This window comes from Pristiophorus japonicus, chromosome 16, assembly GCF_044704955.1.
Source record: "Pristiophorus japonicus isolate sPriJap1 chromosome 16, sPriJap1.hap1, whole genome shotgun sequence".
Taxonomy (NCBI): Eukaryota; Metazoa; Chordata; class Chondrichthyes; family Pristiophoridae; genus Pristiophorus; species Pristiophorus japonicus.
In genome coordinates, this window is record NC_091992.1 from 27,810,852 (window position 1) to 27,882,940 (window position 72,089).

Genomic DNA, 72,089 nt, shown 5'->3' on the forward strand with positions numbered 1-72,089 from the left:
AACCCAGCCTGGGCCTCTGCCACTGCCGCTCGTGCTCTACACACCGCCCCCCCCACCCCAGGCATCAAGCCCTCCCACCTTCTTAGCTACCTTCTTATGGCATGCACCTGATATTTTTATTTCCCATCACTATTAGCTGATCCTGGTATGTCCTATTTTCCAGCACCTCCTCCTTTACCTGCATCATTGACTCTCACATAGACTATAAACGTTAGTTGCCCACTCCCTCCACTTGAAAATCTTTTCCAGTATGTGCAATGTGTCCCTTATCCTCGCCCCAGGGAGGCCACAAAGCACCGCGGTCTGTCTGTCGGGGGCCGAAATTGCCCAAAGCCCGCAACGTGGCGCACCTCCAGTTTTTGATGTGTTCTGGTTGCTTTATGCATTGTGGTGACTTATCGCCAAAATTCAGCACCGGGGATTTTTCTGGAGCGGGGCGGAAGTGATCTCATCATGGGGGCAGAAGGGCGGGGGGGGGGGGCAGAGTAGCCGAGGCTGTCAGTCATCAGCGCCGGGCTGGTGCATCACAACGTCCCTCCCTCCCCCGAACTCTGCAGCCACTTTAGTGGCAAACACTGGAACACCAGGGAGGGTTTCGGCTGGGCCAATGGCTGCCACCTAAGAGGAGATGCCAGACTGTCTGTTGACAGCCAGGCTGAACCCGTGGGCATAATTGTCAGCCCGACCTGGCGGCTGTGGCAGTGCGCCCTCCCCTTGAAGGGCCGCCGTGCTGCCATGGCTCACACACTGAAAGCAAGGTGCACCGACAGAAAAAGCTGTCAAGGGGCACCGCGCTGCAGATCAAAGGTTTTGGAGCTAAGTTTTGCTGGAAGTGAGGGAGATCGACGGTGCGCTCTTTGATGACGCACTGAGGAAAGGTTGGCAGGATAGGGGTGAATTTCACTGGCGTTGGCCATTCGACCCCAAATTGGCGGCCATTGGACTCCGCTGCTTGGCTGCCGATTTCTGGTGGTAAGGGGCCTTTTCGGTAGGCTGAATGTGTTTTGACTCTTCCAATACAGGCCCAGTCTTAAAATTCCTAATTGTTTGGTAACATATGTCCTGTACAGGGTTTGCTTTAAATATAACATGAATATTTCCGCAAAATAGCACCTCTGTTACCCACAGACTCTTAATGCTGCCAAATGTCTGCATCTAATTCCTAAATTCTTTGACTTTTTGCAATTGTCCATTCCCTAAATTAATTTAGAATGGGAGACATTCAGCCAATCTCATTTCAATTGGGCCTTTCAAACTCTAGGTTGTTCCAAGACTTTTCTATTTCATCCCTAACTAGAAATTCATCAGTGGGTTTATAATTTACTACAATTGGCTATTGTTTATTCTGCAAGAGCGCAGTGTAAACCAATGACTCCTGAGCTTGCAGCTACGTTGTGATTTCTTAATCTTATAATCATACATTCCAGTCTCTGCCTTTATTTCCTCACATTAGCTTCTCAATCTCTAATGCGGCATTCTCAGGTTTCTGACCCCTTTTTGCTCCCTGTAGCACATGGGAAATTAATGTTGCCCAGAGGTTGCGGAGAGGCATATCGGGGCCCACATATGCAGGCTGCGGCCTTCTCCACATCAACCATTAGCTGAAAGTGCCTGAAAGCATGTTCTTCAATGGCTATAGCACTTATTCAGGTTCAGAAAGCGGTCTTTAAGATCTCTGAAATCTGTACTTATGTCTTCCTACATTACAACAGTGACTACACTCCAAAAGTACTTCATTGGCTGTAAAGCACTCTGACGTCCGGTGGTCGTGAAAGGCACTATATAAATCCAAATCTTTCTTTTTTTCATCCGCTCAAATTAATCCTCAAATATTTATATATCTGTTGTCTTATTAGCAGCGTGAAAATATGTAACAGATATCTGTAGATGCCATTCCTAACACATACTATCCGCATAATGTAAGATAGTGTTGCAATTTTCAACAAGTTCCTTAAAATGTTTCATCCGCTCAGCATGGACAAAACCTGAACATGCAGACAGCTGTTATCTGCTTCTCCTGCTGCTCATTGGTTCGTCATGAATACTCGAACTGGAACCTACTGTGCAGGTATAATAGAAGAAAGGATTTATCGGGGAGAAAAGCAGTTCAGAATGGCAGGAAAGCAGCTGTTGGTGGGGAAGTGAGAAACAGCAGAATTTTTTTCTTGTGAAGTTTCCAAGACTTGTGTGGATGGGAGGGCCCTGGTCATGTCAGTGATGTTGAAGATACTGCATTAAAATAAGTTTCATTGGGCCCTCCTTCCTTGGAGCTCTTTACATGTTTGTCGTGCAGCCAGGAATAATGCTGTTTGCATTGTGTCACCACACCCTGCCATGCATCCTCAGCAGCAGCAGCCAGAAGATGCAATGCTGACAGTCCACAATGCAGATCTCCAGCTGCACTCCTGCAGGGGCCGGATTTTCGAGAGGTTTGCGACCGGGTTTTCACCGCGAGTTGACCCTCCGCGGCGAAAACCCAGTCACAAAGCCCGAGCGAAACCCTCGGGTCCCTGTTTGCGGCAGCGCTTCCAAGTACCACCGGGGAGAGGTGCGCCGACGTGCAACGACCCGGATTGAGCTTGTGTGGGACTTTCGGCTCTCTCCCGAACTGTCAAACCTGTCGGTGCAGCCCTGCCAGCAGTGGTAAGTATGAAAACCTGCAAAAAAGGTAAGTTAAAATTTTTATTTTGTACTTTTTTTTTCAGCGATTCGATAGGTAAGGGTCTTGTAAATGTTTATGGAATGTTTTTTGGAATTTCCCCCCGCCCCCCTCCTATCCCAAGGCCTCTCACAGCGCTCCCGGCCTCGGACTAAATTTGGCAAAACTCGGTTTTTGCACCGCGAATGCTTGTGCAACGCCTCCGGTTACTGCAGACGTAAAGGCCGAAAGTTCGGGCTAAAAACAGTAGCGCAGTGCAAACGATAAGTTTCACGTATCGCTACCGTTTTTGCCGAAAAACCCCAAAAGCCGACAATCTGGCCCATTCCTGGTGGGTCTACGCCAGGAGTGCACCTGTGCCGTACAATCAGTGCAGGACCGGATGATCGTGGGATCCTCACCTCAGGAACGCTGCTCCATTCAGGCGCCCAGCAGCCGCCAATAGTGGCAATTTCTTGCAAAACTTCTTTCAAAATCCTCTCGGGGAAAATATGAACCAGCTCCTCCCGCATTGCAACAGCATAACTCAATCTGAGTATCATCACAGCCAATGTTTTACCAAGTTAGTTGGCATGTGTACAGCAGTGCCCAAATATTTAATATGTATTGCACTGCGTTAAATGTCTCCACTGTAAGCTAATTTCTGAATCCCATAAATGTTTTAATATCCATGAAAATCACAAAACCTTCAAAGCAAGGAAGTATTTTTCATCTCTGCATCATTGTGCTTTACTCCATTTTAGAGGCCTGGAGGGCTACATGGAGCATTAAAAATCTGAGCAGCAAAGTGATAATGTTCCTTACAGAAGTGAAGCAGAAAATTGCTGAATAGGTCAAATAATCCACATTTAAATCAATTTAGCTGCAAAACAGTGCAGGTGCAATTAGACTATTAAGGAACCGTGTAGAATTGCTCTGCAGGTCTTTGTTAAAGACAGCATGCAATTGGGTACGCTGATTAGGATATGACTGCAGCATATCAGCAGGCACTGGGCTGTGAGGATATCGCTGCACGAGTTCTTTGGCTTAAAAGTGTCCTCAGCAACAAATGTGTTTATGCTTTTACTATTGCTGTGGTGGGCTTAGTAATCAAGAGGTTGTTTTTTAAATGTTTCTCATAGCAACCAGGATGCAGGAACATGCTCATTTAGTGAGGCTCTTTGCTGCTTATGCAAAATACTAAAGCACCATGAGGACATTTGTAAGCATAAATATTGGAAATTTCCACTTACAAGTCAAGCCAGAAACTTGACAGATTGGAAATGCCAGTTTCCAGCGCATGCGCATTGCTTGCTGTAAACCGGCATTTCCGATGCCTTCCCAGGTCCGTAGGAACTCCGTACGGACCTGGGGAGGCTGGAATTTCAGGGCCTATATGTATGTGTGCTTTTCGAATCCAGTCTTATTTCCTGTCTCTCACGCTGTCACGCTTTAGGCTATCTCACACTGTGTTACACTTGCACTTCCGATGGTCAAATTTCATCCTTATAATCTATTTAAAAAAAACATAATTGAAGAAATTTACAATATACCTATTGTGTTCCTAACACAGATGAGACTGCACACAGGGAGGTTAAAGTAACAGTGACCTCAGTCTTTAATAAGACACTCCAGAGTGAGGAACAGGCCTTAGGGGCATGGCTTATATACAGTGTTCCCAAGGGATGCTGGGATCCCTTGGGACTTCAGGGGATGAGCTCCCTGGTGGCGGAACATGGGAGTGCATGCTTTACAGATACACAACATCACTCCCTTCCGCAAAGTCAAAGTGAAAACTATTTACAAGGTGAGGCGGTCGGGAGCCTTTCTTTCCCTGGTGGACCGCCTCGGTACAAATGTCTGTTCTGGTGTGTTGGCTGTGCCGTCGCTGGGCTGGCGTGTTGTTGGCCCTGCAGGGCTGCTAGGTGAGCCTGGCCTTGCTGGGCTGTTGGGCGTGATGGGTTCGATTTCCTGGTCCGGCGTGGTATCGTTGATCCTTTGGGTGTGTGTTGTGGGCTCAAAAAAGGTGGTGTCTGGTGTGGGTTGTTCAGGGCAGTCTGTGAACCGCAGCCTCATTTGGTCCAGATGCTTTCTACAAATTTGTCCATTGTCTAGTTTGACTACAAACACCCTATTCCCTTCTTTAGCTATCACCGTGCCTGCGATCCACTTGGGACCATGTCCATAGTTTAGCACATACACAGGGTCATTCAGATCAATTTCCCGTGACACAGTGGCGTGACCATCGTTTACATTTTGTTGCTGCCGCCTGCTCTCTACCTGATCATGCAGGTTGGGGTGAACCAGCAAGAGTCTGGTTTTAAGTGTCCTTTTCATGAGTAGCTCAGCCGGGGACACCCCTGTAAGCGAGTGGGGTCTCGTGCAGTAGCTGAGCAGTACTCGGGACAGGCGGGTTTGGAGTGAGCCTTCTGTGACTCATTTAAGGCTCTGTTTGATGGTTTGTACTTCCCGCTCTGCCTGCCTATTGGAGGCTGGTTTAAATGGGGCCGAGGTGATGTGTTTGATCCCATTGCGGGTCATGAATTCTTTAAATTCGGCACTGGTGAAACATGGCCCGTTGTCACTGACCAGTATGTCAGGCAGACCGTGGGTGGCAAACATGGCCGTCAGGCTTTCAATGGTGGCGGTGCTTCCCGACATTATTTCACATTCAATCCATTTTGAAAAAGCATCCACCACCACCAGGAACATTTTACCAAGAAACGGGCCCGCATAGTTGACATGGATCCTCGACCATGGTCTGGAGGGCCTGGACCACAAACTTAGTGGTGCCTCTCTGGGTGCGTTGCTCAACTGAGCACATACGCTGCATTGCTGTACACAGGACTCTAAGTCAGAGTCGATACCGGGCCACCACACGTGGGATCTGGCTATCGCTTTCAACATTACAATACCCGGGTGTGTGCTGCGGAAATCAGAAATGAATGTCTCGCTGCTCTTTTTGGGTAGCACTACGCGGTTACCCCACAACAGGTAGTCGGCCTGAATGGACAGCTCGTCCTTTCGCCGCTGGAACGGCTTGATTGGCTCTTGCATTTCAACGGGGATGCTGGCCCAGTTCCCATGCAGTTTTTTACTAGGGACAGCAGAGGATCTTGGCTGGTCGAAGTCCTAATTTGGCGGGCCGTGACAGGTGATTTATCATTTTCAAACGCTTCCATGACCATCATCAAGTTTGCAGGCTGCGCCATTTCTACTCCCGTGGTGGGCAATGGTAGCCGACTGAGAGCATCCGCACAGTTCTCGGTGCCTGGCCTGTGGCGGATGGTATAGTTATACGCTGATGGCGCGAGTGCCCACCTTTGTATGCGGGCTGAGGCATTAGTATTTATCCCCTTGTTTTCAGCGAACAGGAATGTGAGGGGTTTGTGATCGGTTTCCAGCTCAAATTTGAGGCCAAACAGGTACTGATGCATTTTCTTTACCCCGAACACACACGCTAATGCCTCTTTCTCAATCATGCTGTCGGCCCTCTTGGCCTTAGACAAGGTCCTGGAAGCATAGGCGACAGGTTGCAACTTCCCCGCAACGTTAGCTTATTGTAATGCACACCCGACTCCGTATGACGACGTGTCACATGCTAGCACAAGTCTTTTACTCGGGTTATACAATACAAGCAGCTTGTTGGAGCATAAAATGTTTCTGGCTTTCTCAAAAGCAATTATTTGTTTTTTTCCCCATACCCAGTTCTCACCTTTGCGCAATAACACATGTAGGGGCTCTAAAAGGGTGCTTAGCCCCGGTAGGAAGTTACCAAAATAGTTGAAGAGTCCCAGGAACGACCGCCGCTCCGTGGCGTTGTGTGGCCTGGGCGCTTTCCTGATAACCTCTGTCTTGGCGTCTGTGGGCTGAATGCCGTCCTCTGTGATCTTTCTCCCCAAAAACTCCACTTTTGTTGCCATGAAGACGCATTTCCACCTCTTCAGCTGCAGCCCTATGCGCTCCAGTCGCTGGAGGACCTCCTCCAGGCTTTGTAGGTGCTCAATCTCATCGACCTGTGACCAATATGTCGTCCTGAAAGACCACCGTGTGTGGTACCGACTTGCGTAGCCTCTCCATGTTTCTCTGGAAGATCGCTGCAGCCGAACGAATTCAAAACGGGCATCTGTTGTAGATGAACAGTCCCTTGTGCGTGTTGATGCAGGTGAGGCCCTTCGAAGATTCCTCCAGCTCCTGCGTCATGTAGGCCGAAGTCAGGTCGAGCTCGGTGAACGTCTTGCCTCCTGCCCACGTCGTCAATAGGTTGTCTGCCTTTGGTAGCGGGTATTGGTCCTGTAGCGAGAAACGATTAATAGTTACTTTATAATTGCCGCAAATCCTGACCGTGCCATCACTTTTGAGTACTGGAACAATCGGGCTGGCCCACTCGCTGAATTCCACCGGGGAGATGATGCCCTCGCATTGCAGCCTGTCCAGCTCGATTTCCACTCTCTCCCTCATCATGTGAGGTACCGCTCGCGCCTTGTGGTGAATGGGTCGTGCCTCTGGGACCAAGTGGATCCGCACCTTCACCCGGGAAAAGTTTCCAATGCCTGGCTCAAAAAGGGAAGGAAATTTGTTAAGAACCTGGATACATGAGGCCTCATCGACATATGATAGCACTCGGATGTCATCCTAGTTCCAGCGGATTTTGCTCAGCCAGCTCCTTCCAAGCAGTGTGGGGGCATCGCCCGGGACAATCCAGAGTGGCAGTTCGTGCACCGTGCCCTCGTAGGTGACCTTGACCATGGCGCTGCCCAGGACAGTGATAAACTCTTTAGTGTACGTTCTTAGTTTCGTGTGGATGGGGCTCAGGGCTGGTCTGAATGCCTTGTTGCACCACAGTCTCTCAAACATCTTTTTACTCAGGATGGATTGGCTGGCGCCAGTGTCCAGGTCCATGGCTACGGGTAAGCCATTCAATTTTACGTTTAGCATTATAGGTGGACATTTTGTCTCAAATGTGTGCACACCATGTACTTCAGCATCTGCCTCCTCTCTCTGAGGCTCGAAATTGCTTTGATCAATCATGGACAGATCTTCCTCTGCCATGTGGTGGTTAGCAGGTTTTGCAGAGCTTGCAGCTTGTTTGCAAGCTTGTTGGAGGTGCCCCATTGTTCCACAGCTCTTGCAAACATACCCTTTGAAGCGGCATGAATAGGCTGAATGGAAGCCTCCACGATGCCAACAAGGTGTGAATTGCCTTGCATTCATCCTTTGTTGGGGACTCTGAGTCATCTGGGTCACCTGAGTCCTGCTGGCAGTTGCAGACTCGTGGGTTTTGCCCTATGCATTTCTGCTCGCAAACACAGTTCCAGTTAATTTATGAACATTGCTAGCACTTGTGTGCTGAGAGATTTGTTTGGTGATATCACTGGTGGACATAAACGCCTGTGCTATCGCAATGGCCTTACTGAGGGTCGGTGTCTCTACAGTCAAAAGTTTTCATAGGATGGTCTCGTGGCCAATGCCCAGTACAAAAAAGTCTCTGAGCATTTGCTCCAGGTAGCCATCAAACTCACATTGTCCTGCAAGTCGCCTTAGCTCGGCAACATAGCTCGCCACTTCCTGACCTTCAGATCGCTGGCACGTGTAGAACCGATACCTCGCCATCAGCACGCTCTCCCTCGGGTTAAGATGCTCCCGAACCAGTGTACACAGCTCCTCATACGACTTATCTCTGGGTTTCACCGGAGTCAGAAGATTCTTCATGAAGCTGTAGGTCGGTGCCCCGCAGACTGTGAGGAGGACCTCTCTCCTTTTTGCAGCGCTTCCTTCTCTGTCCAGCTCGTTGGCTACAAAGTATTGGTCTAGTTGTTCGCCATAGGCTTCCCAGTCCTCACCCTCTGAGAACTTCTTCATGATGCCCACAGTTTGCTGCATCTTTGCGTTGGATTCGTATTCTCGTCGCCAGTTATTGTGTTCCTAACACAGATGAGGCTGCACACAGAGAGGTTAAAGTAACAGTGACCTCAGTCTTTAATAAGACACTCCAGTGTGAGGAACAGGCCTTAGGGGCACGGCTTATATACAGTGCTCCCAAGGGATGCTGGGATCCCTTGGGACTTCAGGGGATGAGCTCCCTGGTGGTAGAACATGGGAGTGCATGCTTTACAGATACACAACAATACCAATCTAAATCTGAATGAAAATAACAAATTAGAAACTAATAAGGGTATGGCAGTATAGTGATTATGTTACTAGACGAGTAATCCAGAAGCTTTGATCAACCAGCCAGATAATGTGAGTTCAAATCTAAGTACAGTAGTTTGAGAATTTTAGTTCAGTTAAATAAAAAGCTGGTATCAATAAAAAGTGACCATGAAGCTTTCAGATTGGTGTAAAAATCCAATTAGTTTGCTGATGTCCTTTGGGAAAAGAAAGCTGTCATCCTTACACGGCCTGGCTGATATGTAATGAGCACCGAGGCAATAAGTGATGCAGGGCTAAGAAGAGCAATAAGAGTTCGTCCCTTGGCAGTCCTTGTTAGATTTGTAAACTCCTTTCTGCATTGTAGCTCGGTCCTGCATTGACTTACTCTGCCCATTGGGGTCGTGAAGCTTGCCTGGAGACCCTCCTGCTGTTGTGTGGAAGGAGGAATGCCCTCCTCTTGCTGACCACCTCCACCAACACTTCCAGAGCAGCATCGGAAATTGGGGGGGGTGCAGGGGGGAGGTGGGGAGGGGTCACTTCTTGCATTATCGCTGCCAACCATTTTGATTGTTCAATTGGAATTCAGTTAAATACAACCAAAGTGGGAATCTCATTTAAGAATTATGGGTTGCCTTTAAATGGCATTAGTGACAGCCAATTTACCATCTCCCCCTTCCTCCCCCCCAATCGGTGAGCTGCCAATGAACAGCTTGAATCATGCTGGAAGCTCACCAATTTTAAGGACGTAACTATTTGCACTAGAAGAATGCTCTGATTGGGAAGCAGTGATCACATGACCTAATTACCGATTGGTCTCCTTGGAGGATAAAACATACCCAGCAGTTTCTCTGGAATGTGTAATTAGAACCGCCCAGCCCAAGTTTGCAAAGTGTAATTCGAGCCATTCTGACTGCCGACTCCAGACAGGAGAGAGCTCCTCCATCCCAGCACAAGCCCCTGATAACTCCAGCCCAAGTTCATGCCCCCCACAATCTAAGTTCATGCCTCCCACAGCCCAGGTTCATGACCCTCCCACCCCAAGTTCCTGATCCACCCTAGCCCAAGTTCCTGACCTTACCCCCAGTCCCAAATTCCTGCCCTTTCCCCCCTCCCCATGCCCTGCAAATGGGGCATTGTGTTGGGCATTGGGCATGAAATAAATAGTGACAGTGTCGTGACTGCTGGATGTCATCCACTCCAATGATGTCTCTTGTCATACATGCACTGAGCTTTTTACGAGAAATCGGGTGTGGGTGTAAAAGGGGTTGGAAGGACATGATCCGTCTTCCCTGGGTTCCCTCTCTACTCTCTGATCCCCTCTCCCGCATCCCCTTTCTTTCCCCAGTCTCTGTCTGTCTCCCCCAAGTCTCTGTCTGTCTCCCCCCAGTCCCTCTCTCTCCCCCTCCAGTGTCTCTTTCCCCTCCCCAGTCGCTCTCTTTTTCCACAGTCTCTCTTCCCCCCCCCCTTAGTCTCTCTCTCCTCAACCCCCAGTCTCTCTCTCTCCCCCCCAGTCTCTCTCTCTCCCCCTACTCCCAGTCTCCCTCTCTCCCCCCCAGTCTCTCTCTCTCTCTCTCCCCTACTCCCAGTCTCTCTCTCTCTCTCTCTCTCTCTCTCTCTCTCTCTCTCTCTCCCCCCAGTCTCTCTCTCTCTCTTCCCCCCCAGCCCCAGTCTCTCTCTCTCTCTTTCTCCCCCCCCACCCCCAGTCTTTCTCTCTCTCTCCCCCCAGTCTCTCTCTCTCCCCTCAGTCTCTCTCTCTCTCTCTCTCTCCACCAGCCCCCCTCCCCCCAGTCTCTCTCTCTCTCTCCCCCTAGTGTCTCTCTCTCTCTTCCCCCAGTCTCTCTCTCTCTCTTTCCCCCCCCCCACCCCTAGTCTCTCTCTCTCTTCCCCCAGTCTCTCTCCCTCCCCCAAGTCTCTCTCTCTCTCTCTCTTTCCCTCCAGTCTCTCTCTCTCTCTCTCCATCAGCCCCCCTCCCTGCAGTCTCTCTCTCTACCACTACCTCCGATGCTTTATCTCCCACAGAAGGGAAAATGATCCAACCAATCCAAAAGCCAAAAGCAGCTCCAGGCTCCAGCAGCAATGAGCTCCGCATGTCTTGTGGTTTGGCTCAACTTCCCACTTCCAGCTTCCTCGTACATCACACTGTGCATGTGCGACCGAATCGAGGGCCCATACTCAAAAAGGGGGCAGAGTCTAGTGCGCGCATGCACAGAAGGACACACAAAAACCTAGTGCAAGTAGTCACTCTGCAATTTTAATCAAATGAGGCACAAGCACCAATATGCCTCGTGCCTCTCGCATGTGATCGGGCACGCGGATCGATTGCTTTGCTCATTTCCTGGCCAACTACAGGCCTTAACCAATTTCTCACCTTTGTTTTAACTTATCCAGTGGAAACTTACGAGAAGAAATGGTTTCCTTACAAACTGCTGATTGGAACAAACATTTAGCCTTTTCCCAGCAGAAACTCCAATACAGTGAGGAGAAGAATAAAATACTTTGCTATCAATTAGCTGTAAAATACCAGTGATAAAATAAATATCGTATTAAACTTTCCTGTCAAGAATTGACATTCAGTGGCATGAGCACTTATGATGCTTTTGGGGTGATTAATCATTGTGTTTACGAGGAGGACATCCTATGGAAGGGAAGTAAACATTACGTGTAAGGCTCTGCTCTTCAAAAGGTTGGTACTGTATGGGACATGTTTAAAAATCTTATCATACCTTCAGCAGCAGGATAAATGAACATCTGCTATCGTAATAAGTATCTCAATAAAGGAAGATAATAAAAGCAAAAATGGGTCAATTATCTGAATGTTACAAAACCTTCCACAGAAGAAAATTGTCAGGTCAGACACACATGGTTCGTTCACACCTATGGAAGATAATATTCTCCAATTTTTTTAATGTTATATTATGGATTGTTTTTTGACTGGGGGTTGGTGATGGTCATGAAACTGGGCTTGTGGTGCTTGATCTAAAATTCAGACTTTGAACACGCTAGGAGGCTATAATTTTGGAGCATGAAGAATATTGAAGAGACAATAAATGCAGTGACAGCAGGATGATAATTAGTTGAGGAAATTTAGAGAAGTCGTTAAATGGACTAAACTGTCTATTTAGCCAAAAAAAAGACAAGCAGGAATGTAGCTCTGTGATGGATGACAGGGTGTAGAGAATGGATGGTGGCGTAGCTCTCCAGGAAAGACTGAATATTTGCTTTATTTATTTTCCATTTATGCGGAAGCTTATTCTCAGTGTGGTTTGCGTGTTGCTTCGTTTGACACTGTTTATCACAGTTTGAATTATTTAATCAAAATATACTAAATCTATGAAAATGAAGGAACGCTATTTGTGGAGCTGTGAATGATTTTGCTGGAGTTTATGCTTTTGGCTGTTTCCTAGTGTCACCAGCTGATAAAACCTGAGCAAGTGACATAACAAAAGTACCCTTAGATCTCCCGAATCACTGCAACTTAGAATATTTTCTCAATCAACTGGCATTTACTGCAGATTCAAATAATAAGACACCCATGGGCTGACATCTCACTGTGAGATAGGAGTAACGGAGATGTTAAGGCTTTGATATAAAACCTTTCTGTGTACCATGTTAATACAATGGGATGAAATTCCTTTGTTAAAGTATTCATTATTAATGTTAACCATATGGCCCTAACATTGAGGGGGGATTGTAGGGGAGTGGGGGGTGGTTGCGTAGAAACCGGGTAATGCAGAAATGGGGGTAAGGCAGAGGCCCTGCTGGATTTAATGGCAAGACATCATTTGACTTTTTATTCTCTGTTTCCCAGCTAGCAGGCAGCCAGATTGAGAGAGGAAGGAGGGTGGGTGGGGGTTGAAGAGCTCACAGGTCAGGGAGATTGCAGGGTGGGGGTTGAAGAGATCACATGTCAGGTGAAATCACAGGGTGTTTGAAGAGATCGCTGGTTGGTGGGGGAGTTCACAGGAGGGATCACAATTCCAAAGGGAATTGCGGTGGGTGGTGGCGAGGTGGGGGTGGTTGAAGAGATCGCTGGTTGTGGGGGCGCGGGGGGGGGCTGGGTGCGGGAAGGGTTGAAGAGGTCGCAGGTTGGGGGGAAATCACCGACGGGGTTGGCAGATCCCGGGGAGGGAAGCAGGTAAGCTTGAGGGGCGGGGATTTCACCCCTGCTCCTCCTGGCCCACAAGCAGTGCTGGAAAGGCACTTGCCTTACCGGTTAAAAAATGATGAAACCCGTGCGGGAGATCTAAGAGTCTGTTAAAATTCGAAACACGCAGCCTCATTAGCATATTTAAATAACTGAGCCGTCCCTTGAGAGGAGGTTCGTTGCCCCATCCCCAAATCCGCTGTCGTTAAAATCAGAAGTGAGCCCGTTTGAAGTGGGTTGGACTCAGATTTCAGATTTTTAAAAGTTTAACCTATCTACTCGACCCTCTCCTGCCCGTTATGGGTTTAAAAATACCGCGTTCCCCCCCTCCAGCCCATGATTTCAAGCCCCTACTCATATAATATTCAAGAAAGTCCTGGTGATTATTAATACCATGTGGAGAAATACCAGCAGGGGTATCAGTCACATGATGCAGAAAAATGTGAGGTGATACATTTTGGTACAAAGAATGAGGAGAGACAATACACGCTAAATGGTACAATCTTAAAGGGGATCAAGAACAGAGAGAACTGGAGGTGTTTGTGCACAAATCTTTGAAGGTGGCAGAACAGGTTAACAAAGCAACTAATAAAGCATATGGGATCCTGGGCTTTAGAAATAGAGGCGTTGAGTTCAAAAGCCAGGAAGTTAGGCTAAACCTTATAAAACACTAGTTCGGCCCCAGTTGGAATATTGTGTCCAATTCTGGGCACTGCACTTTAGGAAGGATGTGCTCGGAGATGGTACTGAAGAGATTTACAAGAATGGTTCCAGGGATGAGGGATTATATTTACATGGATAGATTGGAGAAGCTGGGGTTGTTTTCCTTAGAGCAGAGAAGGCTGAGAGGAGATTTGATAGAGATGTTTAAAATCATGAAGAGTTTAGATAAGAGTAAATAAAGAGAAACAGTTTCTAATGGCTGAAGTGTTCGTAACCAGAGGGCACAGATTTAAGGGGATTGTCAGAAGAACCAGAGGTGACATGAGGAAATTTTTTTTACGCAACAAGTAGTTAGGATTTGCAATGCACTGCCTGATAGAGTGGTGGATACAGATTCAATAGGAGTCTTCGAAATGGAATTGGATAAATACTTGAAGGAGAAAAAATTGCAGGGATACGGGGAAAAATCGGGGGAATGGGACTAACTGGATTGCTCTTCGAAAGACCCAGCTCAGACACGATGGGTCGAATGGCCTTCTGTGCTGTATTATTCTATGATTCTACGACAGTGTGATATCATTACATTTTTGGTCATTTGCTTAGATTATAAAAGTGACAGACAAGATTATAACAATCATGTCATGTCACCTGTGGTACTGAGACACAAAGACCAGGAAGTTTCCAGTTCCCAGTTTCAGTACCTACTCCGTGCTATTACAGCAATGGGAATACTAAAGTTAGCATCAGTGGCCGTGCGGTACAGAGGGGAACAAATATCAGGCAAGCTCCCCATTACTGATTGCTATCCAGTCACTCCTACTGGCAAGTGCACATGTTGGACGTTGGGTGAGGACCGAATTACGCTCGGCTGTCTAGCAGTCTAGTTGTCTGTTGACACTCATTGATTAGGCTTAGATGTAAACGCCATTTGGATGACATTGCAGAGCACAGTTGCACCCAGGAAACATATCACAGCATGAGTCAGACCTTCATGGGAAAATTAGGAGGAGGCGGAAGAATGATATATTATGACGTTCGTTGAAGAAATATATAACAAGTGTTGTAAATAGAACAAATGTCCATGGCAGCAGAGTAAAGACGTAATTATCTCTACTTGTGAGGCTGTGTGACCTTTTGAGTTGCTTGGTCAGCCTTTGCTTGTGGAGTTATTTATTATACCTTCTACTTTAAGGAGACAGCTCATTTGAAGAGTTGGCCCTGCCACGAACACGATGGACCAACTGGCCTCTATTTCAAACTGTATCTAAAGTTATTGTCAGCTGAAGCTCACTGCTAACTATGAAGGAACCACATAGATGGTACCTGCAATGCATGTAAATTTGATGCTAAATTGATGTTACAGCAAAGCTCTATTTAATGAACACTGGATTGTGTGAGAAAACAACGCTCTCACTCACAGTTGACTGCTAGATGTTAATACTGGTAGACTTTGTTCTTAAATCTCCCACGTTGCGTTCCTGCTCTAATTGTAATACCTGTCAATTTAATCCAACTCAGAAGCAGAAAACCTGTTAGACTGATGCAGTGAGTTCCCCAAATTACAGCAAAATGCAACTCAATTCACTCTCCTTTACTTTCATTTTTCATCTTGTCACCACTTTATTTTATTTCAGAAAGTGTCTGGTGTATTAAAGCGGCGTTCTCTGAAGTACTGGCCCTGACTTTCTCCTTCTTTTGTTCATCGTGAAGTTACTGCCAAGGGAGCACCGTGGATTGTGCTGACACTCAAAGCTACAATTTTTCTTCCTGTCATCACATGAGTGACAGGTGAATGGAAAGCAAAATCACATGCAAATTAATCAGAGGACTGCCTGCTTCTGCTGCCATTGTATGGCTTTGTATGTGGTTTTGCAAGAGGTAGTGATTTTTAAAACATTACTGCCTTGAAGTTATACTGTGCATTATTACTAGTGAATGTGTTTTAAATAGATGAATGTCTTTGTTAAAAAAAAAACAAGGAATTTCATGTTCTTTACCAACAAGGCACGCCATAGTTTCAGGGTATATATTCCACTCCCACAATCTCAGGCTTCATTCACTGGACAAGAGCAGGGAGGTATTTTGCTCCAACACTTTAGTTTAGACAATGGAGCAGTGAAGAATGGCATCTGCCCAACCTGGAGTGCGCTGATCCTGTGAGAGTCCGTACAATTTGAATAATCTTTTTGAGTTCCAGGAGTGGAAGGATGGCCGCTCACCCTATAATGAGTTCTTGCAAGATTGAAAGTTCTGCAACAATTTAGAAATGGATTGTGGTTTGGCCAACTTGGAACACAGCGAGCTTGTTTGAAAATGTAAGGGTCTGAGGAGGCTAGAATGTGCTCTGTTTCTCAGATCCGAGCATGAAATGCCTCTGGTGGACGTAAATTGGAAACAGGCCAACTAGGAAGAATCAAGGGAGGTATCTGATAGTGATGTTGTAGTGAGCAACATCGTGCCTACCGAGAGCAATGTCCGAGAAGTTTCATGGCCTTACCAAGTCACACAAGGTGGGAGAAAGTACTTGACCTTCATCAATACAATGTACTGACAACATACAGCATCTACACCCACCCACATTGCTTTTGGAGGTACTTTCAACTTTACAATATTTGACCCTGAAATGAGCTTCTGACCACATATCCGTGGCATAACTAAGACCGCCTATTTCCACCTCCGTAACATCGCCCATCTCTGCCCTTGCCTCAGCTCATCCGCTGCTGAAACCAGCATCCATGCCTTTGTTACCTCTAGACTTGACTATTCCAATGCACTTCTGGCTGCCCTACAACATTCTACCCCACGTAAACATAAGGTAATCCAAAACTCGGCTGCCCGTGTCCTAATTCGCACCAAGTCCCGTTCATCCATCACTCCTGTGCTTGCTGACCTACACTGGCTCCCGATTTCAAAATTCTCATTCTTGTTTTCAAATCCCTCAATGGCCTCGCCGCTCCCTATCTCTGCAATCTCCTTCTGCCCCACAATCCGCCCGAGTTATCTGCACCCCTCTAATTATGCCCTCTTGAGCATCCCTGATTATAATCACTCAACCATTGATGGTCATGCCTTCTATTGCCTAGGCGCTAACCTAAACCTCTTCGCCCCACGACCCTCTCTTTCCTCCTTTAAGATGCTCCTTAATACCTACCTTTTGGCCAAGCTTTTGTTCATCTGCCCTAATTTCTCCTTATATAGCATGGTGCCAAATCTTTTTGTTTTGTAATACTCCTGTGAAGCGTCTTGGGATGTTCTACTATGTTAAAGGCGCTATATAAATGAACGTTGTGGTTACAAATTATGCTGTCTGGTGCACTTTGCACCCCCAGCCTTTTCCTGAAATCTTCCTTCATTCACATCCTCGCACGCATTCAGCTTAAAGGAATCCTCTGATTCAATGTAGCTGACTGTTCTTAAAAATAATTCACAGATTCTCACCCCCAGATTCAGCCACTTTCTTTTAAGTGGCCACAAGCCCTTTTAAATTGCTGCTGCAGCCTTACCTGGAAGCTCCTATGATTTCCCAGCCCCTCCCCTATGTAGTCGTTCACCCTCCACAAAACATCAGTGGCACAACGAGCATATTTAAATGATATACATATGGTGGGCTCCCAATACAGAGTGAGCCAGCCCCGCCAATGTGCTGGCACAGGCAATGGTTCAAGTGATGCAATCCTGCTGGCAGTATCGCAATATCTGCTGTACAGATCAGGAGTAGGAAATAGTAAATTTTAGTCGCTCGCCATGTTAACTCTCCGTCCCACTCCCACTCTGACCTCTCCGTCCTCGGCCTACTACACTGTTCCAATAACACTCAACAGAAGCTGGAGGAACAGCACCTCATCTTTCGATTAGGCACTTTACAGCCTTCCAGACTCAACATTGAATTCAACAATTTCAGACTAATATGTCCTTACTATACAGTATAAATGCACATGAGGCCCATACTTGAGAGAGGGTCACTCTGTGACCAGTAACCTTTATTAGCCAGCACTGAAGTGATGAAGGTGGGTGGAGCTTCCCCTTTTATACCTGAAAGTCCAGGTTAGGAGTGTCTCCCACAAGTTCACCACCTAGTGGTCCATGTTCTCATGGTGTACAACTTAGGTCAGTTTATACATGGGTTACAGTGACAGTTGAATACATGACATCACCACCCCCCCCAAAGTCTTATTGGGATCACAGGTTAAGTCTCTCTGGTGGTTTACGCTTCCTTGTAGAGCGCTTGAGTTGGGGCTCCGGTTGTTGGGTGCTGGCCTGAGTGTCTGCTGTTTGCGGTGCCTCAGGTCTGTCTGGACTGCCCACAGTGACTGGGCTCTCCTCCACATGGTTCCAGTGTTTGGCCACCTGTGGTGGAGTGAACTTTACATCGTGTTCTTCTTCTGCTTCTTCTATGGGGTTGCTGAACCTCCTTTTTGTTTGATCCACGTGTTTGCGGCAGATTTGTCCATTGGTAAGTTTAACTACCAGAATCCTATTCCCCTCTTTGGCAATCACAATGCCTGCGAACCATTTGGGCCCTGCAGCGTAGTTGAGGACAAAGACAGGGTCATTGACATCAATACATCGCGCCCTCGCATTCCTGTCATGGTAGCCACATTGTGACTGGTGCCTGCTCTCAACAATTTATTTCATGGTGGGGTGTATAAGGGATAACCGGGTTTTGAGCGTCCTTTTCATTAGCAGCTCTGCGGGTGGAACCCCTGTGAGCGAGTGTGATCGGATCTATTGGCCAACAGGAGGCGTGATAAGCGGCTTTGTAGGGAACCCCCTTGGATTCTGAGCATCCCCTGTTTGATTATCTGCACTGCTCGTTCCGCCTGGCCGTTTGAGGCCGGCTTGAACGGTGCCGTTCTGACATGGTTAATTTCCATTGCCTGCCATGAAGTCCTGGAATTCAGTGCTTGTGAAGCACGGGCCATTGTCGCTGACCAAGACATCCGGTAGACCATGGGCGGCGAACATTGCCCGTAGACTTTCTACCGTGGCAGTGGATGTGCTTGAATTTAAAATATCACACTAGATCCATTTGGAGTAGGCGTCTACTACAACCAAAAACATTTTTCCCATGAAAGGACCTGCGAAGGCCACATGGATGCGTGACCATGGCTTGGCGGGCCAGGACCAGAGGCTAAGAGGGGCTTCCCTGGGCGCATTGCCCAGCTGGGCACACATGTTGCACCTGCGAACACAAAGTTCCAGGTCTGCATCAATCCCTAGCCACCAAACGTGTGACCTGGCAATTGCCTTCATCGTGACAATGCCCAGGTGCTCATTGTGGAGTTCTCTGATGAACACCTCTCTGCCCACTCGGTTCCCCATAGTAGGCAATCGGCCTGAATCGAGAGTTCATCCTTGCGCCTGTGAAATGGTTTAAATTCCTCAGGGCATGCCCCGTACGTGGCTGCCCAGTCCCCAGTCAGGACACATTTCTTGACTAAAGACAGTAGCGGGTCTCTATTTGTCCAGACTTTGGTCTGATGGGCTGTCACGGGTGAGCCTTCGCTTTCGAAAGCTTCAACAGCCATGACCATCTCAGCAGCATGCTCGGTTGCCCCCTCGGTGGTGGCTAGTGGGAGCCTGCTGAGTGCATCGGCACAGTTTTCAGTGCCCGGTCTGTGCCGAATTGTATAGTCATAGGCGGCTAACGTGAGTGCCCACCTCTGTATGCGGGCCGATGCATTTGCATTTATTGCCTTGTTGTCAGCCAAAAGAGATGTTAGGGGTTTGTGATCTGTCTCCAGCTCAAATTTCCTGCCATACAGGTACTGGTGCATTTTTTTTACTGCATATACACATGCAAGCGTAGCATCCTGTATACCATCCCGCAGCCCCTTTCTGCCTGGGACAGACTTCTGGATATCCATTTGGGATTCGCTCGGCTGCCGCGATCTTTCAACAAAATATGGAAAGCCTCCTCAAGTCGATTCCAAGGACGGTGGTTTTTCAAGACGACATCCTCATCACGGGTTGCGATACCGAAGAACACCTCCACAACCTGGAGGAGGTGCTATGCAGACTGGATCGGGTAGGGTTGCGACTGAAAAAGGCCAAGTGCGTCTTCCTAGCTCCAGAGGCAGGCAGTTCAATTCGCCTTCTATCTTTTCCCGCATCACGTACGGCACCGCTCTGGCCTTGTGGTGTACTGGCCTGGCGTCCGGGTTTATGTGAATCACTACCTTGGTCCCCATGAAAGTGCCGATGCCGGGTTGAAATAATGAGTCAAATTTGTCCAGGACCTGTGAGCATGATACTCGCTCCACAAAAGAAATTGCATTGACATCGCCCCATTTCCAGTTCATGACAACAAGTCAACTCTTCCCCAGTAGTGCGGGACCGTGCCCCAGGACAATCCAGAGTGGCAATCTGTTCTCTGAATCTTTGTGGGTCACGACTACCGTGGCGCTGCCTAGCACCGGAATGAGCTCCTTTGTATATGTCCGTAGCTGCGCGTCAATCGGCAATAATTTTGGCCTCTTGGCCTTGGACGCCCACAACTTGTCGAACTGTTTGATACTCATCAGGGACTGGCTGGCCCCTGTGTCTAGCTCCATTGATACTGGAATGCCATTAAAGAGCACTTTCATCATTATCGGTGGCATCCTGGTGTATGAACTGTATATGTGCTCCACATGAACTTGCTGAACTTCAGCTTCCAGCGATTTCCCCCAGTGTTCATTTGGCCTCGTAGGGCTTACATCGGGTCCGTCCTCCTCGTACATCAACCTGGCTGCAGGCTTCCTGTGCATACCCGTCAAGTGACCGCTGACGTTGCAGTTTCTGCAGGTATATTGCTGATACCTGCAAGCTCTGGTTGGGTGTTTGCCTCCATACCTCCAACATGAGCCATTGTTGGAAACAAAAGGTCCATTACCAGTCGATCGTCTCTGACTGTCTCTGTAACTGTCCTTAAGCGCACCATTGACAGGTGTTGATGGCCCGATTACTGCCCGCATTGTCACTTGCGATGGCATGAATCGCCGTTCAGCTAGCCATTGTCTCTGTTGAATTCCCCCTTTGGGTTCGACTACATGCTCGGGCATGTCCGATTGCTCCTGCCTGCCTGGAGAACTGTGTCCCGCATTAACAATGTTGACTCCCCATCCATTTGCTGCATTTAAGCCAAGATTTTTGTCAAACATCATTCTGGTCTCTTCCTCCCTTGATATAAATGTCTGGGCTATCAGAGCCACCGCTTCCAAGGTCAAGTCTTTGGTCTCAATCAGTTTCCTGAAAACCCAAGCGTGCCCGATGCCCTCAATAAAAAAGTCTTGCAGCATCACCGCTCTGCATGCATCTGGGAACTTACATAGGCTTGCCAGTCGCTGGAGGTCTGCCATGAAGTCTGGAACGCTTTGCCCTTCTCGCCGCCGGTGCTTGTAAAACCGGTGTCTCACCATGTGTATGCTGCTCACCAGTTTAAAGTGTTCCCTGATCAACTTACTGAGCTCTTCAAATGTCTTGTCCGCCGGCTTCTCTGGCGCTAGAAGGTCCTTCATCAGGGAGTACGTTCTAGATCCACAAACCATCAGAAGATGAGCCCTGCGTTTGTCGGCCGAATCGAGTCCCAACCATTCCTTGGTGACAAAACTTTGCTGTAGTCTCTGAATAAAATCATCCCAATCATCACCAACACAGTACCTCTCGTCTGTGCTGCTAGTGGCCATGCTCGCGTGGTTTAAATCCCAGTTTCTCGTCTGCAATAATATGTCCTTACTATACAGTATAAATACATCCGAGGCCCATACTTGAGAGAAGGTCACTCTGTGACCAGTAATCTTTATTAGCCAGCACTGAAGTGATGAAGGTGGGTGGAGCTTCCCCTTTTGTACCTGAAAGTCCAGGTTAGGAGTGTCTCCCACAAGTTCACCACCTAGTGGTCAATGTTCTCATGGTGTACAACTTAGGTCAGTTTATACATGGGTTACAATGACAGTTGAATACATGACAGTTGAATACATGAGCTCCCATTTTTTCGGACTGCAGGTGCTGGTAATGGTCCTGCTGTTGCCAGTTACAGCTCGTCTAGACCCATCTTTTGTTTCTTTACTTGTCTCATTACCACCCCATTTGTGCCTTGCATCATCATCCCTTTTGCCATTTAATCACTCCTGTCTTCCACCCTATCACAGACATAAGAACATAAGAAATAGGAGCAGGAGTAGGCCATTTGGCCCCTCGAGCCAGCTCCGCCATTTAATAAGATCATGGCTGATCTGAACTTGGGCTCAGTTCCACTTCCCTGCCCGCTCCTCATAACCCTTTACTCCTTTATCGCTCAAAAATCGGTCTATCTCCACCTTAAATATATTCAATGACCTTCCCTTTTGTTTTTTCCTCCCTTTCTCCCTATCTCTATACTTGCTTAAAACCTATTACATCTCTCGCTTTGTCCAGAGGCTGCCTGCCCTGCTGAGTATTTCTAGCGTTTGCTGTATTTTGCTTTTGCAGTAAATAGTGATTCTGTCTAATTGCAGAATGCTGCAGGTTGGGCATAAATAATTAGGAAACACACCTGGAAATAACTTGGCTTACTTGCCATCCTCAAATATCATTATTAGTATAAAGATTATACACCGATTTTGTTTTTACCTTATTTTGCAGACTGAGAGCCAAAGTACATGGGAATGTTCAGATAAACCACGGCCTAACGGGAAGCTATTTGTACTTCAATGAAATGTTTGCAGCGGATGAGACCAGACAGACATAATCCTTCGATGAGATAACATTTAAAGATTTCTATCGAGTACGCAAAGACTCACCCATTCATTTCAACACCACAGAATCAATACTGCAGACAGCAACTAAAACAATGCCTTTTTCAAGTATACGCTTTTGTAAATACAAAACCCGTGACAGATTAAGGGAGCACCTGAATCTGCCACCACTGCTGTGAGAGATTCAATACGATCATTCTTGACCATGCATTGAATAAACAAAACAAGGCCAAAGAGTGTTTGAAAAGAAACCAAGATTGCTGGATGTACAATATCATCATCGAGCACGCTTCGTTACTGCCAACAAAAAAAAGAGACTTGGATTTAGTGCAGATGACACTAAGCTGGGTGGCAGCATGAGCTGTGAGGAGGATGCTAAGAGGCTGCAGAGTGACTTGGACAGGTTAGGTGAGTGGGCAAATACATAGCAGATGCAGTATAATGTAGATAAATGTGAGGTTATCCACTTTAGTGGCAAAAACAGGAAGGCAGAATATTATCTGAATGTTGACAGATTAGGAAAAGGGGAGGTGCAACGAGACCTGGGTGTCATGGTACATCAATCATTGAAAGTTGGCATGCAGGTACAGCAGGCGGTGAAGGCGGCAAATGGCATGTTGGCCTTCATAGCGAGAGGATTTGAGTATAGGAGCAGGGAGGTCTTACTGCGGTTGTACAGGGCCTTGGTGAGGCCACACCTTGAATATTGTGTACAGTTTTGGTCTCCTAATCTGAGGAAGGACATTCTTGCTATTGAGGGAGTGCAGCAAAGGTTCACCAGACTGATTCCCGGGATGGCAGGACTGACATATGAAGAAAGACTGGATCGACTAGGCTTATATTCACTGGAATTTAGAAGAATGATAGGGAATCTCATAGAAAAATATAAAATTCTGACAGGATTGGACAGGTTAGATGTAGGAAGAATGTTCCTGATGTTGGGGAAGTCCAGAACTAGGGGTCACAGCCTAAGGATATGGGGTAAGCCATTTAGGACAGAGATGAGGAGAAACTTCTTCACTCAAAGAATTGTGAAGCTGTGGAGTTCTCTACCACAGAAAGTTGTTGAGGCCAGTTCATTAGATATACTCAAAAGGGAGTTAGATGTGGCCCTTACAGCTAAAGGGATCAAGGGGTATGGAGAGAAAGCAGGAATGTGGTACTGAAGTTGCATGATCAGCCATGATCATATTGAATGATGGTGCAGGCTCGAAGGGCCGAATGGCCTTCTCCTGCACCTATTTTCAATGTTTCTATGTTTCTATATAGCATCTTTCACAACCACCGGATGTCTCAAAAAGTTTTACAGCCAATGAAGTACTTTTGGAGTGTAGTCACTGTTGTAATGTGGGAAACGCGGCAGCCAATTTGCGCACAGTAAGCTCCCACAAACAGCAATGTGATAATGACCAGATAATCTGATTTTTTGTGATGTTGATTGAGGGATAAATATTGGCCAAGACACAGGGGATAACTCTCCTGCTCTTCAAAAAAGTGCCATAGGATCTTTTACGTCCATTTGAGAGAGCAGATGGGGCCTCAGTTTAATGTCCCATCCGAAAGACGGCATCTCCAACAGCGCTCCCTCAGCACTGCACTGGAGTGTTAGCCTAGATTTATGTGCTCAAGTGCCTGAAATGGGACTTGAATCCACAACCTTGTGACTCAGAGGCAAATGTGCTGCCCACTGAGCCATGGCTGACACCAAACTATTGTATTGATGTGCATATAAGCCACAAGCCAAATTTGTGTGTTAACCTACCTATAAGCCATACCGCAAAACAAATTGATATAATTTTTAGTCCATTCAGACCACTAAATTTCCATTCTATTTGAATCCAATCCTCACAGGTGGTAAATGTAGAATCTTTTTGAATTGAAAGTAGTTGTTACTGCCTAACATGTAAGATCCTATCTGTCGCCCACAGAATGCACAAAATACAAACTTGTGTTTAAATGTTGCTTCACTGCAATATTAATCTTGGAAGTCCATGGTGGTACATTAGCACATTGTAAAACATCACACAGATTGAACATTCTATATTCTTAGTCAGCATTTCATCATCAATGGTTAATTTAGGGTGCGATGCGTAACCTATAGTATGAAGGACATTTGGGATGCATGAGTGATTACTGGCTACTCATTACTGTTGTGTCTGGAAGCACTCTAGTAATGACTCCATGAGGTAAGGCATTGCACTTGAACTGTTGGGACCTTAGTCCATTTATTGCAGCTCCTGAATGAGGTTACAGTAAGGTGAGCTCTCTTTTATACTTGGTTACCTGCGGTGTGCAGATGACCTCTAGGTCTCCACCAGTTGCACCCTCTGGTGGTACAGGCATATTGTATACAGTGTAAAAATAGATTCATTGGTCTTATGTAACTGTACATTGAGTATACAGGGTATTATACATACACAACAGTTGCAGTCACTATTACTGTAGAAGATATGAATATCCCATCAAATTAGATATTTTACCACTTCCATTTCCACTGCTTTGAAGTAAACATAACAAATATTTTAACTAACTCATCAAATGGGCAAAGGATTGAAGCACACCAGATATAGCTAAACAATTATTGATTCTGAAGCGTCAATAAGTAATGATATGCAGAATATTACATTGCCAAAGAAAATGGCTTATTGAGGAAGTATGCCAGGCTAAAAATCCTTGAACATTGGCCATGGAAAATAAATTATAAAGCAATTATTTGTTTCTGGAATCAAAGATAATGAATTAACTTCTTATAGGAACTGCAATGTACAGCACGTTGAAGCATGTCTCTTAGAATATAGCTCTGGCACTTACATCAGTCTCTCTCCTTTACATCTGGAAATCAGCTTCAAATTCTGTCTTGGGAAAGATGACTGTTATGGGTCAAGAGTGAATTAAAGGCTAGCTTAGCATTTCCAGCACCCCATGCTGTATCTGAATAAGGAAAATATCAAGACACTTTACGGTTGACATTTTGCAACGTGATGCTTGAAGCCAGAATTCAAGAAGAAAGTGGGGAAAACCGGTGTTAATGCAGGGCTTAAAAATGGAGTCGCTTGCCTTACTGCCCCATTAACTCTGGCGATCAGTTTGTTGTAACTAATACAGAGGCCTACCACTGGATGTATAAACATCTGCCTGAAACAGGTGCTAGGCCTCATAGGATTACATAGGATATACGGCACAGAAACAGGCCATTCGGCTCAACCAGTCCATGGCGGCATTTATGCTCTACTCATAGAAACATAGAAGAAAATTGGTGCAGGAGTAGGCCATTCGGCCCTTCGAGCCTGCACCACCATTCAATATGATCGTGGCTGATCATGCAACTCGAGCCTCCTGTCTTTCCTCATCTAAATCCACCCACATAACCCTCTATTCCCTTCTCCCTCATGTGCTTGTCTAGCCTCTCCTTAACTGCATCTATACTATTTGCTTCAACCACTCCCTGTGGTAGCAAGTTCCACATTCTCATCACTCTTTGGGCAAAGAAGTTTCTTCTGAATTCTCCATTGCATTTCTTGGTGACGATCTTACATTGATGGCCTCTAGTTATGCTCTTCCCCACAGTGGAAACACTCTTTCTGTATATACGTGATCAAAATGTTTCATAATTTGAAAGACCTCTATTAGGTCACCCCTCAGCCTTCCTTTTTCAAGAGAAAAGAGACCCAGCCTGTTCATCCTTTCCTAATATGTATACCCTTACATTTTTGGTATCATCCTTGTAAATCTTCTCTGCACCCTCTCCAGTGCCTCTATATTCTTTTTATAATATGGCGATCAGAACTGTACACGGTACTTTAAGTGTTGTCTAACCAAGGTTCGATACAAGTTTAGCATAACTTCCTTACTTTTCAACTCTATACCTCTAGAAATAAACTTTAGTGCTTGTTTTTTTTTTATATAACCTTGCTAACCTGTGTCGCAACTTTTAGTGCTTTGTATATTTGTTCTCCGAGATCACTTTGTTCCTCTACCCCACCTAGACTCGCACCCTCCAAGTAATAAGTGACCTCCTTATCTTCCTACCAAAATGTAATACCTCACATCTATCTGTGATGAGCTTCATTTGCCAATTATATGCCCATTTTGCAAGTTTATTAATGTCCTCCTGTAATTTGTTGCAGTGCTCCTCAGTATTGACTGTCTCCCCCCAATTTGATGTCATCTGCAAATTTAGAAATTATGTTTTTGATTTCGAAGTCTAAATCATTAATATAAATTGTGAACAACAGTGGTCCCAGCACTGATCCTTGTAGAACACCACTGCCTACCTTCTGCCACTGTGAATAGCTACCTTTTACTCCTACTCTCTGCTATAAGATTAGGATCCCAGGTCACACACACATACCCAAAGGGTCTTAGGATTTGTAAGGTATTTTATTAAGAAGCTAGGGGCCAAAAATCCCCCCGCCGGAAACAGGTCGCACCTACACTTGTTGTATGTTTTGGCCGCTGCAATGGATGCGCCAGCCCAACTTTCGAAATTCAGCTCTTTGTCATTTTTTTTCGAGCGGGACGGAAGTCGGTCATAATGGGGTGGAAGTGGAGGCGGGAGTGGAATGGCCGTCATAATAGGGGTGGAAGTGGGGGTGGGACGGAGTCTCCTCCCGCTGTCAGTCATCAGCGCCAGGCTGGTGACGTCATCGCGCTGGCGCGTCACAACGCCGCTCCCCTTCAGTTAAAGGGGAGGGCCGGTGCAAACTCTGCATCTTTTTAAGTTAGGTCCACTGGGCCACCAGGGAGAGTTTCAGCCGGGCCAGCGGCCTGGCACCCAAGAGGGGGTGCCAGGCTGCCTGTTGGCGGCCCGGCTGAAACCGGAGGCATAATTGTCGGGCCGTCATGGCAGTCAGCCGACAAAAAGAAATAAGATAGCGGCCACGGGCAGTGCACCCTCATCTTTAATGGCAGTCGCGACACCATTTCAAACACCGTGCACTGACAGAAAAAGCTGTCAGGGGCACCAAGCGGCCGCCGGAAGACTTTTCCAGCTGAATTTCACTTCCGGGTGGGACATCGGCGGTGCGCACCTCTGATGACTCACTTAGGAGGGTTCGGCAGCAGTGGGACAGAAGTGGGGGGATGCGAGGTAGATATGGTCACCGCCGGAAAAAAAACCCGAGGAGAATTTTGTGAGCGTCGGCCATTCCACGAAAAATCGGCGGCCATTCAACACTGCCGCGTGGCCACTGCTTTCCAGCAACCAGAGGCCTTATCCGGATGCTGAATTTCATCCCCTCACAGTTTTAAAGCGTAATCAGATACTACAGATTAAGGTATAGATATACAACCAGTGACAGTTTAGAGTGGTGTACGCGGAGCAAAATGGCTGCACGGACAAACAGACGCAAGGCGAGGCAGAGCGATGGTCTCGGACTGGTGCATCCCTGCAGCCTGCGCATCGGTCACCTCTGTTGGGTTGTTCCTCGAGTTGTTGGAGGTGTTAGGCTGTTAGCCAGAATTGATCCACCTCGGAGGCGAAGACTTAACCAAGGTATTAGGCTATTCAGCCAGCATTAACCCACCCTGAGAAAGCCTCTTCCCCTAACTGCCTGTTTTTCCTCTTGGTCACCATTATTTCGATGGGCTGCTGGACACTTGGTGCCAATCATCTTTTACCCATCCTGTAGTCCAATTACAGGGGAAAGTGTACTTACGAGGTCATTTTCTTCCTTATCTCTGTCTGAATGTCTTTCAAGAGACAGTGGGGCTGAATTTGCCCCTTTCTATAAGAGCTGTGACTGCCTCAAAGAGGCGGCCATGGGTCAGTAAGGAATCACCGCTCGGTCGGCGTGGAGGGGCTGCCATTTTGTAAATTACCCTCCTTTATTTTTGGAGCGGTGTATGGGACTGCTCTGCCCATTTTTCCACCGCACCATGCATGCGGCAACCCCTTACCGACCGGCAGTGATCACTTTGGGAAATTGCCCCCCGGAAGCGCCGGCAGTTGGTGCCCCCGACAGCTTTTCTCGACAGGAACCTTCTTGTGGCTGGGCAGCGTTTCTGCCCTTAAAGGGGAGGCTGCCCTGCAGCGGCCGCCATTTTATTTTAATTGTCGTCCGACTGCCAGGTCGGCCCGACAATGTTGGACACAGGCAGCCTTGCAGCCCCTCTTGGGTACCAGGCCGCTCCTCCGGTGGCCCAGTGTTTGCCACTAAAATGGCTGCAGCCTTTGGAGCGGCCCTCCCCTTTAACTGACGGGGAAGGACGTTATGGCACATGACATCATCAGTGCAGCACTGACGACTCGGAGAGACGGCCACTCCAACCCGCGCGCACTTCCGCCCTGATACAAAAAAAAATTCAAAGAGCTGAATTTCTCCGCATTGTCCACCCCATGCATTGAGGCAGACAGAACCCTTAAATATCAGTAGGTACGCCCTACTTCGGGCGGAGGGCAATTTCAACCCCAGCTTGTTTATCTTTAAGGCTCCTTATTAAATCCTTTATCACCATAGCTAGGCCTTGAAGGCCTGTTTTTTGTCTTGTCTTGCTGTGACCTTAGCTTCCTGTGCCTGCTGAGTTGGCACAAGTATTTCTTTTGTAAAATCATTATTTCTTTTAGAATTCACAATTTCTTTAGGTTTAAAGATTTCTTACACTACTTTCTGTCTTGAAGCCAGCTAGCTATCCATTCTGCTACTTTTCCCCGACTCTGCATTCTCTGAACTTGTTCATCAGTCTATTATGGGGTACATTTATCAAAGGCCTTTTGAAAATCTAGATTGATTACATCTACTGCATTACCATTGTCTACTCTCTCTGTTACCGCTTCAAAAAATTCAATGAGGTTGGTTCAACAAGACTTTCCCTTTTGAAATCCATGCTGACTATTCATTATTATATTTTTGGTATCTAGATGTTCTACTTTATCCTTTAGTAAGAATTCCATTATTTTTCCTACCACCGAAGTTAAAGCTGACTGGTCTATAATTCTCTGGATGTGTTCTATCTCCTTCTTAAATATAGGTATTATGTTAGCTGTCTGCCAATCCTCTGGCACTACACCTTTTTCTAATGAATTATTAAATATGTGTAGTAATGCTATCTCATCCCTAGATTATTTTAAAATGCGTGGATGCAATCCATCCGATCCAGGGGTTTTATCCTTTTTGAGTTTGATTAGTTTATTTAATATATCCCCTCTTTTTATTTTAAATGCACTTATCTCATTACTAATCTCATCATCCAATATCATGCCCACCTGTTCTATCTCCCTGGTAACTACTGAAGCAAAATAATTATTTAATATTTCTACCATTTCTCTATCGTTACCTGTGGTATTATCCTGTCTATACCTTAAGGGCCCTATTCCCACCCCAACCTTCCTTTTTTACTAATGTGCTTGAAAAATATTTTACTATTTTGTTTTATGTTCCTTGGGGCTAGACTTTCCACTTTTGTACAAATCAGCCAAAAATGGGCGTTATTTCCAGTTTGGATGGTAAATATGGGCTTTGAGATCGCCGGATTATCGGCCATTTCCAAAACCCTCACTTTCCATTTTTTAAAATGGGCATTACCGCGAACGATCTGAAATGGGCGTTAGCATTAAAAATGTTGACCTTCTGCCGTAAAGGTTTGCCGACCATAGTAACAGCATGGCAACGCTCGTTTCCCGTGTTTCAGGAGGTCAGGGGTCATTATTACATGCGCAGAAGTGGAGACAGAGAGAGAGGGAGCAGAGAGAGATTGAAAGCGTGTGTGGGTGTGGTGTGTGCTTGTTTGGCTGTTGTGGGAGGCAGGAGGGAGATTCACCAGCAGTATAAAGCCTACTAAGCACCAAGAAGGTAGTTGGCACTGAGTTTTTGTCCAACAAATAATATATAATGTGGAAGGGATGGAGGAGGCCCTGAGCTGTTAGCCAGCAACACTGGTGGCAGAGGGCTCCCAGTGCTGCCAGAGCACGGCACTGCACCCCAAGGTGCCGCACCTCCATTGCTAATGACACATGAGAGCCTGGAGGAAGATCTTGCTTCTGGCTCGGAGCACGTTCCCACCTTGGGACCGTCCTCTCAAGTAATGGTTCTGCCGTCATAACCCCTAATGAAGCATTGCCTGAGGAGCTCCTCGGCCAGGCGGCTTGGAGTCAGGAGGGAAAGGGGAAGTGGTGGAGGTGGGGAGGAGAAGCGGGGCAACGGGGGGATTGCCTCAGATGGCTGCACCGTTACACACTGGTGATTTCTTAACATGAAAGGGTGTAATTACACTTAACTTGAATCAACTTAAACTTTAACTGTCACCAAGATGATGCACACCATTGATGTATGACCTGCACACCCAGCACTGTTGCAGCTTTGTAAATAACAACATTCTTTCAAGCAATGCGTTCATTTATGAGCTGCTGACGTAAGAATCTTGCAGTTATGTCGCCACCACGGGTCCTTTTCTGTGGTCTAGAAGGGGGCGGGGGCATGGTTTTAGCGTCAGCCTGATTGGCCCGAGGTCAGCATCCACCTCCTCATCCTCCTTTTCCTCTCTGTCCTGAGGTGGACCGGAAGTCCCTTCTGGCAATTCTTGTCCCCTCCTGATAGCCAAGTTGTGCAGCATGGAGCACACCACCACGAATTGAGTTACCTGCTCAGGGTGGTATTGGATCTCACCTCCTGAGTGGTCCAGGCATCTAAAGTGCTACTTAAGCACTCCAATGGTTTTCTTGACGATATTGCAAGTGGATCTGTGGTTCTTGTTGTATCGCTTCTCGGCTTTGGTGTGGGTGTCACGCACGGGGGTCATCAGCCAAGTGGCGAGGCCATATCCTTTGTCACCAAGCATCCAGCATTGACCTTGTGGTTGACTGGTAAACATATCAAATACAGCGCTCTCACACAGGATGTGAGCATGGTGAAATTTAGCATTCACTGCCATTATAATTTGCTGGTGGTCTACAACGAGTTGCACATTCAGGGAGTGGCCCTTGCAGTTCCTAAAAACCTCTGCATCCTGAAAAGGTGCCCGCATCGCGATGTGCATACAGTCTATTGCTCCCTGCACCTTGAGAAGTTAGAAATTCGGTAGATTCCTGAAGCCCTCTCAGTCTGAGCCTCCCTGGTCATTGGGAAGCTGATAAAGTCCATCCTGTGTGCGTAAAGGGCTTCAGTGACCTGTCTAATGCAACAATGAGTAGTGTGCTGAGATATAGCGCAAATGTCGCCAGCTGAGGCCTGAAAGGAACCCGACGGGTAGAACGAAAGTGCCGCGGTGACCTTGACCTCAACGGACAGTGCAGTCCTGATGGTGCTGGCAGGCTGCAGATCTCTCCTGATGAGCTGGAATATCTCACTGATAACCTCCTTGTGGAAGTGCAGTCTCCTATGGCAAGGTGTCGGACAAGTCGAGGTAAGACTGCTTCTCCCTGTAAGTGCAGCGGCTGTAACATCTGGTCCTCCTCATCAGTCTGGCACATCTTACATTAGGCACATAATGCTGTCGAATGTACCTTCTGCCATCTCAAGTCTGCAGCTTGTGCGTGGTCATCAATGACAGGCCCCATTCCAATAGCTATCAGTATTACACCGATTGTTCACAAACAATAAATGTCCCCACTAAGACATCGAAAGTAAATTCCAATCGTCCACAGTATGAAAAGATGTTTGTTCAGATGTTCACATCACCTTAAAAGACCTCCAGAGTACATCCAAACTCCCCCGAAGTTGAAGCAGGGCAGCCTTTTAAATGATGCGACCTGCGATGTAGAAAATAACGTCCATACCGCTGTGATTAGTTCTGGTTCGTTCAACTTTTTCATAGCGTTTTTTTCAGCGAGCGATATTGTCAGTGAGATGTGTATGAGGTGCCGAAAGTAACGCTGTGCGATTTTCTGGGCGTTAGTTTCGGCAAATGTGATCTTTACAACAAAAACAGTGGCCGGGCGGTATTATTAAATCTCGGCATTAATTACTGAAGTGCTGAAAGTAATGCTGGCCGATATTATGGGCATTGGTTTCGCCCAATCTGATCTTTCCGCCCATTCTGATCTTTCCGCGGGCGGTATTATTTTTTATCGGCGGTGTGTACATGCCGAAAGTAACACTTGGCGATAAGTGACTGAGAAATGGGCGTTACTTTCCATTTTGTGGCTAAATGAGCGGTATATGGGTGTTACACCTCATTTTAGCGTTGAAATGGACGTTAAGTGGTGGTATGTATGCAAAAATAATGGAAAGTCTAGCCCTTGATAATTTAATTTCATAGTTCCTCCTTGCCTTCCGAATTGTTTTTTTGACTTATCTCCTAATCTTTTCATATTCTCCCTTAACATGCATTCCCCTGCTATCTCATCATCATCATCACCATAGACAGTCCCTTGAAACGAGGATGACTTGCTTCCACTCCAAAAAAGGATGAGTTCACAGGTGTTTCAAAGAAGAACCTAATATTCCAGGTCCTGAACTACATATTGAAGGGTGGAAGATGCCTGTGCGTAACCAGCCACCACACGGGCTTGACAGAGCTAGGTCTTGGTCCGCGACAAGGATTAACCAAGCCGACTGGAGACCTGCTCTGCTGCACGGGCCTAGTGCGCACATATATCGCATTGTGGGCTGGCCCGTGCTGCCCCTGGGCCCATACCTCTTCTGGCCCCAAATTCGCGCCTCACCTGGGCCCCGATCACGTCCCTCTACAATCTCTCACCGCTCCTTCACCCCAACCTCACCACTCCTGCTGTACCTGCCCACGCTCCAATCACCGACCTGGAATTTGATGATGTCCCTCTTCGCTGCCGTCGCCCTCCTGCACCAGCTCGCGCTGTACCTTGTAGTGATACGCCGCCATGCTGCCCATGGTCGGCGCTCCTTTTATGGCCCCGACCTGCCACTGATGGTCTCTCGCAGGACAATAGCACCAGAAGAGAGACATTCACACCTTCACTGGTCCCGGCCTGCTATCTATGTACTTATTGTCTGCCTCTTTCCTTACCCTCAATTGTTCCCTTATGGCATTATTCATCCATGGAGTGTCATTCGTGTTTAGTTTGTTCTTTCCTTTTAGCAGAATATATTGTTCCTGCACTCTTGAACACCATTTCAAATGTTTCCCATTGCTATTCTACATCATTTTTTTCCAATATTGTTGCCCATTTTATTTTCCCAAGTTCTATTCTCAGCCCCTCAAAATCAGCTTTTCTCCAATCTATTACCCTGGTTTTCATCATAATTATGTCCATCTCAATTATCATCTTAAAGCGTATTATATCATCGTCACCATTGTTCCCCTACTTTTGCTTCTCTTATCTGCTCTGGTTCATTCCCATTACTAGATCCAATATGAATCCTCCCTTGTTGGGCTTTTTACATATTTTCGTTTGAAAGGAGTCCTGTACACATTGTAGGAACTCCATTCCCTTATCCCCTTTACCTACCTCATCTGTCCAATTAATATCGGGGTAGTTCCTACATTACAACTGTGACCACACTCCAAAAGTACTTCTTTGACTGTAAAGCACTTTGAGATGTCCTGTGGTCATGAAAGACGCTGTTAAATGCAAGTCTTTCAAGTCTTTCTTTTCGTTGAAATCCCCCATGATTATTATTCTACGTTTTTTACTCATTTCCCTAATTTGTCTGCATATTGCTTCCTCCACCTCCCTTCCACTATTAGGTGGCCTATTAGTGTGAATGATCCTTTATTATCTTTTATCCCTATCCATATGGATTCTATTTTGTCTTGTTGATTGCTGCGTCACTTTTTTCAACTATTATGTTATCCCTAATAAGTACAGCTAACTCCATCTCCCCTTTTTCCCTTTCTATCTTTTCTAAATATGTTATACCCTGCAATGTTTAATTCACAGTCCTGACTTTTCTGTAGCTATGTCTCAGTAATCCTTACTATGTTTGGTTCCTTGCAACGCATGATTGCCTCCAGCTCCCCTGTTTTATTACGCACACAGTGTGCATTGCTGTACAGACAGTTTAACTCATTTTTAATAGGATTTCCTTTCATTTTATGTTTAACCATCTTTTTAGACTCCTGTTCTATAACTCTACTTATTCCCCTGCCATCAATGTCCTCCCTTACTTTATTCTTTCCGATGCCTCTTTAGGATCCTAATGACGTAGTTAGGATATCGATAGCAATTTTAATGGGCACCTTGTGATACAAATGCTCTGCCCGTGTACACTGCAATCCTGCTCTGGAAATGGCAAGAATAGTTTTTCAAAATAGATTTTTTTGTGGCGCCTGAAGGAGCAGGAATCCTCCTCCTGGCTCCACAAGATACTGGGAGTTGACTGCTAGCCCAGTCTCGCTCCATTTCAGTATCTTGTCTCTCCCCTCCCTTTGAGAAACTAACCGATGGCGTCCCAGCTGGTCGTCATTCCTGGCTCCAAAGAGCGAAGAGCGGTGAACAAAATGGCTTTATACCCAGCTACAATTCATACATGGGGATCATTTTCAACGATACCAGCTGGCCGATAATCTGGTGGAGCAGATTGCCCGGCCCATTACAGAACTCACCCGATTGTTATCCCATTGGTTTCAGTGGAATGAAGATCAAACAGTTTCAAGTATCAGCAGTAATCGCTCAGCCAGGCTGCTGCCTGGGCAGTAACGATGAAAGCTCCCCCCGTTGACTCTGCCGCGGGGAGGAGAATAGAAACGTCAGCCACAGCATCGGGCACGGCCATCTCCCCTTCCTCTGCCAGACGGTCTCAATCTTCAGCCCTTGTGATCATCCATTTAAACCACTGAAGATCACAGCTAGAACAAGACAGCAGGAAAGCCCCTTGGCTCTGCATGCTATTAGTAACACCCTCAACACTGAAAACTCATTATTAGTGATTTTTCCACCTTGGGGAATGATCTTTCCTGACCCTTGGTGTGCTCTGTGCACATTACTGTCACCTGTCATATCACATTTACATGTAATCTAAGGAAAAAAATCAATCATTTGCACTTGCAGTTGATCTGTTCTTATAAAATGTTATGTGTGTGCAGATTAGCTCAAAGTGATGGACAGTCTTGGAACCCGTAGTCTGTGCCATTATTATTGGGATCACATTAGTGCCCAGCAAGTCTGACAATAAGACAGCATTTTGATAATTTTGACAAATGAGCTTGCAAAAGCAATGCCATGTCATCACCTCTGCAAAGCATGATCATGCAAACCAAGTGAAAACTGCAGTCTCTGGCATCGGTAGCTCTGCTCAGCTGAGCGCAACTCAAGTACTTTAAGCTGACAGACATACACAGAACATGCACATCATCTCCGCATCATACCATTATTTATAACACACATAGGGGATGAAATAGGTCTTGAGCGATGGTGCAGGGGTAGCCTGTTGTGCCCGAATTTCTATTGCATTGTGTCAAGTATCCGACATGGCGACAGTTGGTGCTATCACAAGGTATGCCACCAGAGGGCACAGCAATGGGAGACTTGTAGGCTACCTGTACAGGTGTGCCTGCCCTAGTATAAAAGGCAGGCCACCAAGTGTGATCCTCACTCTGGAGTTAGCAAATAAATGACTAAGGTCACTACAGTTCAAGCACAACACATTGCCTCGTGGAGTCATTATCAGAGCATCTAAAGACACAACACATTGACTTCAAATCGGGCAGAGTGAAAGCAGGTGAGCGATTTGCTGTCGCCCATTTTACACCATTGCCCAAGATCAATCTCAACCCCTATGCGTATAATAAATAAAAACAGAAAATGCTGGAAGCTGATCAGTCTGTAAAGAGACAAAATAGGTGGGGTAGACGTTCAACTTAAAACTGCTGCTGTGGATCAGCTGCCATGATAGAAATTACTCCCTTTTCATTCCCACTGATTCCGTTGATTTACTCCTGGGCGGTAAGTTGAACATGTACCCAGGTACCACACGTAATATACTATAGGTGTATAAATGTCGTGCATCTCCCACTTATATAAAATATAAACCTCATCTGATGAATGTATTTTCTGTTTTATTTCAGATTTTCATAATTTGCAATTTGATCTGTTTTATTTTGCTGTTTGATTTGTTGGCACTTTTCTGATACGAATGCTAGCCTTGAAAAAGTTTGCTTCTCTTTGTTGTGATTTCTGTTTATCCTTTTCATGCTATACCTCTTTCATCTACATGCTGCTCCTTGCCAAACACATCAGATTCCAGGTATATGCTGACGACATGCAGCTCTATCTCACCACCATCTCTCTCGACCTTCCCACTGCCTCTGATTTGTTCGGCTGCTTGTCTGACATTCAGATGAGCAGAAATTCCCTCCAAGTATATATTTGGAAGACCGAAGCCATGGTTATCAGTCGCCACCACAAACTCATTTCTCCCTCCCCCCACCCTCCCATCCCCACTGTCTGAGGCTGAACCAGACTGTTTGCAACCTCAGCATCCTATTTGATCCTGAGCTGAGTTTCCGACTCCATCTCTTCTCCATCACTTCCACCCCGCTAACACTGTCCGCCTCTTCATCTGCCTCAGCCCATTTGTTCCTGAAACCCTCAACCATGCGTTTTTTTATCTCTAGACTGGATTGTTCCATTGTTCTCCTGGCCAGCCTCCCATCTACCACCCTCCAGAAACTTGGGCTCATCCAAAACTCTGCTGCCTGCATCCTAACTCGCACCAAGTCCCGCTCACCCATCACCCCTGCGCTTGCTGACCTACATTGGCTCCAGGTCAGGAAAAATCTTGATTTTAAAATTCTCATCCTTGTGTTCAAATCCCTCCATGGCCTCGCCCTGTCTCTGTAACCTCCTGCAACCCTCTGAGATATATGTGCTCCTCCAATTCTGGCCGCTTGTGCATCCCTGACTTCCTTTGCTCCACCATTGCTAACTGCGCCTTCACTTGCCTCGGCCCCAAGCTCTGGAAATCACTCCCTAAATCACCATTTTTCCCTTTGTTGCTCCTTAAAACCTATCTATTTGACCAAGCTTTTGGTCATCTGTCCTAATACCTGCTTACGTGGCTCGGTGTCAACTTTTGTTGATAACGTTCCTGTGAAGTACCTTGGGACATTTTATTACATTAAAGGCGCTATATAAATAAAAGTTATTGTTGTTCACCTTTATTTTTAGTCTTTCCCTTCTTGTCGGTCACTCTGTATTTGCTAAGACTTACTTCTTACAGCCATATCTCGTCTTTCAATATCTGCCTCCAACTCCGACTCAGTCTGATGAAGGGTGTGTGCAAAATGGTGTAAAATAAACTTTCAACTTATCACGTGGGTGTTAATCAGTGGAAATGAAACAGGGTCATTTCTATAAAGGACAGTGATCAACAACACTAATTTTTCCACTAGTGAATTTCCACTAAACACAGGAATAAAGATTAGATGCAATAGTTTATTTATTAATACTATTTATAGGAGATGATATTTATCAACCATAATTATTCTTTTATTTAAAATTCTATCTTAGATTGGATCTGCTCATTATCTATGCTGCAAAAAATAGAAGTCATTGCCATTGGTGTGACCTTCACTGAAAGTATCTGATATTCAAACCCATCTGATGGTCGCTATGGAGAAGCTCATATCAATAAGTACGTAATTGCTCAGCTTGTGTACTTTGCTGTCTTCAATACATTAACTACCCAATTGTCTCTTTTAAAAAAAAAATCCAATATGGAAAGAACTCCACTGGGAAACAGTTACTCCCTATCAAGAACTATCAAACTCACCAAGATTCTTTCTTAAAAGACAGAAATGGTTTATTTGAACATAGCATGATAATTCTAACAACTGACGTTAGATAGGATTTAATTGACAACACTTAATTTGTTAAAACATAATTTATTGAAAGTCTTGGAACAATATGTTATTATGCAGACATGTGATGTTACAAATACATCACTGAAGGATGAGAAAGTAAAATGTAATCGCAGAGTACACAATCTGCCATTCGAAAAATATATCATCTAAACCCAAGACTGAGAAGAGGGAGAGCATTCAGAGATATGACTATATAGTGGGATTCAGTTATCACCGATGATTGGCGAAGCCTCCCATTTGACCATTACCTTCAGCTGATTATTACAGTTGAATTTTCACCTTTTTCTGTGCTAGTGCACTAGACGACTGAAACAAGGAAGTGGGCCTGATTTTATTTGGAGAAAAACACTAAAAATGGAACCAACACAAATACATTAATCTAAAGTATTGGCGGGTCAGAAAAAGTCTATGCGGCCAAAATTGCCCACTGCCCGAAATGAGTCGCACCTACCATTTTCGATGGGTTCCGTTCCGTCCCAATGTATGGGACGGCCAATTGGGAGAAATTCAGCAATTCCTGTTTTTTTTTTGAAACGGGGCGGAAGTGGCCTCATCGTTGGGGCGGAATGTCCGTCACTAGCAGGGTGGAAATGGGGGCGGGGCGGAGTGGCCGATGCTGCAAATCATCAGTGTCGCGCTGATGACGTCATCGCGTTGATGCATCACAACGTCCCTCCCCATCAGTTAAAGGGGAGGGCCGCTGCGAACTCTGCAGCCAGTTTAGTGAAAAACACTGGGCCAGCAGAGAGGGTTTCGGCCAGGTCAGTGGCAGGCTACCTGTTGGCGGCCCGGCCGAACCGCCGGCCATAATTGTCGGCCTGACCTGGCAGTTGGCCGACGAAATTTTAAAAACATGGCATCACTGGTAGTGCCGCCTCCTCTTTAAGGGCGGCTGTGCCGCCAAGCTACAGAAATGGTACCAACAGCAAAAGCTGTCCGGGGCACCGACTGACGGCGGCGCCGCTCCCGCGGGGCAATTTCCCGCGGGGAAATTTTAGGAAGGGGTCGCCGCTGGTCGGTAAGGAGTCGGCGCGTGCACGAAGCACCGGGAAAACGGGCGGAACGGTCCCCTACACCGCTCCAAAAATAAATGAAGGCAATGTTCAAAATGGCGGCCCCTCCGCGGCAAACCGCCGGCCATGTCCGGTGGCCACGGGCCTTATAGAAAGTGACAATTTCAGCCCCTATAACTTTCCTCTGTTGTTCAGCTGATTTGGGAGAAAGCCAGTCAGCAACACAAATTCACTCTTACCCCAAGTGCAAGCCTTTCTTTTTCATTTCCCCCAAATCTCATTGTTGCTCTTGTCGCAGCAGTTTCCTGGTTTTATTTAATTTATAATGTTTGCGTCCATCAGTTCACTGCAAACTTCAGTATGTGCCACAGACTCGGCAGTACGACATCCATTACAGGTGCACAAGCACCGTTTTAATCGAGTGCTCGGTCATTCGGAATTATAAACCCGCGATTGCGAAAGTTCATAATGTAGGTCAGTCCAAGCAGTAGCTGTCATGTACACTTCATCAAGTAGGTTAACACACTGGCAGGGGAGTGGAGGTCATGACCTGGAGATTCCGCTCGATTGCGCTTTTATTTTCAGCGCAATTCCCCCGATATCGGCGTAACCGGTGCAAAGGATCGCAGAATTGTAAACGCAAATGATATTCAGCGCAAATTACATTCGGCGCAAATCTTTTGCGCCAGTTTTAAATACATCGCGCTAGCAGCAGGCCCTGCCCACAAAACTGGCCATGCCCCCAGGGTGAATTAATCACAATTGTGAGTTTCCACTAATTGCGCTTGTTTGCAGGCCTTCGAGGAGGCTTCAAAAATTAAGCTGGAACTTTGGAGCGTAAGAACATGAATAGGTACATTTTTAAAGGTTTCTCATTACTTTATCCCAATGTAACTAGAAAATAGTTCTGCATATTTTTTTTAAGTTATTTTCTATCATTTAGAATCGAGTTACTCATAGGTGGTGGATTGAGACTGTTCTTAAAACTGTTTTTTTCTCTGATAAGCCCATTTTCAGTTGCCTTCCTCAAACGACACCTAGTTACCACTCTTAAATATAACAAGGAATATTGTTTAAAGGTTTAAAAAAAAATTTAGGTTCGAAAACTCTGCCTGATTGCGCTGGTTCATGGCAGATTTTGCATTTGGCAATATGCAAATAAGTTTGAAACTCAGGAGAAATAAAACACTTTTCAAAACAGGAGCAATTTTGGCCGCAACTTGCACCGGAATCACCGATCACGCCTGTCATGTATGTAACCACAATGTAACACCACTCTATTACTGTATACACACAACCTAGATGCACACCTTGACCACAAGGGGTGAACTTGTAGGAGACACTCCTTACCTGATCACACAGGTATAAAAAGGGAGGTCCCATGCAGGGTCATGGTCTTTGAAGTCCTATAAATAAAGAATTAAGGTCACAGAGTGGCCTTGTCCCTAGAATGTGCCTCATGTGGTTTCATACTGTAGAGTAAGGTCTTTACATTGGCGACGAGAAACGGGAATTCACGACCCATGAGAATGGCCACCGGTAGCACAGAGGAACGGTACTGTGTTGAGGAAGACTGGGACGATTTTGTCAAGAGGCTTCAGCAAAGCTTCGTTACGAAAGAATGGCTGGGATTTGCAGTGGCCGACAAGCGAAGGGCTCATCTTTTGACCAGCTGCGGACCAAAGACTTACGCGCTCATGAAGGACTTACTAGCACCCGAAAAGCCGGCAGACAAAACCTTTGAAGAACTTAGCAAATTGATCAGGGAGCACCTCAAATCGGCGAGTAGTATACATATGGCCCGACAAAGATTCTACACCCACCGACGTCGTGAAGGACAGAGCATACCGGACTTCGTAGCGGACCTCCGGCATTTGGCCAGCCTCTAAGTTCATAGACGCCTGCAGGGGGGAGATGCTAAGGGATATCTTTATTGAGGGCATCGGTCATGCAGGAATTTTCCGCAAATTAATTGAGAACAAGGATTTGACCTTGGAAGCGGCGGGGTTGATAGCTCAAACTTTCATGGCGGGGGAGGAAGAGACAAAAATAATATACGCGCGCAATTCTGCCTCTAACGCAATGATGAATCAGATAGTCAACATCATCAATGGGACTCAGTGCCCCGCAGGCAGGCAGGGGCAGTCCGACATTCTCGAGACAGCAATAGACCCCAGAGTAGGACTTCAACAGAGACAATGGCAGGCTGAATGGACATTCACGCCATCACAGCGGACAATGCGGCCCGGGTTGGGGCCATTGACTAATTGGATACTTAAGAGCAGTCAAAGAGACAGTCAGCGCGGAATGCCTGGCCATAGTCCCTTTGCTCCCAACAATGGAAACTTTAACTCATGCTGGAGGTGTGGGGGAAAATACTCAGCTAGATCTTGCAGATTTCAACAGTTTGTCTGCAGAAACTGCAATCTCAGTGGTCACTTAGCTCGAATGTGCAGGAAGCCTACAACCAGACTAATATATGAGGCGGGTGGACCAGAAGAGGGTTCTTTGAGGCAGGATGACATTTGGGGCAAATCGATGGACACCGAGGTTCAGCGGGTCCATGTGGCAAATATTCACAGCTGATACACCAAAACGCCACCAATGATGATGAAGGTTTTATTAAACGTTATCCCTGTACGCATGGAGCTGGACACTGGGGCCAGCCAGTCACTCATGGGCATTCAGCAATTTGAGAAGCTATGGCTACTTAAAGCCAGTAGACCCAAATTAGCACGTATTGAGAAACAATTACGGACTTACACTAAAGAAATCATTCTGGTGCTAGGCAGTGCAATGTTGGCTGTCACACACAATGGGGTAGTGAATCGGCTGCCACTCTGGATTGTCCCGGGCAATGGTCCCGCACTGCTGGGGAGGAGCTGGTGAGCCGAGATGAACTGGAAATGGGGGGATGTTCACGCAATGTCATCTGTGGAGCGAAGTTCATGCTCACAAGTCCTACAACAATTCGATTCACTATCCCAACCTTGTGTCGGGACTTTCAAAGGCACTAAAGTAGTGATACACATCACCCCGGACGCCAGGCCAGTGCACCACAAAGCCAGAGCGATGCCGTATGTGATGTGGGAAAAGATTGAGAGCGAATTGGACCGGCTGTTGAGAGAAGGCATCATCTCACCTGTTGAATTCAGTGACTGGGCGAGCCCCATCGTTCCCGTCCTAAAAGCGGATGGCTCTGTCAGGATCTGTGGTGACTACAAGGCCACCATCAATTGGGTGGGACCAATACCTGCTCCCAAGAGCGGAGGACCTCTTCGCCACGCTGGCAGGCGGCAAGCTGTTCACCAAGTTGGACCTCACTTCAGCCTATATGACCCAGGAACTACTGACCACCATCACCACGCACAAGGGACTGTTCGTTTATAACAGGTGCCAGGTTTGCCATTTGATCAGCGGCCACGATTTTTCAACGAAACATGGAAAGCCTGCTTAAATCCATTCCTGGAACGGTGGTATTCCAGGACGGCATCCTCATCACGGGTCGAGACACCGAGGAACACCTCCACAACCTGGAGGAGGTGCTACGCCGACTGGACCAGGTAGGCCTGCGACTCAAGAAGTCAAAATGTGTGTTCTTAGCTCCTGAGGTTGAGTTTCTGGGCAGGAGGGTTGCTGCAGATGGGATTCGGCCCACCAAATCCAAAACAGAGACGAGCACCCACACCCTGCAACACATCGGAGTTGCGTTCATTCCTGGGACTGTTGAACTATTTCGGGAACTTTCTGCCGATCTTGAACACGTTGTTGGAGCCGCTATATGTGCTCCTGCGTAAGGGTTGCGATTGGTTTTGGGGGGACTGTCAGGAACGGGCTTTTGATCGGGCGCGAAACCTACTTTGTTCAAACAAGTTGTTGACCCTGTACGACCCCTGTAAAAAATTGGTTCTGACATGTGATGCAGCGTCCTATGGGGTTGGGTGAGTGTTGCAGCAGGGCAATGCTAAGGGTCAACTACAACCTGTGGCTTATGCCTCCAGGTCGCTCTCAAGCAGAACGGGATATGGGACGGTCAAGAAGGAAGCGCTTGCATGTATCTATGGTGTAAAAAAAAATGCATCAGTACCTCTTTGGTAGGAAGTTTGAATTAGAGACGGACCACAAGTATTAACATCCCTGTTGTCAGACAGTAAGGCTATCAATGCCAACGCATCTGCTTGCATACAGCGATGGGCTCTCACGCTGGCTGCTTATGACTACTCCATCCGGCACTGGCCTGGCACTGAAAATTGCACTGACGCGCTCAGCAGGATTCCACTGGCCACCACTGAGGGGGTAGCGGAGCAAAGCGCCGAGATGGTCATGGCTGTCGATGCCTTTGACAGCGCAGGCTCCCCCATCACAGCACAGCGAGCACCCAGGCATTGTGCTGATGAAGGCCATTGCCCAGTCACATGTTTGGTGGGCTGGAATTGATTCAGACCTGGAACACTGTGTTCGCAGGTGCACGACGTGTGCCCAGCTGGGTAATGCCCCCAGGGAGGCCCCGCTCAGCCCGTGGCCCTGGCCCACCAGGCCATGGTCACGCATTCATGTTGACTACGCGGGCCCGTTCATGGGAAAGATGTTCCTTATTGTGGTAGATGCATACTCGAAATGGATCGAGTGCATCATTCTGAATTCATGCACGTCATCCACCACCGTGAAAAGCCTTCGTGCGATCTTTGCAACACACGGCTTGCCAGACATCCTGGTTGGTGATAATGGCCCATGTTTCACAATCTACGAATTCCGAGAGTTTATGTCGGGCAATGGCATCAACCACGTCAGGACTGCGCCGTTCAAGCCGGCCTTCAATGGCCAGGCGGAACATGCGGTCCAAATTATTAAGCAAGGTATGCTCAGGATTCAAGGACCCTCCCGACAATGCCGCCTATCGCGTCTTCTGCTGGCCTATAGATCCCGACCGCACTCGCTCATGGGGGTCCCGCCTGCAGAGCTACTAATGAAACGGACACTCAAAACTCGGTTGTCCCTCATTCACTCAGTCCTGACCGACATAATTGAGGGCAAGCGCAAGTCACAAAATGAGTACCATGACCGTAATTCGAGGGGGAGATTTATAGAAATAAATGATCCTGTATTCGTCCTCAATCACGCCATGGGGCCCAAATGGCTTGAGGGTACTGTAATTGACAAAGAGGGGAATAGGGTCAGCGTGGTAAAACTCAACAATGGTCAGATATGCCGTAAGTTCTGGACCAAGTAAAAAAAAAAAGGTTCAGCATCGACACGGAGGAACCTGAAGAAGACCATGAGATGGAGCTCACAACACCGCCAGTGAATGAGCAACAAGAGCAATCAGAAGAATGCACAGTCCCTGCGGTCAACCCGGACAGGCCAGAATCACCACAGATGACAGACACTCACGTCAGTGTCCAACAACCAGAGCCCCAACTGCGGCGCTCCACGAGGGAGCTTAGACCACCTATGATCCCAAGACTAAACCTATGATCCCAATAAAACTTTGGGGGAGGGGTGGGGGGGAGGTGATGTCATGTACGTAACCACAATGTAACAATATTACTGTATACACTCAACCTAGATGCACACCTTGACCACAAGAGGTGAACTTGTGGGAGACACTCCTTCCCTGATCACACAGGTATAAAAAGGGAGGTCCCACGCAGGGTCATGGTCTTTGGAGACCTGTAAATAAAGAGTTAAGGTCAGAGAGTGACCTTGTCCCCAGAATGTGTCTCCAGTGTGGTTTCATACTGTAGAGTAAGGACTTTACAGCGCCCAAAGCAGAAATCTACCCCACTGTTTCTTGAATACTTGTATGATTCCTTTGTCCAATGGCTGTGCTAAACTTGCGCTAATCACTTGAAAATTGATCTCTACAACTGAATGCCTATTGATCATTGTAACAGAGTGAAAACACTTTACTATAAGTAGGAAATGGATTGGAAAGTAAGATTTAACCCGTAAACTCGACTGATCACTATAACTAGTGATCATTAAAAGTAAATGTATCTTTAAAGGGATAATGCTCCAAAATCCATCATTCTCAGCATGCAGAAACCATGGTTTAGACTGAACCCAATGTTGGCAGATCTCTCAGCTTGAACATATATATTCAAATTGCTATCTTAATTCTCAGTACTAACTGAATCCAACCAATTTTAAATCTTTTATATCAGGAGTCATCATAGGCGGTCCCTCGAGGATGACTTGCTTCCACATGGGTTCACAGATGTTTCAATGAAGGACCCGATGTTCCAGTCCTGAACTCCAGTTGAGGGGATGGAAGGTGCCTGTGCGTGAATTTTTTTTAACGTGTGACGACCGTTGCACATCAGCCACCACACGGGCTTGACAGAGCTAGGTCTTATCCAGTGGCAAGGGATAGCAGGATGACTGGAGACCAGCTCTGCTGCACGGACCTAATGCACACACATATCGCAGTGTACATATCAGGAGTACCAAACAGTTGATAACATATGTTCATTTTGTAGTGCATATTTCGTATGGACCCCTTGATGCAGAATACCGAACTACTCGGTGTCTTGACTCTGAGACTGGGATGGTTGGATCACTGGAGGTGAAAGGCAAGTGGCCTGAGTGTCAGTTGTGGCTCAGTTGGTAGCACACTCACCTCTGAATCAGAAGGTTGGGCGTTCAAGTCCCACTCCAGGGAATTGAGCACATTAATCTAAGTTGATACTCCAGTGCAGTGCTGATGGAGTGCTGCACTGTTGGAGGTGCCGTCTTTCAGATAAGAAGTTAAACCGAGGTCCCGTCTGTTCTCTCTGGTGGACGTAAAAGATCTCATGGCACTATTACGAAGAAGAGCAGGGGAGTTATCCCCGGTGTCCTGGCCTATATTTATCTTTCAATCAACATAACAAAAAACAGATTATCTGGTCATTATCCCATTGCTGTTTGTGGGAGCTTGCTGTGCGCATATTAGCTGCTGTGTTTCTCACATTACAACAGTGACTGCACTCCAAAAGTACTTCATTGGCTGTAAAGTGCTTTTGATGTCCAGTGGTCGTGAAAGTTGCTATATAAATGCAAGTCTTTCTTTTTTTTTCAAAGGAACAAATTAGTACACATTTGTTGGGGGAAGATCTTTGAAGCCAATACATTTGTGCAATTCTGAACGCCCAAGTGCACTGATTCTATTCAATCGGTTTAAGTATTGAAAGCACTAAATATAAAACTAATGCATTTTATATTATTACACAACACTCTAGCTCCATTATCTCACTTTCATTTGTACTTTCAACAATGCACAAGTTTTGAGATGACTACACTAAAGATCAATTCTTTCGATCAATTCCAATACCATCAAGTGCTTTGAGTTATGAACTCATTCAGCCAGGATGAGCAGCATACAGTAAGGCCTCAAGTTTACTTGGGTTTTCTTGCTTCTCCAAAGATATTTCCAAACAAATGCACTGGGATAACATTAATCTTCAATGCAGATGAAGTAATGTCCAAGAGACGGCCCGCAGACTAAGCACAGCCTGTGAGATCCTTTCTCAACTTAAACGCCTACGGGTGTTTCAACTACAGCTCTTTTCATTTGGGAGCTAAAACTAACTGTAGTTGAAATCACATCAAATGCGATATGGCTACCAGCCAAACAGGTCAACAGTAGCCCTTTAACCGTCCGGGGCCTGAGAGGCAAAAGAAGGCTGCTCCCTGATTGTGGGATTTAGACTACAGAGTTGCCTTTTTACAATTATCAGTCCTTCAGCGTGGGAAGCTTAAAGAACTGAAGCTGACTCTCCCCATTCTTTAAGCTTCAAGTCAAGCAAAGAATGGGGAGAGAATGACGGGGGAAGAAGGATATGGGTGAGGAAAGTGGGAAGAGGGCAAGGACTTGATTTTTGTTATCTTTAGGTGTTTTGATTTTTTTGTACAGAGGTTTCTTTTGTGTGTGTGTGTGTGTGTATGTGTGTGTGATTGCCGTTTTGTTGTGTATGGAGGGGTCCTGCTCTGTGTATGGCAGGTTCTGAGTTTTGTGTGAGTGGTCGTGTTTTTCTGCGTACGGGTAGTCTCACTTTTATGCCTATAGATTCTTTTAATGTTTGTGTTTGGGGATGTTTTGAGTTTTCTGTTAAACTGTACAGCCCACTCACTGGTTTTGACATGGGGCGAGGAGGGTAATTTAAATTCTTTCCCCATTTCCTCCCCAATGCATCAGAAACTAGGCGGGGGGAGCCAGTTAAAGTGGAGCAGGGAACTTACTCGCTGCCTTCTTGTTCCAACCTGGCCAACTGCAGCCGGCAAGGTCACCAACCCAAAGTTTATGGGATTCTTCTTTAAATATGCAGAATGGACTCCAAATATGCCAGCGGAGCTCGCTCCCAATATTAACCTGAGGTCCATGTGTTGGAGCATTTCGGGCCAAAAGAGGTCCAGGTCATTTTCATTTTTTAAGTTAATGCTTCTCTGGGCCTCACAATGTAACCTTGAGCCTCCCTGCCCGCCCCCCCCACCCCCGACCCCTTAAGACCAACCTTGGTGCCTGGGACCATTCCATCGGGTCCCTGGTGGCAGTCAAAATCATGCTCCTGCTTCGCCGGGCAGGTACGGATTAGTGCCAGGTTTATGCAGCAGTCTGAACTTCCAGATTAAAATAAGACCTTAGAGCTAACATCTCTCCAAACCTAATATGAATCAGGCATGCAAATTTGCCGCCCTACCGCCCAAGTCCAAGCCCTCCCTCTGTCCCCTACCTCCTGACCCCTCCCACCCCAATACACCAGTCTTGCCTCCCATTATGATCAACCCTGAGGATGCTATTGCCAGTTGTAAAAGGTGGGGTATTCCTTATTCACAAAACTATATTTAGCATTCTTTTTCTCTTTTTGAATTACCCAAAATTTGCTTTGTAGAAGGACAATTGCCCTAACTAATAATTGGTTTGCATGTAAAATAGCAACTGAATAGTTTAACACAATGAAGATTGTTCCAACACTGGATAAGTTCTTGTTACTCAATTGAATGGGTTAATGAATGGGTTAGCTGTTCAAGTGGCAGGCTTGTTACATTTACTTACCAAACTTCCTATTACTGTCTAGTTATTTAAAGCACAATTCTCATTGCATTCATAGTTTCGTGAAGCTCGTTGGACGATTGGGGAGCAATATAGGAATCTGAACATCAACCCAGAGAAGCAAAGACTGGAGGAGAGCAGTGCAGACATTTTACAAGAGCATTTTTCAGATGTTGGAGAGGAATGTGAAAGTAAGCAGATATGGGCAGAGGAGAGTGATGCAGTGCAGTGGGGTGGGTTGTGGAGAGGAGTGGGAGATGGGCTGAAGTGACTTGCAGGCCAGAAGCCATTTACAAGAGAGTGTGGTTGATGGTTGAACTGGACAGTTAAAGGCAAAGCATGGAGAACAGTGGAACAAGACAACTGGGCAGACAGAGGCTGGGTGGGTGACACATTCACAAGCTCAGGTGAAAAACAAGATGGGAGGGGGAGGATTGGGGCAGGATAGGGTGTGGCAAACATTTTATATGCATGCTTTTCAGAGGGAGAGGTGGGGAAATGGGTGGAATAGGGCTGATGCAGCTATCCCGAAAAGTTTGATTGCTGGAGCAGAAAGGAGTGGGGAAGAGAGCGTGCTTAAAAATGGTAAAGTGACTCAGTGACGTACATGGTGGATTTGTAACAATGGGTGCTATGGGGGAGAGACAAGCTGGAAAAGGGGAGAGCAAATCGACTGTACAGAAACCTGCAAAGACAGCTTTAATGTATGACAGTCAAATGTTTTCCATTAGAAATGTTGACATAAAACAGACTTAAATCCTGACACAGAAAGTCAGGTTATATGTACTGGAAATGCTCACCATATGGATTATTAATAGGTATACCACGGTCAGTTGATGAATACAAGTTTCATTATATGTAAGATGATGACTTCGTTGGAAGAGAGACTTCAGAAACTCGCTCTATAGAGCCAACTAGTGGCCAGAACATTCAACTACATTGTGACAGTGGACATAACAAAATTGAATGAAATACTTTGACATAACAACTTTAAACGATCAACATTGTCAAAAAAATGTGATCAAACTCTGTGACAATAGATTTAGTGGACAGGAAATGCAGAAATCTTTGTGTATAGATAAAATCTATAGGATTCCTGATTAATTTTTATCATCGCATTAATATTTACTGTAGTGGTAAGGTGTTTATCTGGATTCAGCTATTTTGACTACCATTTACTTATTATTATAGCTGAAATATTTGAGTAGTTTGTCAATTTTAAATTTAAACAAATTTGTTTTTTTTCTCTCTACATGTGTCAACTTAAATATAACTCTGTAGGTTGTTATTTTTTTTTTACCAGAGCACTACAGTTCTCTAGATTATGTGCTTAATGCCCACAGCAAATGTTTTCTGCTTGGGGCTTTCTCTTGCCACTGTTATTAGTCTGTAGGCAACATAATTGAAGCAAGCAGATTATTCCCAAGGATAGCAGAATCTGTAAATTTATGGACCAGTGAAGATTGAGTCACAGGCTATTTTTCCTTACGGAGTCTGTAAAGCAGATTAGAGGCTTTGAGCAGACGTGGCTCCATGTGGCGAAATGCCACCTATTCATTTTATTCCAACAAGGGGCTGTGTTCTGCAGCTCTGTGCCGATAATCATATTTGATGGGACATATGATGTTCAACCTGGCCACATATCTGAGCTATTAATCGGACGAATTACTGCTGCACAGAGTAAGAGTGCAACAAATGCTCTTTATAGGCTGGGACGGGTAATGGAGCAGAAATATGAGGCATAAGCAGCTGTGTCACTCAACCTGACAAAAAAATATGCGTTGCTCAAAGACTATCAGGACAGCTGGCAGACCGAGTCATTAGTGTTGTGTTCATATTCTCTTTGTTTGCTACAGGACACTGGACAGGCATTAGGACCCTGCGGGAACTATTCACACACTGCTGTAAACATGCTGGTTTTCATGCTGGTTTTGGGGCACCATTTTGGGAAGTTGCTGTAAAGGACACAGTTAAGTTACCTTACTCCTGTTTCAGTTAGTCTGTTATTTACATACACAACAATTAGTCCATTCAAAACACACATTTGGATTGTGTTCTTTTTCAGTGATTGCTAGACCTTGAGATTTGCCTGCCAGTCCACTGGTGTTGGGCTTATTCTCCGAGAGGCTGGTGATTTGCCAAATGGCAGACCAGATGAGAGCAGTGAATCCCCTATCAGTGCTTCTCTCAAGGCAGGCCCCAAAGGTCTCCACGGCAGCAGCACGAACTGCCTCTAGGGAAGCTGAATTGTTCCTGAGACCTCGTTCATCGCGGTGGCTTCTGCAAGCCTTTCTGGAGCTCCACCTTCTCCCAAGAAATGCTGCAGTGACAAAAAAACCCACCTTATTGATGCTGCACCTGCTGCCAGTGAATTCCTCCAAGTAACCAGACAGATGCAGCACATTCTGGGAGGCAGCCCACAATATTTGTCCATGGCTGCAGTGATCCACTGGCTTGCCTTTGATAGATCTGTCCCACAAGATCTGTTTCCCAAAGCTCTGCAACCAAAATATAATGTCCCCAATATTGGATCCAATATAACATCAGCTTCTTCATCCAGCCCCTTCTGACCAATTATGCACTTTGTATCACCCAATGCTCTCCCTTCCTGTTCACTATCCTGGCACCCCTAGATTTTTGTCTCTGGGATCGTACAGCTGGGCTGGAATGGGTCAGTTCCTCTTCCACCAGTGTATCGGGCTCATCAATAGCCATTCCATCCTAAGCTTTGCCAAAAGCAGAGAATCTAAGCTAATGTGCCTAAACAGATAGTGGTGGGGAGATTTTATTTTACACGGAGCAGGGAGATTCATCCTGAAATTCTAAGTGTGTTCTCTATCCTCGTGGTTACAAAATGTAATGCCGAGAGAAGATGTTTCTTTATTTCCTGTAGCTTGGGTGTCTCTTGTGAGGAGAGACATCCATTATTGCAGAATAGAACTTGTTAAGTATAATGATGAGGTCTTTAACACGGGAGCCCAAGGCAGCTGCTACCTCAGCAATCTTTCTGAAAAATACAACGAGTCGGGGCAGAGGAAAGCCAGGTTTACCGATCAGGCAATAGAAGCCCCACTTCTAGATAGAGGAAGGACACACTCTATGGAGGTCATTTTAACAACCCACCTGGCAGAAAACTGACAGGATCAGGTCGGCCGCAGAATTTTATTCTCCGTTGGAGAGTAAAATCAGCTGGGGTATTTATAACAGGCGGCCAACTTGATCCTCTCCATTTCCCATCAGGCTGACTAATCTTACCTCCTACATGACAGATGGACATAACTCCCATAAGTGCCTGGAGCACCAGATATGGTAGAAAACCGCTGAAGAGCATGAAAGGATATCCGGAAGAAAATGTCATACTCAAAGTGACGTGCTAAGGGATGCTAGCTATATTGTTATAAGAACATAAGAAATAGGAGCAGGAGTAGGCCATTTGACCCCTCGAGCCTGCTCTGCCATTGAGTAAGATCCTGGCTGATCCGATCTTGGTGTCTAATTCACTTTCCTGCCTGTTTCCCATAATCATTGTCTCCCTTATAATTAAGGAATCTGTCTCTCTCAGCCTTGAATATATTCAATGACCCAGCTTCTACAGCTCTCTGGGGTAGAGAATTCCAAAGATTCATGACCCTCCGAGAGAAGACATTTCTTCTCATCTCCGTTTTAAATGTGCGACCCCTTATTCTGAAGCTATGCCCCCTCGTTCCACGAGGAGAAACATTTTCTTTGTATCTACCCTGTCAAGTCCCCTTAGAATGTAAGAAACGTATCTGCCAACAGGTTGAGGGGAGACCTCATTGAGGTGTATAAAATTATGAGGGGCCCAGATATAGTGGATAGAAAGAGCCTTTTTCCCTTAGCAGAGGGGTCAACAAGCAGGGGGCATAAATTTAAAGTAATTGGTAGAATATTTAGAGGGGATTTGAGGGGAAATTTCTTCACCCAGAGAGTGGTGGGGGTCTGGAACTCACTGCTTGAAAGGGTGGTAGAGGTAGAAACCCTCACCACACTTAAAAAGTATTTGGATGTGCACTTGAAGTGCCGTAACCTACAGGGTTATGGACCTAGAGTTGGAAAGTGGGATTAGGCTGGATCATCATCATCATCATAGGCAGTCCCTCAGAATCGAGGAAGACTTGCTTCCACTCCTGAAGTGAGTTCTTTGGTGGCTGAACAGTCCAATACGAGAGCCACAGACTCTGTCACAGGTGGGATAGATAGTCGTTGAGGGAAGGGGTGGGTGGGACTGGTTTGCCGCACGCTCTTTCCGCTGTCTGCGCTTGATTTCTGCATGCATTCGGCGTTGAGACTCGAGGTGCTCAGCGTCCTCTCGGATGCACTTCCTCCACTTAGGGCGGTCTTTGGCCAGGGACGCCCAGGTGTCGGTGGGGATGTCGCACTTTATCAGGGAGGCTTTGAGGGTGTCCTTGTAATGTTTCCGCTGCCCACCTTTGGCTCGTTTGCCATGAAGGAGCTCTGAGTAGAGCACTTGCTTTGAGAGTCTCGTGTCTGGCATGCGGACTATGTGACCTACCCAGCGGAGCTGATCGAGTGTGGTCAGTGTTGGGGATGTTAGCCTGAATGAGGACGCTGATGTTGGTGCGCCTGTCCTCCCAGGGGATTTGTAGGATCTTGCGGAGACATCATTGGTGATATTTCTCCAGCAACTTGAGGTGCCTACTATACATGGTCCATGTCTCTGAGCCATACAGGAGGGCATGTTATGGACCTAGAGCTGGAAAGTTATGGATCGAGAGCTGGAAAGTGGGATTAGGCTGGATAGCCTCTTGTTTGCCGGCATGCTGTAAACTTCCATGCTGTAAACTTCTATGACTCTGACATTTGAAATGGCCGCTTCAAGAGAGGCCTACTGAAAAATGGCACTCTCTTTATTGCTGGATGGCCCTCTTCTATATAGGGCCATCTTTCGCTGCGGGGCCTCCAATGTCTGATCTATGAATGTGGCTGTTCTACTTCAAGCCATTCTTTCCCCCCCCCCCCACCCATTAAACCTCAGGCACAACTTAAATGGTGGTGAGCAACCTTTTGAAAGGTGCTGGCAGTGGATGACCCACCTGGCAGCCTTGGTGTGCTCCCAGCAGGTCATGTGCTTTGCCCCACGGTGCTGTCAACATATTGAAATTGTGGTGTGAGGTTAACCTCCAGCCCTCATGCATCATTACATCATCCGTCCCTTTATTTTCAATGTCCTATTCCGAGAATACTTTGTTCGTACTTTAGGTAGTAATGGGACAAGCTTAAAATGTCTCCCTTAGGTCCTGAAGGCTACCAGTCCCTGTGCGCACATCTTGACTAATGTGTTAATGAAGCTCTGAAGGGCATTGTCTGACATTGGTAAGGTGGCTTGATTAACAAGTATTAACCTAGTAGTATGGTCTTTGGCGAGATCTCTGACAAAATTTAATTCCATATTTTTTCACAGGAGATGTGCTCCTCACTTCCACAGACCCGCAATGTAACCTCTGACTGACCACGAACAGGACCATGGGAGATATGTTAGTCATATTCCCAAACGAGTAAGTTTGAGCTGAATTATGCAGCAATTTGTCCATCAGTCAACAGTCTAGTAAGCAGGCTTCACATGCTTGTGTGTTAAATAAGAAACCTTGTGAAATCTCTATCAGGCCGTCATTTCAGAACTGAAATAAAAACAGAAAATGCTGGGAATACTCAGCAGGCCAGCCAGCACCTGTGGAGAGAGAAAGAGCGTGAACGTTTCAGGTCGATGGCCTTTCATCAGAACTGCTCAATTCCCCAGTTCCGACAAAAGATCATTGACCTAAAACATTGGGCCTGAATTTGCGGTCGGAGGTTTCCCGGGGGCAGATACCTTCGACCCTCAATAAATCTACGAATCTACCTGATGGTTCTGGATCCACAGAGACTCACGCTCCTGGGCCTCTATGCATAGGCCTGCGTAGAGGCCCAAGGGCGCAGGCGGTTCACAAGCATCCCTGGGATCACATGGGCTGGCCCAACCAATGAAAGAAGGGGGATCCCCATTCATACTTATGGGGATTCCGTACATGCAGAATCCTAATAAGCATGAATGGGGATCACAGAAAAAAACACATTTACATAAGAAACACATAAAAAAATTATATATTCAAAATTAATTAAAACATAATTTAATTAAACCTTTAAAACAAAAAAAATTAACTTTTTGAAAAATAAATGTAAATGTTTTAAAGGGGCTTAAAAATAACCTTAAATTATTTTACAGGTTTTAATGTTTAAATTCACTTAAACTCCTCCGCTGGTAAAAGCAGACCTTACCAGGCGTAAGAATTTCACGGGCATTCGCTGGGCATTCGCTGGGCAAATAGCCCAACTCTCCACCGCGAATGCCCTTTTCCCGGGGATGCGGTGGATCTGATCGCAAATTCCGGGTTTACGCGCATGCGCTTCACATGCAAAAACCCAGAACTTGCGTGGCCCCTATGGGTGCGTAAACACCACGAATGCACCCATAGGGGCCGCAGAATACGGGCCTTAACTCAGTTTCTCTCTCCACAGATGCTGCCTCATTTTTGCTTTATATTTCAGATTTCCCACATCCGCAATAATTTGCTTTTGTGTCATTTTAAACTGTTACATATGTAAATGTTGGAATTATTGCATTATTTAAAAAAACCTGTTGCCAGATTCATGTTTGTTTTCTTCAGGGTGGATATGTTTAAAAATTCACATTGCCTAAGGTTTCTATCATACTGAGTGTGACTGTGTGCTGTTGTGTACTAACAAACTGAGCCAGGAGAAAAGTAACTTAACTTAACTGTGCTTTTATACAACCCAAAATGGTGTCCCCAAACCAGCATGAACCAGCATGAGTACAGCAACTATGAATAGCTCCCGCAGGGTCCTAATGCCCATCCTGTGAGCTTAACAAACAAACAGAATATGAACACAACATGTGCCATTGTACTTGTGAATGCAGCCCTTTCTGATACTCCCGAAGAGAATACAATTCATGAAGTGTTGTGAAAGGCAAGGACTACTTTGTGAAGCAGAAAATAGCTCAACAATAATATTCATCAGAATTCATCCTTAACTTATAGGTTATTATTGAACACTATCACAAATCTGTAAAATGAATGCTCATTTTCTGAGGTTTTTCTTTTTCTATATCAAATCATAAGGGCTATCTTTAAGAGCATGAAGCAGAGAAGAACTGCAGTCTTGCTTGTCACATGGAAGTAACATTATGGTACAGAAATTGTGGTTAGAGGCTTCCTGCGAACAGGATGCCTCCGACCTGAAAAATTTCTACGAAATTTACCAGGTAGTCCGGGAGGTTTAGAGACTTGTGGTCCCGGGCCTCTCTGCGTAGGCTTGCGGCGAGGCCCAGGGACGTAGGTGCTTCGCACGCGTCCCTGGAATCACGTGGGCTGACCCAACCAATCAAAGTAGGGGTATTCCCATTCATACTTGTGGTAAGTTCCATATAGATGGAATCACTATAAGTATGATTGGGAATACCCTAAAAATACACAAACACTTAATATGAATTGGGAAAAAAAATCACATATTTAAAATTAATCAAAATGGAATTTAATTAATTATTTAAAACAAAAATTACATTTTTTGAATAATAAATGTACTTATTTTGAAGGGTTTCAAAAGAAACTTACCTTATTTCTCAGGCTTTTAAATGTTTAAATTGTTGAAAAAAAATTATTTTCTGACCTTTTAAAAGCCTTACGTTAATAAAAGAAGGCCTTGCGCTTGCTTTTATCAGTTGTAAGAATGTCAAGGGCATTCGCTGGGCAGAAGTTGGGCAAATAGCTGCACTCTCTGCCCCCAGAGGCTCTTTACGTGGATCTTGACAGATCGCAAGTTCTGGGTGTAGGCGTTTGCCCAGTGCATGCCGAAACCCGGAACTTGCAGGGGCCCTATGGGCGCGTGCTCATCTCGTACACGCCCGTAGAGGGCCACGAATTCAGGGCCAATAATGTTTGTCTTGTTTGTGTTTAGCAAAGTGAAAGCTGTCAGTACTGGAAAATGGGCCATTTTCCCACTTTTGGCACCGGCACTCAAAGGGCAGGTATAGTAAAGCTGATGTAGAGCGAAGGTTTGCTCAACAATGTACTTTAATCCCAACTTTAATACAACATACTTCACCCAATATGGATTTTCTGTGCTCCATATGGCCTCGGAGAGTGAGATCTCCCAATTTGTAGTGTCACCATCATCGGCAGTCCCTCGAAATCGAAGAAGACTTGCTTCCACTCTTAAAGTGAGTTCTTTGGTGGCTGAACAGTCCAACACGAGAGCCACAGACCCTTCCACAGGTGAGACAGATATTCTTTGGGGGAAGGGAGGGGTGGATGGCACTGATTTAGCACACGCTCCTTCCGCTGCCTGCATCTGACCTCTTCGCGCTCGCAGTATTGAGATTCAAGGAGCTCAATGCTCTTGGATGCACTTTCTCCACCTAGGGCGGTCTTCGGCCAGGGTCTCCCAGGTGTCAGTGGTGATGTCGCATTTTACCAGGGAGGCTTTGAGGGTGTCCTTGTAACATTTTCGCTGTCCACCTTTGGCTCGTTTGCCATGAAGGAGCTCCATGTAGAGCAATTGCTTAGGGAGTCTTGTGTCTGGCATGCGAACTAAGTGGCCTGCCCAGCAGAGCTGATCGAGTGTGGTTAGTGCTTCAATGCTGGGGATGTTAGCCTGGGCGAGGACACTGATGTTGGTGCGTCTGTCCTCCCAGGGGATTTGCAGGATCTTGCGGAGACATCGTTGGTGATATAACTCCAGCGACTTGATGTATCTTCTGTACATAGTCTATGCCTCTGATCCATACAGGAGGATGGGTATTACTACAGCACTGTTGTATGCAGTAACTCAATAGACTTAATACTGTAAACTCCGAACAGGTACAAACCTGGCTCTACTTTATTAGGCCCCAAAGTGATTACTTTACAAGATGGCTGGCCTTTTATACCTGGGCTGCACACATGTGTACACAGCCCAATGACTTCTGACAGTGGCGCCACCTGGTGGCTAGTAAACCCAAGCATACATACATGACAATATCCCCTTTTAAGATATTAGTAACGGTCTTTTTACAAATTAAAATGGTCCGGGGCTTTCCGCTCCAGAGCTGAACATTTCAGTTCAACTCCAGCCTTGGGCAAGTGTTCTGAGTCTGTTATGACTGGGGGCTGGGTAGCCGATCTGATGGGAGTGGCAATGACCACGTCAGTGGTTGAAAGTCCAGATTCATTGATGACAGCAGACTGAGGGTAGGTTGGTTGGTCACTGATTTTGTCTTCCTCAGACGGTTCCGGTTCATCCGTGTGCTGTAGCTTTATCTGATCAACATGTTTCTTGCTTTTCTGCCCATTCTTGAGCTTAACGATAAACACTCTGTTACCCTCCTTGGCCATAATAGTACCTGCGATCCATTTGGGACCTTGACCATAATTTAGTATATACACAGGATCATTGATAGAAATGTCGCATGACACAGTAGTATGATCATGATACCCTTGCTGACTTTGATGTCTGTATTCAACACAATTATTCAACACAATTGGTCTTGAGGCCTCTCTTCATCAATGATTCAGCAGGGGAGACCCCGTAAGCGTATGGGGTCTTGTCCTGGAACTAAGCAATATGTGTGACAAGCGAGTTTGCAGTGAACCTTGAGTTACGCGTTTCATACTCTGCTTGATAGTTTGGACCGCACGCTCTGCTTGTCCATTGGATGCGGGTTTGAATGGTGCTGACCTCAACATGTTTGATACCATTGAGTTTCATGAACTCTTGAAACTCCATTCTGGTGAAGCAAGATCCATTGTCGCTTACAACGATGTCAGGCAGACCATGCGTAGCAAACATGACACGAAGGCTCTCAATGGTAGCTGTGGATGTGCTGGATCACATGATTGTACATTCTATCCATTTGAAATATGCATTCACCCCAACTAAGAACATCTTTCCCAGGAAGGGACCTGCAAAGTCGATGTGGATCCTGGACCATGGTTTAGATGGCCACGACCACAGACTCAGTGGCGATTCCGCTGGTGCTTTACTAAGCTGCATGCAAGTGTTGCACTGATGCACACATGATTCCAGATCAAAGTCAATTCCAGGCCACCATACATGAGACCTGGCAATGGCTTTCATCATGACAATACCGGGATGCGTGCAATGTAGATCATGCACAAATTTCTCTCTGCCTTTCTTGGGCATAACAACATGATTACCCCACAGTATACAATCTGATTGAATGAATAATTCATCTTTGCGACGGTTGTAAGGTTTGGTCTCCTCACATATTTGCTTGGGTATGGCAGACCAATCTCCACTAAGGATACAACGTTTCACAACCAATAATATTGGGTCCTGGCTGATCCAGGTCTTAACTTGTTGGGCCGTGACAGGGGTTCCTTCACTTTCCTTGACTAACAGTAGGTCTGCCGGTTGTGGCGTTTCCACCTCCGATGTGGGCAACGGCAGACGCTCAATGCATCGACACAATTCTCAGTGCCAGGTCTATGGCGAATGACATAATCATAGACAGATAATGTCAGCGCCAACCTCTGGATGCAGGATGATGCATTGGTATTGATACCTTTGTTTTCCGAAAACAATGAAATGAGTGGCTTGTGATCTGTTTCCAATTCAAACCGAAGACCAAACAGGTACTGATGCATCTTTTTAATCCCATACATTCTCTACCATGCTGCAGGCTCTTTCTGCTTTAGACAAACATTTTGAAGCATATGCAACAGGTTGTAATTTGCCCGACTCATTAGCTTGTTGGAGCATGCAACCAACTCCATATGACGAAGCATCACAGGCCAATACTAGACGCTTACACGGATCATAATGTACCAGCAGCTTGTTAGAGCAAAGCAGATTAGTAGCTTTCTCAAAAGCTCTATCTTGAGATGCACCCCAAACCCAGTTGTCACCTTTTCTTAGCAGCATGTGCAGTGGTTCTAATAAGGTGCTCAATCTAGGTAGAAATTACCAAAGAAGTTGAGTCGGCCAAGGAACGAACGCAGCTTCATCACATTCTGAGGCTTGGGTGCATTTTTGATGGCCTTGGTTTTCGAGTCCGTAGGCCTGATACCATCAGCAGCAATTTTCCTCCCCAGGAACTTGACTTCTGGGGCCATGAAGATGCACCTCGAGTGTTTCAGTCTGAGTCCCACTTTGTCCAGACAATGTAGAACCTCTTCCAGGTTGTTCAGATGTTCAGCAGAGTCACGACCTGTGACCAGTATGTCATCTTGGAACACGACATTTCTGGGGATGGACTTCAGTAGACTCTCCATGTTCCTCTGAAATATGGCTGCAGCTGAGCGAATTCCAAAAGGGTACCTGTTGTAGATAAACATTCCTTTATGAGTGTTGATGCACGTAAGTTACTTCGATGTGTCGACCAGCTCCTATGTCATGTAGGCTGATGTCAGATCCAGTTTTGTGAAAGACTTCCCCCCCGGCTAGCGTTGCAAACAGGTCATCAGCCTTCGGTAACGGGTATTGAGCCTGGTTCAAAACTTGGTTGATCGTAACCTTGTAGTCTCCATAAATCATGACAGTGCCATCACTTTTCAACACGGGAACAATGGGGCTGGCCCATTCGTTAAATTCGACTGGTGATATGATCCCTTCACGCTGGAGTCTGTCCAGTTCGATTTCGACCTTCTCCCTCATCATGTATGGAACTGCCCGAGCTTTATGATGGACAGGTCCTGCATCAGAGTCTACATGGATCTGCACCTTGGCTCCCATGAAATTGCCGATGCCTGGTTCAAACAGAAAGGGGAACTTGCTCAGCACTTGAGCACATGGAGTATCCTCCTCCGATGACAACGCTTTGATTTCGTTCCAGTTCCATTTGATTTTTTTCTAACCAGTTCCTGCCAAACAGGGTTGGACCATTGCCTGGAACAATCCATAATGGTAAATCATGAACCGCACCATCATATGACACCTTGATTACTGTCAATCACCGTTATGAGTTCTTTAATGTAAGTACGCAATTTGGCATTGACTGGACTCAGCATGGGCCTTACAGCCTTTGTATCCCACAGCTTGTCGAATGTCCTCTGGCTCATTATTGATTGACTCGCACCCGTGTCCAATTCCATCGATACTGGCATACCATTAAGTTTTACATTAATTATTATCGGTTGGCTCTTTGTTAGGAATAAATACAGTCCATATACTTTCTCCTCTGGTATCTCGGATTGCATATCTGGATCCGTGCTAGACTGGTCATCATCCTCCATGTGGTGTGTCACAGCACGCTTGCTCAGTTGCAGACACATGCGTTGGAGATGCCCCACTCTCGAACAGCCTTTACAAATATACTGTTTAAACCGACACTGATGATGCCAATGATTTCCCCCATGACGCCAACATGGTGATATCAGATTCATTCCTGTTGGCAGACTTTGAGCAGCCACAGGTTTCACGTACGCAGTTGGGTAGGCCCTGCCAAACGACTGTACTATCTTGTTTACAGTACTTGCCGAGTTCTGATTTTTCAATGATATCTGCTTTAAGCTTTTGTCCGTCATCATGCATGATTGGGCAATCGTGATGGCCTTGCTCAAATCCAGCGTCTCCGCCGCCAGTAGCTTACGCAGGATCACCTCGTGGTTGATGCCGATTATAAAGAAGTCCCGCAGCTTGTCTGCCAACTCAGTTTTGAACTTACACGGTCCAGCTAGACGTCTTAGGTTGGCAACGAATTCCGATACATCCTGGGCCTCAGAACATACGTGCGTATTGAATCGATATCTTGCGATGGTGATGCCTTCATCTGGTTTGAGATGGTCACGTACCAGAGCACACAATGTTTCATAGTCCTTGTCCATTGGACTTAAGAGGAGATTCTTTATGAGTCCATAAATTTTCGGACCGCAAACTGTGAGGAAGACCGCCCGGCGCCGAACTGCGTCTGCCTCTTCCTTCATTTTGTTGGCCACGAAGTACTGGTTCAAGCGGGCTGCAAGGTCTGCCCAATCTTCTCCCTTCACGAATCGCTCCAGAATTCCAATTGTGCTAATTTTTGCATGCGAAGATTCGTGTTATCTCGTCGCCAAATGTTGTATATACAATAACTCAATCGACTGAATACTGTAAAGTTCGAACACGACACAAACCTGGCTCTACTTTATTAGGGCCCAAAGTGATTACCTTACAAGATGGCTGGTCTTTTATACCTAAGCCACACACACGTGCGCACAGCCCAATGACCTCCGACAGTGGTGCCACCTGGTGGCTAGTAAATCCAAGCATACATACATGACACAATTTTTGCTAATTTGTGCTCAGTTTGGACTTAGCAGGCACTGGATTCGGACTGTTCAAACTCATTTTTCATTTTAAAAAAAAAAAGCTTCCAGCCAGCGCAAGAGGCCAGACTAAATGGAAATGTAACCTTCCTCATGGATTTAGGGGCAGATTGTGCAGTGGACTTTGAGCAGCAATGCACTGGGTGCTGGTGAGGTGACACTTGTCACTCCCTGACACTCCCCAATAATGTGAGATCAGTAAAGTCACAAATGTCACGTGTATTAGGCTTAAGCCCAATGTTGCAACTTGAGCATGGATTCACTCTTCCAAACATCATGGCACGCATCTAAATGGCCCACAAAGATAAAAAGCTTGGCCACTCCTGCACGGAGCTATTAAATGAGCTCCTCAATGTACTTTTATCTAATGTTAATGGCACATCATATTAACTTCTTTGACATTAACTCATGTCACAATCTTTGCTGATACAAGGGAGTATGTCAGCCTCGCTAACAGCACAGATTGCTGTTGATAGCGCCGGAACAGTCACATTTTAGTCATCGGGCATTTTTCTTCGACTGTCATGGTGAGATCCAAGGCAAACGTGTTCTGAAGTATAACAAAATAAATGTGCATTAGGGGACAGGAGAAGTAATGTCTTGAGATGGACCAGGAACTGCTGTCTTTAGTCATTAGCTCAAGTGTGCCGACACTGAAAATGGTAACTGATTGTGAAACAATGCCAGTTATAGGAAAGGATGACTCGTGCTTGAGTGCTTAATGTATGTGAGAATGTGCTGAGCGGCTGCAGGTTGTTACCAGTGATCGTCTCGCAGAGTCACTTACAATTCAGCCTCAATGTGGAGCGAACTCGTGCTCCTTGTATTGGGGTGCATGACATTGGCATGAAAGTCACTTTATAAAAGGCATTGCAGTGTAAATATATCACTGTATAAAGTCAACGCGGTGATTAATTTGAATGACACTGTCATCTTAAAAAAAACATTTCCAACAAAAAAGAGATCAGTAGAAATGGGCAAAATTTTCATGATTTTCTTTGCAGGCAAAATATTATTCTGCATTTTATTACGACACAAACTGTCAAAGCACATGAAAGACTATTAAAAAGAAAGAATAGCAGTTTGTCATTACATTTCCATACCTTCCCACATTACAACAGTGACTACGCTCCACGCTGTAAAACACTTTGAGACGTTCAGTAGTCGTGAAAGGCACTATATAAATGTAAGTCTTCCGTTCTTTCTTTCCCAAGTACAATTTTTTACTTGCCAACATGGAAAGTATGAATAGGTATCTCAGCTGCTGTTGGCTGTATATTATGTTCCATATTAGTGCGCTGCAATGTGTAAGCGAGAAATGGGATCTTTCTCTGCACAAAAATGTTTAAAGTATCCATATTGTACGTTAGCTATTCAGACTTTACAATATCATGTATCGTATCTCAGCTGTTGACTGCATCCAGCAGAAGCTGACAGTGTTAGTTGGGCCTTTCTACTACTATTTTGAGAAGTTCACAAGATTCCATTTTTCTCAAATTAGTAATTAAGATTCTTCCACAAAACACCTTTCCTATAAGACTTCAGTTACGAGTATTTTACTCTCATCTGTTTTTTCCCTTTAGAACATGCCGAGGGCAGCAATGTGAATGGTTTTTTCCTGCAGTTAATGCTGTTTAATTGGACAGCTAATTTGCATAGTTCTCTGACCCTCTTGTGCATATTCAATCAGCTGGAATCCACTAAATATAATTTCAGTGAATACGCACATAAATTGACGCTTTCTGAGTGCTTTATTACTATAGAGAGTATCTCACAACACAGTAACACGTACCTATGTGTCTGTTTTACAAGATCCAGACTTTGAGAGAAAGATTATGATGTATCTTGTCAGCAGTGTTAACAAACATTATTCAGGATGGCTTTGGCAGAAAAACATTTGGCAGTTTTTTTTCTGTAGGTCATCTGACTGTACGACATACATGGAATCTCATCATCGTGCTTAAGCATCCCCAGTCCAAGCTAGTGAGAATGCAGGTAGAGGTGCTTTTTGCCGGATTACAGAATGTATGCACTCTCCCTGTAATGATGCAACCCACTTACCTAAACTCAGAGATTAAGCACAGATTGGCTTAGGGACCCAAATGTGCTCACCAAGTTACAGCTGGAGTTTAATGAGTTAAAACTGTGCTGGTTACTAGCACAAAGGACTAGTCAGCTTCTCGCTGATTGTCCGGTAAGGACTACCCTAACTGCTAGAGCATGGGCTTACAAGGTAATCTGGAGCTCAGTAGGAACAATCACAGCCTCTGGTGACAGCTCTACCCCTCCAGGCCACATTAATAAGACAAGCTGAATATCAGTGTGTCCCCTGGAGTACTTTAGGCAGATTATTGATTCTGCCATGAAGGGTTGATTCAGTTCCATTGACAGGAGAGCCACCTTGGGGCTACTTTAACTTCCAGGAGACCTTGCTAACTCCCCCATGCAAATCACCAATAATTGATGATTAGATAACTGACAAGTGCGGGTATAAACACTTGCTAAGTGGACATCACATATCAGGAATTCCTCAGAACTCTCATAGTGAGCATATGTGAGTGGGTAGTGGTGTTCCACAAGGATCAGTGCTGGGACCATTGTTGTTCACAATTTATATCAACGATTTGGACTTTGGAATCAAAAACACAATTTCTAAATTTGTGGATGACACCAAATTGGGGCGGGGAGACAGTCAATGCTGAGGAGGACTGCAACAAATTACAGGAGGACATTAATAAACTTGCAGAATGGGCATATAATTGGCAAATGAAGTTCAACACAGATAAATGTGAGGTATTACATTTTGGTAGGGAGATAGGGAGGCCACTTATTACTTGGAGGGTAGGAGTCTAGGTGGGGTAGAGGAACAAAGGGATCTCGGAGTACAAATACACAAATCACTAAAAATTGCGACACAGGATAGCAAGGCTATAAAAAAAAAAGCAAACCGAGCACTAGGGTTTATTTCTAGAGGTATAGAATTGAAAAGTAGGGAAGTTATGCTAAATCTGTATCAAACCTTGGCTAGACCACACGGAGTACTGCATACAGTTCTGGCTGCCATATTATAAAAAGAATATAGAGGCACTAGAGAGGGCGCAGAGAAGATTTACAAGGAAGATACCAGAAACGCGAGGGTATACATATCAGGAAAGGATGAACAGGCTGATTCTCGGTTGAGGGGTGATCTACTAGAGGTATTTAAAATTATGAAAGGTTTTGATAGAGTGGGTACAGAGAGACTTGTGGGGAAAAGCATAACTAGAAGCCATCAATATAAGATAGTCAAAAATCCAACAGGGAATTTAGAAAAAAAATCTTTACACAGAGATTGGTCAGAATGTGGAATTCGCTGCCACAGGGAGTGGTTGAAGTGAATAGTTGGGCCGAATGACCAGTTTCTTTGCCGTATATCCTGTGTAATCCTATGTAATGTCAATGTCCCTCTGACCACAGCTTAGGCACACACGACACTCTATTGATTTATACCAGTTAAAGGAACTGCAGCAGCATCTGTTTCTCGCTCTGTAAACTAATTATGGTAGACACAGAGCCCTAGATATATGAGCATGTGCTCTCCTACCCAGCCCGAGATAATGTCTTCTAGTAGCTACCCTGCCAAGGTTCAAAGCTATCTTTACCCACTCTGTGATGAATATCCGCCTCCAGCGAATTGGAAGAGCTTGCACAGAACGTCTTGGGCCCGAAATTCATCGACATACCGCCCACTTACCGCCCAAAAATGCAAGTTTGGTCAAAAACCAGGTACATACCGCCAACAACTCGGCAGAAGATTCATCATTGACTTACCGCCGAGCGGTTACCATCCGCCATGCAGGACCGCCCGCAGACCGCCCAAAAAGTGCAATTTTCATGACATACAGCCAACATACCGCCAGAGCTGCATACCATCCTGGAAAAGGTGGTTTTATTTAATCTTAAGTGGGCGGGAATGGACGGTAGTGCTCGGAGCAGCCATTTTGAAATCGGGAACAGTTAGCAAAAGCAGCAACAGTATTTCTGAGGCGAAGTTCGAGGAGGCAGGGGAGTTCATCGGAGAGGCCTATAAAAGGCCCATCAGTCACAGTCGGGGAGCGGGAGTTCGAGGAGGCATGGGAGGTCGTCGGAGAGGCCTATAAAAGGCCCATCAGTCACAGTCGGGGAAAGGGAGTTCGAGGAGACACGGGAGTGCGGCAGAGAGGCTAGCTGGATAAGCTGCAGCAGGGTGAGAAGGCAAAAAAGAAGTAGAAAGAAATTGAAGGGTGACGTCACAGCCAAGGGGGTAAGTAATTGGCTGGTGATTGGTGAGTAGTTTTTCTTTTTCTTTTCCTTTATCAGTAGGTAACCTTTATCATTGTTGCCAAATTAAGTTAATCTAAGGGTTAAGTCATAGCAGGAGAGCTCAGACACGTGTCATGCTCCTACTGTGCTATGTGGGAAGTCAGAGACGCTCCCAGTGTCCCTGCGGTCATCCCCCTGCAAAAGAGATACACCGCTTTGGGTACTGTTGAGGAGGATGACTCATCAGGGGAGAGCAGCAGCAGCCAAGTTCATGGCACCGTGGGTGGCTCTGCTGCACAGGAGGGCAGGAAAAAGTGTGGGAGAGCTATAGTGGCAGAGGATTCTATTGTAAGGGTAATAGCTAGATGTTTCTGCGGCCGCAATGGAGACTCCATGATGGTATGTTGCCTCTCTGGTGCAAGGGTCAAGGATATCTCGGAGCGGCTGCAGGACATTTTGAAGGGAGAGGGTGAACAGCCAGTTGTCATGGTGCATAAAGGTACCAACGATATAGGTAAAAACGGGATGAGGTCCTACAAGACAAATTTAGGGAGCTAGGAGCTAAATTAAAAAGTATGGACCTCAAAGGTAGTAATTTCATGATTGCTACCAGTGCCACGTGCTAGTCAGAATACGAATCATAGGATAGCTCAGAACACTATGTGACTTGACGAGTGGTGCAGAAGGGAGGGAATCAAATTCCTGGGATATTGTAACCGGTTCTGGGGGAGGTGGGACCAGTACAAACCGGACGGTCTGCACCTGGGCAGGACCGGAACCAATGTCCTAGGGGGAGTGCTTGCTAGTGCTGTTGGGGAGGGGTTAAACTAATATGGCAGGGGGATGGGAGCAGGGAGACAGAGGGAAGTTGAATGGGGGCAGAAGCAAAAGATAGAAAGAAGAAAAGTAAAAATGGAGGGCAGAGAAACCCAAGGCAAAAAGCAAAAACGGCCACATTACAGCAAAATTCTAAATGGGCAAAGTGTGTTAAAAAGACAAGCCTGAAGGCTCTGTGCCTCAATGCGAGAAGTATACGTAATAAGGTGGACGAATTAACTGTGCAGGTAGCAGTTAATGGATATGATGTAATTGGCATCACGGAGACATGGCTCCAGGGTGACCAAGGCTGGGAACTCAACATCCAGCGGTATTGAACATTTAGGAAGGATAGACAGAAAGGAAAAGGAGGCGGAGTGGCATTGCTGGTTAAAGAGGAAATTAATGCAATAGTAAGGAAGGACATTAGCTTGGATGATGTGGAATCGGTATGGGTGGAGGTAGGGAATACCAAAGGGCAGAAAAGGCTAGTGGGAGTTGTGTACAGACCACCAAACAGTAGTAGTGAGGTTGGGGACAGCATCAAACAAGAAATTAGGGATGCATGCAATAACGGTACAGCAGTTATCATAGGCGACTTTAATCTACATATTGATTGGGTTAACCAAACTGGTAGCATGCGGTGCAGGAGGATTTCCTGGAGTATATTGGGATGGTTTTCTAGACCAATATGTCGAGGAGCCAACTCGAGAGCTGGCCATCCTAGACTGGGTGATGTGTAATGAGAAAGGACTGATTAGCAATCTTGTTGTGCGAGGCCACTTGGAGAAAAGTGAACATATTATGGTAGAGTTCTTTATTAAGATGGAGAGTGACACATTTAATTTAGAGAGTAGGGCCCTGAACTTAAGGAAAGGTAACTTCGATGGTATGAGATGTGAATTGGCTAGAATAGACTGGCGAATGATACTTAAAGGGTTGATGGTGGATAGGCAATAGCAAACCTTTAAAGATCACATGGATGAACTTCAACAATTGTACATCCCTGTCTGGGGAAGGTGGCTCAACCATGGCTAACAAGGGAAATTAAGGATAGTGTTAAATCCAAGGAAGAGGCATACAAATTGGCCAGAAAAAGCAGCAAGCCTGAGGACTGGGAGAATTTTACAATTCAGCAGAGGAGGACAAAGGGTTTAATTAGGAGGGGGAAAATAGATTATGAGAGGAAGCTTGCTGGGAACATAAAAACTGACTGCAAAAGTTTCAATAGATATGTGAAGAGAAAAAGATTAGTGAAGACAAACATAGGTCCCTTGCAGTCAGATTCAGGTGAATTTATAATGGGGAACAAAGAAATGGCGGACCAGTTGAACAAATACTTCGGTTCAGTCTTCACGAAGGAAGACACAAATAACCTTCCGGAAATACTACGGGACCGAGGGTCTAGTGGGAAGGAGGAACTGAAGAAAATCCTTATTAGGCGGGAAATTATGTTAGGGAAATTGATGGGATTGAAGGCCGATAAATCCCCGGGGCCTGATAGTCTGCATCCCAGAGTACTTAAGGAAGTAACCCTAGAAATAGTTGCATTGGTGATCTTTTCCAACAGTTTATCGACTCTGGATCAGTTCCTACGTACTGGAGGTAGCTAATGTAACACCACTTTTTAAGAAAGGAGGGAGAGAGAAAACGGGTAATTATAGACCCGTTAGCTTGACATCAGTAGTGAGGAAAATGTTGGAATCAATTATTAAAGATGTAATAACAGCGCATTTGGAAAGCAGTGACAGGATCGGTCCAAGTCAGCATGGATTTACGAAAGGGAAATCATGCTTGACAAATCTTCTAGAATTTTTTAAGGATGTAACTGGTAGAGTGGACAAGGGAGAACCAGTGGGTGTGGTGTATTTGGACTTTCAAAAGGCTTTTGACCAGGTCCCACACAAGAGATTGGTGTGCAAAATTAAAGCACATGATATTGGGGGTAATATACTGACGTGAATAGAGAACTGGTTGGCAGACAGGAAGCAGAGAATCGGGATAAACAGGTCCTTTTCAGAATGGCAGGCAGTGAGTAGGGGGGTGCCGCAGGGCTCAGTGCTGGGACCCCAGCTATTTACAATATACATTAATGATTTAGATGAAGGAATTGAGTGTAATATCTCCAAGTTTGCAGATGACACTAAGCTGGGTGGTGGTGTGAGCTGTGAGGAGGACACTAAGAGGCTGCAGGGTGACTTGGACAGGTTAGGTGAGTGGGCAAATAAGTGGCAGTTGCAGTATAATGTGGATAAATATGAGGTTATCCACTTTGGTGGCAAAATCACGAAGGCAGAATATTATCTGAATGGCGGCAGATTAGGAAAAGGGGAGGTGCAACGAGACCTGGATGTCATGGTACATCAATCATTGCAAGTTGGCATGCAGGTACAGCAGGCGGTGAAGAAGGCAACTGGTATGTTGGCCTTCATAGCAAGGGGATTTGAGTATCGGAGCAGGGAGGTCTTACTGCAGTTGTGCAGGGCCTTAGTGAGGCTTCACCTGGAATATTGTATTCAGTTTTGGTCTCCTAATCTGAGGAAGGACATTCTTGCTATTGAGGGAGTGCAGCGAAGATTCACCAGACTGATTCCCGGGATGGCAGGACTGACATATGAGGAAAGACTGGATCGACTGGGCCTGTATTCACTGGAGTTTAGAAGGGTGAGAGGGGATCTCATAGAAACATAGCAAATTTTGACGTGACTGGACAGGTTAGATGCAGGAAAAATGTTCCCGATATTGGGGAAGTCCAGAACCAGGGGACATAGTCTAAGGATTAGGGGTAAGCTATTTAGGACTGAGATGAGGAGAAACTTCTTCACTCAAAGAATTGTTAACCTGTGGAATTCCCTGCCGCAGAGAGTTGTTGATGCCAGTTCATTGGATATATTCAAGAGGGAGTTTGATATGGCCCTTACGGCCAAAGGGATCAAGGGGTATGGAGAGAACGCGGGAAAGGGGTACTGAGGGAATGATCAGCCATGATCTTATTGAATGGTGGTGCAGGCTCGAGGGGCCGAATGGCCTACTCGTGCACCTAGTTTCCATGGCCCCAAGTTTCCACACGCGGCAAAACAGGCACCCCTCCGAGCTGGGCGCCCGTTTTTCGCTCCGAAAACGGCGCCTGAAAAAAAACGTACTATTCTCGAGCGCTTTGCAGCTCGATGTCTGCTTGGCGCGGCGCACAGGGGGCGGAGCCTACCACTCGCGCCGATTTTGTAAGTAGGAGGGGGCGGGTACAATTTAAATGAGTTTTTTTCGTGCCGGCAACCCTGCGCGTGCACGTTGGAGCATTCGCGCACGCGCAGTCTGAAATAAACATTGGCACTCGGCCATTTTAAAAAGTGCTGCAGAAAAAGTGAAAATTTGTTTATTGAACCCTTGCAAAGGCTTGCATTTTAATTTTCTTGATATTTCTGTGTGTGAGGGTGAGGGAGTGCATTCTGTAATTAAAGATAGACTGTGATAAACGGGACACATGCACTTGTTTGAGACTATTCAAATTCTTTGTAGCTGTTCAATTTTTAACATTTTTGAATAAAACCACATTGCCCTTCCATGATCAGCACTGAGGCTTCTTGCAGCTTTCTCCCCCTGCCGTCGGTCGGTCCCGACTGCAAACCGCTGCCTGAAAGACCTGCCTGAAGCACTTTCACACAGGTAGGAACATGGTTTATTTAATCTTTTCTGTGCTTCTCAATTTTTATTCAGGTTGGATTTATTGTAGAATTTAATGACTTCCCTTCCCCCACTCCCCCCCCCCCCCCACCTCATTCCCGACGCCTAATTTGTAACCTGCGCCTGATTTTTTAATGTGTAGGCAAGGTTTTTTCAAGCCTACAAAAATCTTCACTTGCTCCATTCTAAATTAGTTTGGAGTACGTTTTCACTGTGGAATCTTTCAAATCAGGCGTCAGTGGCCGGACACGTCCCCTTTTGAAAAAAAATTCTGTTCAAAAGTGAAACTGTTCTACCTGACTCGAACTGCAAAAAACTTAAATGTGGAGAATTCCGATTTCTAAGATACTCCGTTCTCCACCAGTTGCTCCTAAAAATCAGGAGCAAATCATGTGGAAACTTGGGGCCTATGTCTCTATGTTTCTATGAACAGTGACTTTACAGTGCGATTTACAATGGCAAAGGTATTTTTATTGATACTGAGTACATTACTAAAATAGAAGGCATTTGAGGGTTTTTTTCATTAAAAAATCATTTGAGTTTATCTCAGGATATTTGAGGAGTTTCTGGAGATTTAAAAAGAATAAGGTCTGTACTATCTCAGCCTGTATTGCTGACTACCTGTCTAATGCAGGATCCAGATGGGATAAGGTTTATTGAGCAGAGTTATCAGGGTAATGGAGAAGGTCACAGACTGATGAGGAGGAGGAGGTCTTACCCCCAAAGGATTTTCAGAGAGAAGCGCTCATACTTGGACCTGACCGCTTGACAGTGTGTTCGAAGGCTGCGCTTCCAAAAAGAGGTGATCAATGAGATTTGCCAGCTCAATGAGATTTGCCAGCTCATTGAGACAGACTTGCAGCCCAGTACCACCAACATTACTGAACTCTCTGTCGCGATGAAGGTGACTGCGGCACTTTTCTTTTATGCATGCGGCTCTGTTGAGGCATCAGCTGGGGACATATGCCGTATTCCTAAGCACGCCACTCATCGCTGCATTCGACAGGTAACCGAAGCACTGTATGCATGCCGGATGGAATTTATAAACTTCTCAATGACCAGGGAGGCACAGAGTGAGAGGGCTTTGGGATTTGCACACATTGCCCGCTTTCCCAAGATGCAGGGTGCTGTTGACTGTACCCATATTGCCCTGCGAGCACCATTACAGGAGGCGGAGGTGTACCGAAACCATAAGGGATTCCATTCCCTCAACGTGCAGCTCATCTGTGACCATACACAGTGCATAATGGCAATGAATGCCAACTTTCCAGGGAGCATCCATGAGGCGCACATCTTGCATGAGAGCACTGTGTCTGACTTGTTGAAATCTGAGCCACAAGGTAAATGCTGGATGCTGGGGTCAAAGGGTACGACCTCACCACCTGGCTCTTGACCCCCCCCCCCCCCCCCCCCCGTGGAACTCTCAGACAGAACCCGAGCAATGATATAATAAGAGCCATATAGCCACACGTAATATTATCGAAAAAACAATTGGAGTGCTGAAGCAGCGCTTTCGATACTGGGACCACTCGGGAGGCAGGCTGCAATACCACACTGAGCAGGTTGCTCAGTTCACAGTGGTGTGCTTCATGTTATATAGTTTAGCAATCATGCAGCGAAAGGAATTGCCACAGGGGACTGTGGGACCACCTGAGGAGAGAGTGCAGGAGACGGAGGAGGAAGAAGAGGAAAATGAGGGGGAGGAGGATGAGGAGGAGCTTCCAGATGAACCCCATAGCACCCCTCCCCCACTCCCCCCAACACCACAGCGGAGGGCACGTGGAGCGTATGCCCCTGCAAAATTGTTAAGTTAACAGCTCATAAATGAATGCTTTGCTTTAATGTGGAGAGCTGCATTTTGGGGCCCTAATGACTGTTATCCCAAAAGTTTGATG